Source organism: Malania oleifera, chromosome 12 (genome assembly GCF_029873635.1).
Source record: "Malania oleifera isolate guangnan ecotype guangnan chromosome 12, ASM2987363v1, whole genome shotgun sequence".
NCBI classification, from domain to species: Eukaryota; Viridiplantae; Streptophyta; class Magnoliopsida; order Santalales; family Ximeniaceae; genus Malania; species Malania oleifera.
In genome coordinates this window covers 45655689-45727777 of record NC_080428.1, presented here as the reverse complement: position 1 = coordinate 45727777, position 72089 = coordinate 45655689, and the positions used below count along the sequence as shown (strand labels likewise).

The following is a 72089-nucleotide window of genomic DNA, read 5'->3' as shown; positions in this document are numbered from 1 at the left end:
AGCTCAAAAGTAGTTTATGTTTGAAGAATATAATCCATTCATCACAAAATATAATAATTTAGCACAAATGGATATTTGCCTTCAGTACCAACAAATCATCCAATAAATATAATAAGATAAGTATACTACAGTTTACTACTTATTGGATGAGGTTTAAATTTTATGCTCCCCATTTTGTTATGCAGCTAAAAAGTTTTATATTCAATCAATAGTATTTGGCATAACAAAATTTTAAAAAATGGGGATGAGCTTTAAGTTCCATTGTGAATTTTGGGCTATATGATATATATAATATTAATTCCTTGAACATAAAATCTGTGTGATGGACAAGTCATGCTATATTCAAGATTTTTAAATTTAGGCATATATAGCATCAAAAATCGTATAACAATTAACACACTTTGTCTACTTAAATGTGATTTATTTAAACATGCTTATGAGGTTTAATTCAAAAACTGATAATGATATAAGCATGCACTAGTCAAAATTATCATATATTAACCAATCATAGTTATATGTATATATATTGAGCTTAGATTGGATAAGATCATTAAAACTCATATATTGGCGAGATTTTCTTAGGGTTCTTAGTATAACAATAGTGTATATTAAGGTATAAAATTTTAAGCAATATACACTATTTAAACATTCAAAGCATAACAACCTCTTTATATATTTTGTCCTAAAAACATATGAGTATATAAAAATTTCTTTGAGATGTACCTCATAAGACGTCATGCTATTATCATAAAAGATTTATCATGATTCATACAAAGATTTAATACAAGATATATCATACAAATCATGACATGAAATTAACACAACTATCATAAGATTCACAGCAACAAACAAATCAAACATAAGATATATCATGTGAATCATACAATGAATTATTTAATATATTAGAAGGAGAATAGATATACCTTTAAGTTTTACTCCTTCTTAATCGTTTAGGCTCAGAGTGGTGTCATTTTCTCTCTCAATTTTTCAATACCACTAATGGTTCCCAAAATTCTTAGCACTAAGAAACAACATAAACTTCGCAAGAATGTCAGTAGCTAAGGCATAAGATAAAGATATGCATGGCACTCAAATAATATGCATTAAAATAATGTCATGCAAATTCAAAATTATTTTCAAGTTTGGGAAACTTTGCATTTAAAAAAAATTTTGGATGGAATATGATAACTTTGACAAATACTTTCCAAATCCTCCAATCAATTGATTTTACAAAAATTATTTTCAAAATTTCAAACCATAAAATCTACAAAATAAAACAGGGATACACAGAAATCTAAGCCATTGCAATATTTATGCAAATAGAGGTTAAGATGATTGCAACCAGGCTCTGATACCAATTATTGACTTTGGTGTGATCCCAAGAGGAGGGGGTGAATTGGGTTTTAAAATTTTTTTGGCTAATTTAAATGTTTCGTCAATTCACCACGTATCATATCTCATTCAACATATACATGTGTATGTAAAATGATTTTAACACTGAAAGAAAACATACACGTGTGCAGTATCTTATTGAAATCAAATGTGTGTATGCAAATAATTATGACATTAAATAAAAATTCATAAACATGCTGGAATTAAAGAGCATGAATTTAAATAAGATAGAGACAGCGACACTAGATTTGTTATCAAAGTTCGACCAAACCAGCCTACATCTCTGCCTTAGGCATACCCCCCAAGGATTCCACTAAACCTGCTCACTTAAAGGTGGAGCAAAAACCATCTACATCCTCTCTTTATGGGGTGAGAAAAACCCCAGCTCAATTACTAGGCTAAGCCGAACTAGTCTCACATACAGGGCGGAGACTCCCCAGTTTAATTTTCGGGCTGAACCAAACCGGTCTCACTTACAGGGTTAGGACTCCCCAATTCAATTTACGGGATGAACCCAATGATAAAATAAAACATATTTTTGTACATGATAAAATGCTTCTAAATATAAGCATAAATGTACACAATAAGCTTAATAAAATGCACTCTCTAATGATATGAAATGTGTGCTCAGTAGAGTAAGGATGCTTTTCTAAACAAAATATTTTCAATCTTTGAAAAGTCGTGTATATGATATGCACAACAAAGATTTGGATCCTAATAAAATATTCTCCCAAAAATATTTTTCAAAAAATAATTGGAGAATTTAAGATTTTGATTTTTCAAATGATTCTTGCAAGATAAACATTTTCTATGAAAGCATAAATGCAAGAAGTAAATGCCCAAATAAAATGTATGCTCTCTTTGAAAAGATTTTCTAAAGAATAAGAAAGAGAGATTTGGAGAGTAAAATATTTGCCCCAATGAAAGAGTTTTTGCAATAAAAATATTTTTAGGGGAACTTTAATTAGGATAAAATTAGAGAGAAAAGTTGGCTAATCAAAGTTGTTAATCCTAGCTTATGAAGGGGTATATATAGACTTAAGAAAAATTTTGACCATTAGAGATAGGCTATGTTTTATTAAAAAAGTTTAATTAATTTTAAACCTGTTTTAGCATTTTAAAAATACCCTAACCCGAGAGTTTTGGTCGACTGAGCCATAGGTTCAGCCGCCTGAACAAACACAACAGAAAAAGGTAATTTTGATGCTTGGGTGCCCAAGTATGGGTTCGATTGGCTAACCCAAGGGGAAAATCATTATGTCTGCATTTCGGTTGCCCGATCTATACTTCGGTTGACCGAACTCAAGTGTTCTATCGCTCGAGGCTAAAATGAACGTGAGGTTCCGTCGCCTGGGTTGGTGAAAAGGTGTCAGGTCAGGGATTCGGTCATCTATAGATGATACATTCATATTTGGTTCGGTCCCCCGAAGCTAGGTTAAACTACTGACTTCGCAGCTATTCGGGCACCCGAGGTTTTCTAAACACAACGGGTTCGGTTGCCCGACCTCTCACAAATTTTCCATTAAGTCAATTTTCACTTCAATTAATTCCCCGAATATCTTAAGTGATTTTGGGAACATCTAATGTGCTTGTGCATGGACCTAAAGGTCTTTTAAGGTCTTTGCGGACACTGAAAAAATTTAGCGTCAATTGACCGAAGGGTGCCCCAATGACATTTGGTTCCCCATGGTTAGTCTACGGTCATTTTGAGCATACAAGACATATCATGCAGATGTATGCCTTAATATAGACCAAAATAAAAAATAAATGCATTACAAATGAAATAAACAAATGTCTTAGTTTTCCTTTTGCTCTTCAAGACTCCATGGAACATGCCAGAATGATGATAAACTTGAAATTCCTCCTGTATTCCACTTCCCCTTATGTGTGTGTTGAATTATAACCTGTTTGGTCACTAGAATACACACATAAGCAATACGTGTGTTTGTCAGTATCAAAACAAAGTTCGGACTCAAATAGCCAACACACATAATCACCTCACCACCATGGAAACTGATCTTAAGGGGGAGAAAAATATTTTAGCTAAATGAATAGCACCTCTCTTTTTAATGATGATCAAAGGGGGAGAACTTTTATGTTGTTATACATGTGGGGGAGAAATGTATGTAGAAATATATGTCGGGTAGAATGCATATGGTAATATGAAAATAAAATGAAAGTTCAATTTTCTTGTTTTCTTATCTTAAATGAACTTTCTATTTTATGGTGTGTATGTTTAAAGCTCTAATGAATATGAAAAATATAGTTAAATGTTTTTTTTTATACCTTATATGCGTAAAGTAAGGGGGAGAAAATTGTAGATATGTATATAGTAAGGGGTAGCATATTTTTGTCCCTTTCTAGAATATGCATATTTTGAGGGGGACTTTTAAAATATAATATACCCTATAGAGAACACCAATGGTTTGCCATTATCAAAAAGGGGGTGAATGTTAGCCCTAGAGGTTACATGAGCTTAATTGTCTTGTTTTGATGATAACAACCCATTAGTGGTTTTAGGTAAGCTTATCTTTACATATCAAATCATGGTTAGTATAAATACAAATGCAAAGATTAGGTAGATTTTTAATAGGTTAGACATCATAAAAAATAGGGAGAATGTTAGCCTTATTGATTACACTATGATGGTTTATGTGTTTTGATGATATTAACTTGCTTGTTGTTCGTAGTGCATTCCATTTTGCAGATTATGTTTAGTACAGGTTCAAGGGACGAATACTTGAAGTATTGGTCAAAAGGCAAAGATCGGACTGAGTTGACGATTGAAGTAGGAAAGATCAAAAATCATATACTTGGTTGGACCCAAGCACAACCAAAGGAAGCTTAGTGTAGAATCTTTGTAATGAGTGTGTGTTTGAGGTACTTTATTTTGTAACTCTTGCAGTTTTGTTTCATTCACGATTTCTAAGCAAGAGTTGAGCAAATGCATACATACTAGGACATATGAGTTTATTGGATTTTACCAAAGTCACAAACTCAACGTACATGGTTTTTAAAGTTAAATTAAAGAGTTTGTCAAAAGAATCCTAAACTCAAAGTTATTTTCCAAAGGGAGAAGTTTCCAAACATCTTGGTATTTTGAACATCTTCATACTTAGTCCTTGTTTTATCAAAATGAGTCTTATGTCCTAAAGGTTCAAAGAAAGTCAAGTATATTTTCAATAAAGTACATACAAGTATGTAAGACATCAAAATGGTTTTTCAAATGTGTTTTTATTAACAAAATATCTTATACTCAAGGGTAAACTCATTTGGACAAGTATTAAACTCTATTAGACTTAAATTTTTTAAGTGGTTAAAAGGCTTTTTGGTTGGGTCAAAACCTAAGTTATACACCTAACAAATTTCCTAAACACCCTTCGGTATTCGGGGTATAACTTTAACTAGAAGAGTCCATGAAGCACGATCTTGGTGTCCTTGGAAAGGTAAGAAAAAATCTCAACACTTTTATGTTGATGTTTTTTTCTAATTTGAGGCACTATTCTACTAGAGTAGGGGACTAGTCGACCAGTGATAGCTAGTAGCTAAAACATATTATTCTTCCAATGACTAGTTGGCCAGTGCAACGGACTGGTCAACTAGTGGGGTGACTAGTTGACCAGCAAGGGTGACTAGTCGACCAACAAGGGTGACTAGTCGACCATTGGTCTAATAAACAGTGCAATAACGGCTAGAAAATAGAATGTTTTGTTTGGGAATTGCTCCCAATGGTCGAGTAATGGTTCGTTGGATGTTTTGTCTATAAATACTAGTCAATAGACTTGTTATGGATGGTTCTTGATCATTTTAGTGAAATATATTTTTGAATGCCTAAATCTAGGCACTTAGCACTTTGCATCTTTCTCTTTGATTCACAAGTGCTCAATCTCTCTTGCTCATTCATCTTATTTGAAACATTCCTTGAGAGAGTAGTGTAAAGTTTGAATTGTATTTGATATCAACTCAATAAGGAGCATTCTTTTTGTAAATCATCTTCTTGGTGTAAACGTTCTTTGTGAACCGATGTAGGTGAAGGTTCTTTGTGAACCGACGGCTCTTTGTGAGAAGGTGGGGATTTGTTCCTGAGTGTAGGGATTTGTTCCCGAGTTGTAAGGCTTGCTCCGCCGGTGAAGGAGTATTGATAGTGGATTGTGGAATCCTTGGCTTGCTGCTAGGCGTGGACGTAGGCTTGGTGCCGAACCACATTAACTGCCAGTGTTAAGCTTTTCTCTCCATACTCTTTATTTTATTTTTCTTGTGCATGATTTATATTTTGTATATTGTGATTTAATTTCTTGAATCTTGTCAAGAGTTTTATTTTGTAGCAAAATTTTAACTACGCGAAAAGAGTCCATTCCCTCTTGGACTATATACTCCCAGGTGGAACGTCTAACAAGTGGGAGTTCCCAATTTATGCATTCTAAATTGTTAAATTACTTCACCGGGAATTCTTGATGATCAAGCCAATGTTGATGAATGAAAATGCTAAAACCAATAGGATTTCTTGAATTGTATTCATCTTTAAAATTGGTTTATTTCCTTTTATTGGCTATTATTTATGATGAAATAGCATGCAAAGCTTGTTAGTTAGAAATAAATTTTATGGGTGATGAATGGAAAAACCTTGTTTTTCTCAAGTGAATTACTAAGGTTTTGAATTTAAATTCAAAAGCATGCTATGATAGGTAAATCCATCTCTTATGGAAAAGAGATATATTTCTTAGTCACATGATTTGTTTTGAGATATATGCTTGTTTAATACATAGTTAGAAAATCTAAAACATAGCATACATAAAGTTGAGTTTTAGTAGAGATAATCATAACAACATTTGGAGAATTAACATTGAGTGATTGATCCAACAACAAATGGTAATAAACCTTTGAATTCGTCATTCATGAGCAAGTAAGGAAGCCAATCTAAGCTTTTTAGATGTTATGGTTTAGAACAAACTTTTTGGCTTATGTGTTTAGCACATAATCACCTCACCACCATGGAAACTGATCTTAAGGGAGAGAAAAATATTTTAGCTAAATGAATAGCACATCTCTTTTTGATGATGATCAAAGGGGAAGAAGTTTTATGATGTTATGCATGTGGAGGAGAAATGTATGTAGAAATGTATGTAGGGTAGAAAGCATATGGTAATATGAAAATAAAATGAAAGTTAAATTTAATTGTTTTCTTCTCTTAAATTAACTTTTTATTTTATGGTCTGCATGTTTAAAGCTTGAATGATCATGAAAAATATAGTTGAATTTTCTTTTTATACCTTATATGCATAAAGTAAGGCAGAGAAAATTGTAGATATGCATATAGTAAGCGGAAGCATATTTTTGTCCCATTCTACAATATGCACAATTTGAGAGGGGTTTTTAAAATATACCCTATAGAGAACACCAGTTGTTTGCCATTATCAAAAAAGGGAGAATGTTAGCCTTAGAGGCCGCGTGAGCTTAATTGTCTTGTTTTGATGATAACAACCCATTAGTGGTTTTAGGCAAGCTTACCTTTACATAACAAGCCATGGTTAGTATAAATAAAAATGTAAAAATTAAGTAGATTCTTAATAGGTTAGACATCATCAAAAAGGGAGAGAATGTTAGCTTGTTGACTACACTATGATGGTTTATGTGTTTTGATGATATTAAGCTGCTTGTTGTTCCTAATGCATTACATCTTTGCCAATTATGTTTAGTACAAGGTCAAGTGATGAATACTTGAAGTATTGGTAAAAAGGCAAAGATCAGACTAAGTTGACGATCAAGGTAGGAAAGATCAAAAGGTCACGTACTTGGATGGACCCAAACACAACCAAAGGAAGCTTAGTGTAGAATCTTTGTAATAGGTGTGTGTTTGAGGTAGTTTATTTTGTAACTCTTATGGTTTTGTTTCATTCACTATTTCTGAGTAAGAGTTGAGCAAATTCATGCATACTAGAACACTTGAATTTATAGGATTTCACCAATGTCACAAACTCAACATACATGGTTTTCATAGTTAAATTAAAGAGTTTGTCAAAAGAGTCCTAAGCTCAAAGTTTTTTTTCCAAAAGGAGAAGTTTTCAAACATCTTGGTATTTTTAACATCTTCATACTTTGTCCCAGTTTTATCAAAATGAGTCTTATATCCTAAAGGTTCAAAGAAAGTCAAGTATATTTTCAATAAATGACATACAAGTATATAAGATATCAAAATGGTTTTTCAAAAGTGTTTTTATTAACAAGATATCTTATACTCAAGGGGGAACTCTTTTGGACAAGTATTAAACTCTATTAGACTGAATATATTTCATATACTTTTAACCAATAATGTTTTAAGTGGTTAAAAGACTTTTTGGTTGGGTCTAAAACCTAAGTTATGCACCTATCAAATTTCCTAATCACCTTTCAGTATTTGGGGCATAACTTTTACTAGAAAAGGCCAAAAAGCACGATCTTGGTGTCCTTTGAAAGTTTAAAAAAAAATCTCACAACTTTTATGTTGATGACTTTTTCTAATTCAGGGCACTATTAGACTAGAGCATGGGACTAGTCCACCAGTGATAGCTAGTAGCTAAAACATATCTTTCTGCCAGTGACTAGTCGACCAGTGGTCTCACGAACAATGCAATAATGACTAGAAAATGGCTAGTTTTGTTTAGGAATTGCTCCCAACAGTCTAATAACGACTAGTTGGATGTTTTGGTTATAAATACAAGTCCATAGACTTTTATTGGATGGTTCTTCATCATTTTAGTGAAATATATCTTTGAATACCAAAATCTAAGCACTTAGCACTTTGCATCTTTGTTTTTCATTCACAAATGCTCAATCTCTCTTGCTCATTCATCTTGTTTGAATCATTCCTTGAGAGAGTAGTGTAAAATTTGAATTGTATTTGATATCAACTCAATAAGGAGTATTCTTTTTATAAATAATCTTCTTGGTTTAAAGGTTCTTTGTGAACCATTGTAGGTGAAGGTTCTTTGTGAACCGAAGACTCTTTGTGAGCGGGTAGGGATTTGTTCCCGAGTGTAGGGACTTGTTCCTGAGTTGTAAGGCTTGCTTCGCCGGTGAAGGAGTGTTGATAGTGGATTGTGGACTTGACTTTGTGCTAAGGCATGGATGTAGGTTTGGTACCGAACTAAGAGTCTTATTTTGTAGAGAAAATTTTAAATACGCAAAAAGAGTCCATTCACCCCCCCCCCCCCTTGGACTATATACTCTCAGGTGCAAAGTCTAACAATTATCATTCACAAGCACTTTGCGTTTAGTTCATCATCTCAAGTGCTCACTATCTCTCTTGCTCTCTAATCTTTTTTGTGATTCATTACCTTGAGAGATTAGTGTGAGGTTTCTATTGTATCAAATATTCGCTCATTCAAGGATCTTTTTTTGTAACTTATTTTATTTTTGTAAAGGTTATGTGTGAACCAATTATAAAATGGATTGGTTCCCTTGTTTGGGCTATTTGTAAGCAATAGAGATTGGTTCCCAAGTGAAGGTTCTTAGTGAATCGAAATGTAAGGGTTCTTGGTGAACCTTGCTGAAAGGCTCTAGCTGAGCAATAGGGATTGGTTCCCGTGTGAAGGTTTTTGGTGAACCGAATTGCAAGGGTTCTTAGTGAACCTTGCAGAAAGGCTCTCAGTGAGCGAAAGGGATTTGTTCCCGTTTGTAAAGGCTTGTCTGTTGGTGAAGGAGCATTTGTGAATTTATGTGTAATCCCAAGAAGGGAGTGAATTGGGTATTTAAAAAAATTTTGGTCTTTAGATTCTAATTTTGAAAAACTTACAACCACACATGCAAACACTAGGTGACAAGCAGTTCAATATTATACAACCTAGCAATCTTAAAGTATGACTTTATCAATCAATCAACATTACCCAATCACTCACAAGTGTGATAAATATTTAATACATACACAATATACAAATAATTAAGTGCAAGGGAAAATTAAATGAGTTAAGGGAAGAGAGATGCAAACACGATTTTTACAAGGTTTGGCCAACCCAGCCTATGTCCTTGTCTTGGGTAAACTACCCAAGGATTCCACTATACTGCTCTTTAACTTGGGACAGAGATTCTCGTTACAATCCATTGCTTACAAGAGACGTAGCTGTCTCCTAATCAACTACTTACAAGAGGCGTAGCTTCCTCCTCACGATTTACAAACCGAACCGTTAATACAAATAACAAATAAATATTTCTGAACACTCAAACACTTCTCAATAAGCTAATGAGTACAATTAATCCTAAGAACACTCATAAGGTATAATATGAAGCTCAAGAGAGAATATATTTTTCTCAATGATGTATATGAAAATATGATCGTTATATGAAAAAATATATGTGTATGAGATGCGTTAAAGATCTACACTTTATTCAATATTTCCAAAAAATAATTTCTTAAAAATATATGCTTTGGAGATTCTAGGGTTTTCTTTCAAATAACTTTTGCAAGAATAATAAAGTATAAAATATTTAGCTTTTTTAATATTTTAACATAAAAATCTTTTCTTTTTTTTTTCCTATTAGCCATGATGGCTACACTGTCATTGTTTATTGTGTTTTGATGATATTAACCTATATGTTGTTCCTAGTGTTTTCCAATCTTTACAGATCATGTTTAGTGCAGGTACTTGTACATGAAGTGTTGGATTGAAGGCAAAGATCGGAAAGAGTAGATGTCAAGAAGGAAAGATCAAATGGACACGTACTCGGAAGGACCCAAGCATGACCAAAGGAAGCTTAATATGTGTATTTGGGGAGTGTTTGAGGTAGTCTATGTTGTAACTCTTGCGAGTGTGTTTCTTGCATGATTTCTGAACAATAGTTGAGCATTGCATATGTATACTAGGACACTTGAGTTTATAGGATTGCATTAAAGTCACAAAATCACATTCATGGTTTTCAAAGTTAAATTCAAAGTGTTTATAAAAAACAATCCTAAACTCAAAATATGTTTTCAAAGGGACAAGTGTTTAACATCCTAGTTTTAAGAACATTTTCATACTTGGTCCTGATTTTATCAAAACAAGTCTTATATCCAAAAGCTTCAAGAAGTCAAGCTTATTTTCATTAAAGGACATATTGACATATAAGATATCAAAACGAGCTTTCAAATATGTTTTATCAAACAAGATATCTTATATTCATGGAAAAACTCTTTTGGACAAGCATTAAACTTAATTAGACTTAATATATTTCATATACTTTTTTCCAAGAATGTTTTAAGTCATTAAAAGGCTTTTTGACAAGGAAAAATAGAGCAATCGTCGAGTGACATAGTGCAGCCTTGAGTCCTGATCACTTTTGGTATTTGGGGCACAACTTTTGTAGAAAAGTCCAAAAAGGACGATTTTGGTTGATTGGTTTTTGATTCAAGAGTATATATATATATATTGTTCATAGAGCTTATTATTGCAAAATCTATTTTGATTAAGTATTAAGAGGTTGATCTTGAGTGTGCATATATATATATATATATTAAATCACTTTGATAAGATTACCATTTGAAAAGAGCTTTAGCTATTGATTAAATATTTTAGGTTCAAGTGAGTTTTTCCATTCAAAGACTCGATACTTTAAATATTAAAAATCCACTTGATTAGATATCCTTGGAATTCTTAAATACATATATTGTTGAAGGATATTTTCTGAAATAGATCCCATTGGTTTTTGATCTTTGGAATACATATCTATATATATTTGTAGATTGCAAAGGTTGTGTTGTGATTGAATATTTGAAAGAAAATTTTGTGACTTTGATTGATTTAATATTCAAGACAAAGTTTTTATTAATAAGTTCACATCAAATATATTTGTGCATTTTTGTAAAGTGAACTAAGAACCTAAAATTCTCCAAAGCGTTTTAAATATATCATTACTTGGGTGTTTTGGTTAAAGAGGGATTTGTGTGTTGAAGCATATCATACATAAACGATTGTATCGTTTCCATACATTATGAGCTTCAAGTTACATCATATGATTATGTACTAGGACTTTGAATTGTACTCACTAGCTTTGTTAGAAGCAACATTGAGTGTTTTGCAGATTAAATTGTATTCAAGGTTCGATTTGTGAACGGGGGTTAAGGAGAGAGCTATATCTCTTGTAAGCAGCGGATTGTGAGGAATTTGTGCCTCTTGTAAGCAGCGGAGTAGGAGAGAGTTGTACCTCTTGTAAGCAACGGATTGTAAGGGAAGTTCCGTCCCAATTTAAGGAGCAGGGATTTTAGTGGAATCCTTGAGTGGGTTGCTCAAGGCGAGGACGTAGGCCGAGTTGGCTAAACCTTGTAAAATCACGGTTGCATTCTCTCTTCCCCTATCCTTTTTATTTTCCACATCGTATTTCAATTTCCAGCTTGCTTGTGTATGTTGAATAATTTCACACCAACTTGATAAGTAACTAGTTAAACATAGAAATAGGGATTGATTGGTAAATAAGTTTCATATAATTTTTAAAATACCCAATTCACCCCCCTCCCCTCTTGGGATTACACCTAAATCAACACTCACTTAACAGGTGGAGCGGCACCGGTTACAACACCGGGTCAAATTACTAGGGCTAACCTAAACCTTTACAACCTGATCCTTACGGTCTAGATCAATACTCCCTCAAGCCATGCCTGGAATACAATAGATCAATATAAATTTTTGTGTACAAATAAAGATGCTTCTAACACAAGCACATTTGTACTGATATGCAAAAGCAATAACCAACGCACTTCAATATGATAGGAAGTATAAGTTCAGTGAAGTCTAAATGTCAACTCTTAGTTGTTTGCAACAATAACAAATTATATGTAAGAGTGGTGTGAATATATCTTTGAGATAAAATATATATATCAATCACAAGCAATAACCTCAAAGATATCAAGTGTAAAGACCCCGACCCACCACGTGGGCCCGGAGTGCTAATTTAGTGATGTCAGTGTACCTGATACCTTATTCATCAAATATAAAACACACATACACAGCGGAAATAAAATATAAAAACCTCAAATTACATTACCAGAGTTCTAACTATCTTTATACACAAATATATCTATTTTCACATAATTACATCCCATAAAATTGAACAAAAATAAAATCTCTATCTACACACTACCTACATAAATTTACACCTCTAACCCGGCTCCTCTAGCCCGCTAGATTCAATCTCTAGGATTTTCTGAAAAGATAGTTTGTAAAGTGGGGGTGAGGCACAACTTAATAAGGGAAATACTAAGTTAATATCAGTGTGTGGCCAACATGCATTTAGTGTTCAAAAAAAAAAATACCAGTTCACTAGCAGATAAACACATTTATGAAAACATTCTTATTTTACACTTACACACACAACTAGTCGAAAATAAGGAAGATTACCTGCTCATAAAGGTAGCTTCCCTCTGCTCTAGTACCATTACTACTACTAGAGCACTCACCTTTCTCAGTAAGCCCTCGAAGTTATCTTATTAATTAACCGTATTCACATAACTCAACAAATATGCATATAAGACACTCCCTGTGACAAACACGCCATTTACATCCCCATGGCACGATTTGTGCGGCCTGAAGGCTGGACAAATGTCCTGGGGGATTCACCCAGATAGTAGTCATCTATACTCTACGCTAACATACTCCACGGGTACACGCAGCTCCAACTGCTGGTCCGATTGCCCTCACCCAAGGGTGCATTCACCTCACGTAGGCAAATCAGACAAGGCCACCCTACACCTCTCAGCACAGGTGTGGGCGCACACTGCCACATAAAAAATCTCTAGCAACGGTACCGTGCTCACAATACACTGGTCCTCAGGGTTCCTAAAGCATATCATGCAATTTAGATAATAGAAAATACCATTTAAAACATCATTTCACATATATTTCTTGTTATTCCAAAAACCCGGCCCCCGGCCAAAAATACAATCCGGCATATAGCCATCAATTAAAACTCAGCCCTCGGCTGTCAAATATTAATCCTGGCCCCTGGCCAATCAAACAATGCCCGACCATTGGCCGTTAGTTCAAACTCCTGCATTTCATAAGCAGTTCCAGTATTTTCACAAGAATTTCCAGTATTTTTCATGACAATTCCAGTATTTCTCAAACAATTCAGTATTTCAAAATCCCAAATCTAGATATACAATAATCCATACAAATTAAATCATCTGCCACACAATTTTTCACATTTTAACATATCCATATAAATAAACAAACTTTCCACTGTTTATTTTATTCAAAAATACCATACCATATATCCTAGGTTTGTCAAATTTATTTCGAACAATCAGTTTTCAAAAAACCTTTAAATTCTCAAATGAATAAATAAATAAATAAATATATTTATATAAACATAACAATTAAATTGATTCAAATTTCATAAAATTAATGACTTAACTTAATCCCCTTACATGATTCTAGAAAAGCCCGATAAAATCCCGGCCTACGCCCTACGGCATTCAAAACCCCTAAGCCCTGAAATTCAAATTTCACTATATTATTCGTCACAATTCTTAGAATAACTTTTCCTAAAATTTCTCTAAGTTCTGAATACCCTAAATAGCCTAATAAAAGTCTAAATTATCAAACTTACCCCTGATTTATGATTCGTACCCTAGAGCTCCAATTCGAAAACTCGCTCCAGCTAGATTGTAGAGAATCTCCCCACAAGTCTCCTGGTAATTTCCGTTTGTTAATTAGGCTTATGGTTTAAAAGAAATTGAGATAATTTTGAGATTTGGTCTTACCCGAGGAGATATGCCTACGCCGCTCCCACAACAGATCTGCTCCAGTAGAAATGTCAGTGGCGGCAAGCAGAGGCCAACGGTATTTTCAAATTTTTGATCGGCCGTATAACGAAGACGAGATGGAGGAGAGTGGGAGAGAGGGGACGAGAAGATGCGGGAGCCTCCGTGTTTTTTGCGTCTCTTCTTCTTGAAGGATCTCAGATCCTTCAGGTTCTTTTATATATATATATATTATATCATTATAATATCATATTATTATTATATTATATTATTTAATTAATAATTAATTAATTTAAAAAAATTAATTTTAATTTAATTTAATTTAAATATAATAATTAATTTTTAAAATTTTTTTAATAAAAAATTTTTAATTTTTTTTTTTAGGATTACTACATTCTCCCTTCCTTACAAAAATTTCGTCTTCGAAATTTGTTAACTATTACCAATTATCTCCTTAATTCATGATCACTATCTACAGAAGAGTCAGTAGCCACCCATACGGCAGCCTCGCCCCATATTTATTAACTACCCTAACTTATGGCAGAGGAATACTATGGTTACAGCACCGCATTTGGAAAATTATAATAACCATAACAAATTTTTCCAAAGACTATCCATAATTAAAATTATACACAACTAACCACACAACCTACTATAATCCCTCTATATACAACTATACCCTTACCCATTTGGCACTAGCCCTCGCTGAACAGCTGCGGGTACTTCTGGCATATTTCCATTTCTAACTCCCAAGAAGCTTCCTCAACTGCATGATTTCACCACAACACCTTCACGAATGGTACATCTTTAGTACGCAGTTCCTATATTTTTCGATCCAAAATATGAACTAGTACCTCCTCGTACGCTAGAGTATCCTTGATCTCCAACGATTCATAACTGATCACATGTAAGGGGTTTGGAATGTACCTCCTCAACATGGACACGTGAAACACGTCGTGTATCCTGGACAGCGCTGGGGGTAATGATATCCTGTACGCCGTCAAACCAATCCTTTCTAGAATCTCGAACGGCCCAATGTATCTAGGGCTCAGCTTACCCTTCTCTCCATACCTCATCACTCCCTTCATCAAAGCAATCCTCAAGAATATCATATCAGCAACCTCGAATATTAGCTCCCGTCAGTAAGTATTCGCATAACTCTTTTGTCGACTCTGAGCTACCTTGATCCTTTTGCTGATAAGTTCGACCTTTGCAGAGGCCTGTTGAACAAGTTCTAGTCCCAAAATCTGCCGCTTATATACTTCATCCCAATACAACGGAGATCTGCACCGGAGACCATACAAAGCCTCATATGGTGGCATTCCAATGCTGACCTAGTGACTATTATTGTATGCAAACTCAACCAATGGCAGATATCGGATCCAACTACCCCCAAAATCTAACACACATGCCCGTAGCATATGCTCAAGAATGTGAATGGTTTGTTCGGACTATCCATCCATCTGAAGGTGAAATGCAGCACTGAAAGTGAATTGAGAACCCAACGCTCCCTGTAAACTCTTCCAGAAACAAGAAGTGAACCATGGATCCCGATTTGAAACGATGGACATGGGCATGCCATGCATTCTGACTATCTCCTGAACATAGTGTTCTGCTAGCTTATGCATGGAATAACTGGTTCTAACCGGAATAAAATGAACATTCTTCATCAATCTGTCAACCACTATCCATATGATATTCTGTCCATGCAACGCTAAAGGCAACCCGATACAAAGTCCATCGAGATATGCTCCCACTTCCACATAGGGATATCCAGTGGTTGAAGTGATCCCGCTAACCTTTGGTGTTCTGTCTTCACCTGTTGACATGTCAAACACTGACCCACAAATTAATTAGCAATTTCCCTCTTCATGTTACTCCACCAAAACGATTCTCGCAAGTCTCTATATATCTTCATGCTACCCGGGTAAACAGTATAGAGAGAGCGGCGAGCTTCCCCCAGAATCGTCCTCTTTATCTCTGTGTCATCTGGCACACACAATCGAGTGTGAAATCTAAGAAATCCATCCTTAGCAACATTAAAGTCTGTGTGCTACGCATCCTGTATCTTCTCTACTATCTCCGTCAACTTTGCATCTTTCAACTGAGCTATTCTGATTTTCTCCCGTAAAGTCGGTTGAACAACCAATATAGAAATGAGCGCCTGATGATTCCCTTCTACCAATTCTACACCCAACTTCTCCAGGTCCATCACAATCTGGTGCGAAGCCATAACTACTGAGGTTGACGTACCCCCATATTTTTAACTCAATGCATCGACTACCACGTTCGCCTTTCCTTGGTGATAACTAATGGTGCAATTGTAATCCTTTATCAACTTGAGCCATCTGCGCTACCTCATATTCAACTCCTTCTAGGTGAAGAAGTACTTTAGACTCTTATGATCAGTAAAGATCTTGTACCTTACACCATAAAGGTAGTGTCGCCAGATCTTCAATGCAAACACAACTGCTGCTAGCTCCAAGTCATGCGTAGGATAGTTCTTTTCGTACTCTTTCAACTGGCAAGACACATATGTAATAACTTTCCCCTACTGCATTATAACACAACAAAGTCCCTTTTGTGATGCATCACTGTAAATTACAAATCCACCCTCACCTGATGGAAGGGTCAACACTGGGGCAGTGACTAGACGCTGCTTCAACCCCTGGAAGCTCTACTCACACTCGTTGGTCTAGTTAAACTTCACATTCTTCCTCGTGAGTCGTGTGAAAGACCCTGATAATCTGGAGAACCCCTCGACAAATCGGCGATAGTATCTGCTATGACCTAGAAAACTTCTGACTTCCTGCACGTTCTTTGGCCTTGTCCAGTCAACTACAGCCTCCACTTTGCTCAAATCCACTGAAATCCCTTCCTTGGATACCACATGACCCAAAAATGCAACCTACTCTAGTTAGAATTCACATTTCTTAAGTTTAACAAATAACTTCTTTTCCCTAAGTACTTGAAGTACTAGTCTCAGATGAGCTTCATGCTCCTCAGAGCTCTTCGAATAGACCAAAATATCATCTTTGAACACAATAACAAACTGGTCTAAGCACTCGTGGAATACCCTGTTCATCAGATCCATAAATACCACTAGAGCATTTGTCAACCCAAATAACATAACCAAGAACTCGTAGTGGTCGTACCGAGTTCGAAAAGTAGTTTTTGGTACATCATCTGATCTAACCTTCACTTCATGATATCCATATTGCAGATCAATTTTAGAGAAAATCTGTATACCCTGAAGCTAATCAAACAGGTCATCAATTCGGGGTAATGGATACTTGTTCTTCACCATTACCTTATTAATTTCTCGGTAGTCAATGCACATCCTCATCGACCCGTCCTTCTTCTTCACAAACAACACCGGTGCACCCTAGGGTGATACACTTGGTCTGATAAACCCCCTGTCTAGAAGCTCTTGTAGTTGCTCCTTTAACTCCTTGAATTCAGTCGGAGCCATTCTGTATGGGGCTTTACAGATTGGTGTTGTCCCTCATATCAGATCAATTGCAAACTCCACCTCTTGATCAAGAGGCAAGCCCGATAAATCCTCTGGAAAAACAACAGAGAACTCCCTTATCACTAGGATATCTTCCAACTCAAGCTCCTCCTTCGGCGTTTCCTTCACAATTACAAGGTAACCTTGGCATCCCCCAAAAAGTAACCTCTTTGCCTAGATAGCCGAAAGGATTCGTGGTGCTGAACACACACACAACCCAACAAACATAAACTCCTACTCCCTAGGAGGTCTAAATACCATCTCCTTCTTGCGATTGTCAATGCTCGCGTAGCTAGACGCTAGCCAGTCCATGCCCAGAATAATGTCAAAACCATGCATGTCAAGGACTATCAAGCTAGCAGGTAGCACTCTTCCCTCAATCTCAACTGGACAATCCTTGATCACCTTACTACATACTAGCACTGACCCTGTCGGTGTGCCCACTACTAACTCTGTCTCTAATAGTTGAGCCCCTAACCCACATAGTTTAACAAATCCCTGAGAAACAAATGAGTGGATTGCACCTAAATCAAATTACACAATGGCACTATCTGACCATATGTAAATAAGATATAATCCGACTTAGAAATTTCACAATTAACATAATTAATGCAAATATGGAATAATGGAACTGATATAATATACGAGTTCTAATTTAATAATTCATATTCCATTTCTATCACCAAACCATTGAGGTAAAAAAAATCTCCATCCCAACATTAACTTCACACACATACCCACTCATACTAACATTCCAACCTAAATTTTCTGAGTTCAAGTCCCTCAAACTAGAAACAAAATCATCGATAGATTTACCATGGTTTTCTGAAACTCGCGACTGATTCAAAAAATCACAAAAGTCCATCAATAAATTTCTGCCTCCAAGCTTCCAAACCAAAACCCATCTTAACCTACCCACTCCTATCCCTATCTTATCTCAACCTATACTCTGGTAATTATCAATCCTCAAAGTCTACAGAACCTAACAAACCTAAACTCTGATACCACCTGTAATGACCCCGACCCACCACGTGGGCTCGGAGTGCTACTTTAGTGACGTCAGTGTACCTGATACCTTATTCATCAAATATAAAACACACATACGCAGCGAAAATAAATTTAAAAACCTCAAATTATATTACTAGAGTTCTAACTATCTTTATACACAAATATATCCATTTTCACATAATTACATCCCATAAAACTGAATAAAAATAAAATCTCTATCTACACACTACCTACATAAATTTACACCTCTAGCTCGGCTCCTCTAGCCCGCTGACCCAATCTCTAGGATTTCCTGAAAAGATAGTTTGTAAAGTAGGGGTGAGGCACAACTCAATAAGGGAAATACTAAGTTAATATCAGTGTGTGGCCAACATGCATTTAGTGTACCAAAAAAAAAATACCAGTTCACTAGTTGATAAACATATTTATGAAAACATTCTTATTTTACACTCACACACACAATTAGCCGAGAATAGGGAAGATTATCCGCCTATACAAGTAGCTTCCCTCTGCTCTAGTATCATTACTGCTACCAAGGCACTCACCTTTCTCAGTAAGCTCTCAAAGTTATCTTACTAATTAACAGTATTCACATAAATTAACAGATATGCATATAAGACACTCCTTGTGACAAACACGCCATTTACATCCCCATGGCACGGGTTGTGCGGCCCGAAGGCTGGACAAATGTCCTAGGGGATCCACCCAGACAGTAGTCATCTATACTCTCCGCTAACATACTCCGCGGGTACACGCAGCTCCAATTGCTGGTCCGATTGCCCTCACCCAAGGGTGTATTCACCTCACGTAGGCAAATCAGACAAGGCCACCCTACACCTCTCAGCACAGGTGTGGGCGCACATTGCCACATAAAAAATCTCTAGCAACGGTACCGTGCTCACAATACACTAGTCCTCAGGGTTCCTAAAGCATATCATGCAATTTAGATAATAGAAAATACCATTTAAAACATCATTTCACATATATTTCTTGTTATTCCAAAAACCCGGCCCCCGGCCAAAAATACAATCCGGCATATAGCCATCAATTAAAACTCAGCCCTCGGCTGTCAAATATTAATCCTGGCCCCTGGCCAATCAAACAATGCCCGACCATTGGCCGTTAGTTCAAACTCCTGCATTTCATAAGCAGTTCCAGTATTTTCACAAGAATTTCCAGTATTTTTCATGACAATTCCAGTATTTCTCAAACAATTCAGTATTTCAAAATCTCAAAACCAGATATACAATAATCTATACAAATTAAATCATCTGCCACACAATTTTTCATATTTTAATATATCCATATAAATAAACAAACTTTCCACCGTTCATTTTATTCAAAAATACCATACCATATATCCTAGGTTTGTAAAATTTATTTCAAACGGTTGGTTTCAAAATAACCTTTAAATTCTCAAATGAATAAATAAATATATTTATATAAACATAACAATTAAATTGATTCAAATTTCATAAAATTAATGACTTAACTTAATCCCCTTACATGATTCCTGAAAAGCCCGAAAAAATCCCGGCTTACGCCCCACGGCATTCAAAACCCCTGAACCCTAAAATTCAAATTTCACTATATTATTCGTCACAATTCTTAGAATAACTTTCCCTAAAATTTCCCTAAGTTCTGAATACCCTAAATAACCCAATAAAAGTCTAAATTACCAACCTTACCCCCAATTTAGGATTGGTACCCTATAGCTCCAATTCAAAAACTCACTCCAGTTAGATTGTAGAGAATCTCCCCACAAGTCTCTTGGTAATTTTCGTTTGTTAATTAGGCTTATGGTTTAAAAGAAATTTAGGTAATTTTGAGATTTTGCCTTACCCCAGGAGATATGCCTACGCCACTCCCACGACAAATCCGCTCCAGTAGAAATGTCGGTGGCGGTGAGCAGAACCCAACAGTATTTTCAGATTTTTGATGGGCCGTATAACGAAGATGAGATGGAGGAGAGTGGGAGAGAGGGGACGAGGAGATGCGGGAGCCTCTGTGTCTTCTACGTCTCTGAGATCCTTCAGGTTCTTATATATATATATATATATATATATATATATATATATATATATATATATTATCATTATAATATCATATTATTATTATATTATATTATTTAATTAATATTAATTAATTAATTTTTTGATTTTTTAATTTTTTAAAAAAATTAATTTAGTTTAATTTAATTTTAATTTAATAATTTGTTTTTTTTAATTTAATAATAATATTTTTTTATTTTATTTTTTTTTTGGATTACTACATCAAGAGCACACACAAATATCTCTAGAAAAAAATATCAAGTATAAAGTACAGGAGATATTTGAAAACAAGCTTGTTTGAAAAGTGTTTCACAAAAGCACGGAAACAAGCCCAAGAATCTTGCAACACAAATGCAAGACTCACAAGCCTTTGAGAGTTATTCCCTATGAAGACTTATGAATTAAATCAAAAGGGAACATTCAAGCTTACTCTCAATAAAATCAATTATCAATCAAGCAACTTGAGAGTGTAAGCTAATATGAACGATATCCAAAATATTTTTACCAAAGGATTTTAGCAAGAAGGATTAGTAAGAATAGGATTTTTGGCTTGTATATGAGAAAAAAAAAAGGATTTGGAAATCATAGAATTTTTGGTTAATGATACTTGATAATCGCTACTTAATCTTTCCAAATGAAGGACTATATATAGACATACTCAAAATTATAACGTTGGGACATAGAGGGAAATATTTAAATTGATTAATGAATTTTTAATCCAATTTACCATTAATTAACCTCAGTTACCGCAGTTAAAAATATGGCAACCCGAGAGTTTCGGTCGCCCGGACCATAGGGTTGGTTGCCCAAACACTCACAATTGGAAAAGTTGAATTTTCAACTTTGGGTGCCCGAGGATAGGTTCGCGTGGCTGAACCAAGGCGATTTTTTAAACACTTGAGGTTCAGTCACCCGGTTCATAGTTCGGCCTGCCGAAATTTATGATTCGGTCGTCCAAGGTAAAATTGAACTTAGTATTCGGGCGCCTAGGGACAGTCAAAGGTGTCAGCCTTTACGCTGGGTCGGCCGAGAACAGTATGTTCAATCTAGGTTCGGTCACCCGGGCCTTAGTCAACATATTGACTTTCTACCAGTTCAGTTGATCGAGGCATTTTCAACGCGCTAGGTTCGGTTGCCCAAAGCCCTTTCAAACTTAAACCTAGGTCCTATTTTTGAGCATAAGTTACCCCTGATCAATTGAGTATAACGTTTAAGATATAGGGGATTTGTCATATGGTGTGTAGGGACCTATGGTCAGTCTAGGGCCAAGACTTTTTAATTTAGCCTAAAAACCTGGCATCGGTCAACCTTTCTATGGTCATTGATTTCCCTGTGGTCATTTAAGCTTATAGTCCTACCATGCATGCCATGCATTAATTATTACAGGCCAAGGATTATTAAAAACCCAAAGAAAATATAACGCAATACAATACAACTTGAAAGAAAAGAAAAAGAACTTCATGCTCTGCTCCTTTGTTATAGCATGGATTAGTCTAAAAGATGTACTCGTTTAAGTGCTTCTCGGCTTCCATTTCTCATATGTCATCCATGCTTAGAAAAGTAAACCTATTCATACACTTACCACTAAGATACCATGGTTTGTCATAATCAAAACAGGAGACGGACCCAAAAAAGTCAACAATCTACCCCTTTTTGATGATGACAAACATAGGAGCAAAAATTGGGTTCGCTTGACAAGGCTCCCCCTAACAATATGCATTAAAAGAATGATATTCAATAAAGTTCACATACAAGCATGAAGACTTTAGAATTTTTCAAGTTGTGCATTTAAGTACCGTTATCATTTTGCTCTCATAAAACATCTCCCCCTTTTGGCATCAACAAAAAGGTTAAGCAAAAAAAAAAAAACTTTGGGCATTTAAAATTTCTTAACTTAAAAATATTTTATTTTCATGACACAAAAATATAAAATGAAATGGCATATGTCATGAAACATTTAAGCACACATGCAAGAAACAAAATATGCCTCATGTAAGATCATTTATTGCCAAGAAAAGTATATATATAAAAATATGAATATAAGTATATGTATATATATATATATATATATATATATATATATATATATATCCCCCTTATTATATTATAAAGAAGTTCTGAGGGTGATGCATTGCTGAAGAAGAAACTTCTAAAGTAAGTCACAAGCAAGCATCAATATCCTGGTTTATCATTTAAGCACACACCAAAATATAACCAGAAAAGACAATTATGTAGATCCTAAAAAATTATCAATCACATGCCAGGTCATATGGAAAATTAAATGACTGTGGCAAACCAACACATTTCAAATTATGATTTTCAATAAGAACATTACATTTAAGCACATGCCACACTTTATTCAAAACAGATCTATTCTAAAAAGTGTTGGTGAGCATAACAGGGTAGTTATTTAATTCTAGATACTCCCTCTTTCTATTGGAATCCTAGCTTAGATGCAATAAACTGCTTATACAAGTTAACGACAAATTTCATTATGCTTAGTAGTATAAGTCATCATTTTAAATCTTTTAAAATCAATATACTGGTAAATATTGATTTACTCTTTTATGCAACTAGTATAGCTATCCGTATGGATTACACATGCATCAGAAAAGATATAGTAAGTCATGATTTTGTATTCACAACCAAGAACAATCCATATATGATTATATAGCTTTAAGAGTTGGATATGATGTTCATGATTCTCTAAAGAGCCTTAATAATTCAAAAGAAACGAAAATGATGTATATGGTCCTTTATGTTCTTTTTATAGGAATGGAGCTCAGCTCCCCTAAATGTTCTCAATGATTATGCAAGGATGAGATTTAATATTCAAAGCATTCATCCTTTCAAAATATTTTAACATTAATTTTAATATAATCATCTGTGTACAAGGTTTTATTTTGGGAAAATTCTAACGAAATTTTGGCAGCATGCCGTTTATATATAGGACATTTTCCCATAAAACATGTACTTGATAACTGGTTGTTTTCAATATATAAAACAAATCAGGCATGCAACAACCTATAATCCACTACCAGTATGCAATTCACATCCACTGCGTCTGTCATGCAGGTGGCATTCTAGACTAAGCATGCAATCAGATAGAAATTATCAATTAAATTAAAAATACTAATCTATCCAAAAAAATATAAATAGTAAAGAGCAGTGAATAGATTTGCATTCAGTATAGTTTTGATATTTATTAATTCATATAAAATATGATCATGAGAGCATTTTAATTTAATAGTCATGAAAGATAAATACTCCCCCTGAGTTAAGCACATAACCAAATCATGTCTTTTCTATTTTTCAAATTCTTTAGCCAAGTGTTTTAAAATTTTCAATGATTCAGACTCGGCTTTACATGATTAGGCTTAGAGGACCAAAAAGTCACAATGAATATTTCTCTTAATGTCATAAGCCTACAATGCCTCTTCCCTTATGAATTTCGATATGTAAGAGGCCTCAAGTTGGAATGGCCTTCAATTTTTAAAGTTTATCCATAGGTTTTTTAATCATTTGCATTTTCATATATGTTGAAACCTATAACGATCATATTAGCCATTTAACTTCATTAAAGGATATGAAGCTCTTAGAGTTTTGACTTAAATTTTGAGAGCTTGTGAAGGGAGTTTGAATAAATACTCTTTGAAAATTAAATCACTAATGGGTACAGAAGAGTATTTAGGATAGGCAGGACATTTTTCAGGATAAGAGGTCTAAATATATTGTCTTAGTTGTTTTGGCAAAGAGCACTAAAGAGTATATGAATTTTGACTGCAGCTCTTTGGTGATTGGAAAGTATCTTTTTAAGTATGATCACTATTTTGAGTAAAGATACGAACCATGGAATAGGATGAAACTTTATCGAATATGATCGTGTTTGGTAAAGAGTTCCTATGGAGGAGAAGGTGAACCAACATTAGAGAGTTTTTATAGTTTAAGCATGTAGGGAGAATTTTATTATAAATGGATGAAAATTTGATTCCCTTAGTGGATGCCTCTAATTTGGTTAACAAGATGTCTTTTAAATAAGCACTTGTAAAATAGGAATTTATGATCATTAGTATTCAATATAGTGCATAGTGAATGCATCTACTAAGAATTTCCATTTTAAGTACCAACCACTTCCTAAGCCAACAGTCATCTCTACCCTTAAACCTAACAACTAAGGAAGAATTAAATAATTATGTAATTTCTATTGAAACCTTCTTTCCTCATCTCCTACTGGGTTTGCTTTCATGATTACCCAAATCATTTATTTTTCTTAGCCTTTGGCACTTCTAGATGAGCAAGTAAATCAAATGTGCTTTTTTTCTTTTACAGTGTAAGCAGATTTTGTAAAAACGTGAAAGATTATGCTTACAGTTCTTATGATTACTTGATGAGGCATGATAGTGGGAATCACATGATAATCCTAAATCCTTTTTGAAAAGATTTTTCTTTTAAATTTCTAAGGAAATATTACAATTATTCTTTACATTTAAATCTTTGAGTGTAGCTCTAGAATAATCATCCATTTCTTCTTCTAACCAAATCATTTTCAATATCTTCTTAATTTTTCTCTTTTATAATGTGGCATGATAATCTTTTAGATTGTGTAATTTTTTTACCACCCTTTTATTTTCTTTCTTCGTGATTGTTTTTTGCTTAGACATCCAAACTAGAAGCTTATATATTTTAAGTAAATCCTTTTCTAGTTCTTCGTAAAATGTCATGCTTTCATTTATCAAATTAACACATGATTCATCACAAAATTTAACACAAGAATTATCATATGAATCAGTGCATGAATTATTAACAGTATTATTACTAGAAACAATAGATGATTCATCATATGGAATATTACAGAATTCAGCACAAGAATCATCATATGCATCATACAATGAAGGAGATTGAGATACATGTACCTCCTCATCGACTATTGTAGATAAGCAACAAGTTGCTTTCTCCTGATCATTTGTAGTCGAACCAACTGGAGAATTGATCTCCTTTTCTCTAGATTTTCCATATTTCCTTTCGAACTCATCCCATATATCTTTTGCACTTTTACATGCTATAATCTTAGTAAAAATGTTAGAATCTAAAGCACGATATAGCATGTCCATGGCATATGAATTAACATGCATTACCTTAATATCACTTTCATCCAAGGGCATACAAATTCTGTGGCGCCCCGTTTTCATACCATTTTTTCCAACATCCATAAATAATAAATATTCAAATCACACATCAGCCATGATAAAATCTCTTATACCATTTAAACATAATCCGACCCAAAGTGGGATACCAAGTAATCAGACAAACTTATATAAACAACCCTAACAGCAAAAGTCAATATATACACATATCCAACACATTTCCAAAATCAATCAAAACTCTAGAAGAATCCTCCATTCCTAACTAAAAACACTCACCCTGTCTAATTAGGGTATCAGCTCCCTTCTATCTCAGAGCTCTATTTCTAGGCCTGTGACGGTTTCCTAAAATATTTAGATAATAGGGTGAGACACATCTCAGTAAGACAAAATAAATTATTTATAGTTTGTGGCAGTAAAAGTTTCATTATATCATAATATACATATGCATTTTAGTGATAGTACCATTTGAGAAAATACACCAATCATTCTCATAATCATATAGATATAAAACACCAGCTTTTATAAGTTTTATTCCCCTCTTTCATCACATTCACATTTAACCCAAATTTATCAGCGTAAGTTCCCGAGGATAGAGGAGATTACACACCCTTACATGTATCTCCCCTTTTCTCTAATATCGTTTGTATCCCTGCCCGATTAACTCAGGTACGACTAAGACTGATACTTATCAAGGCACTCATCTTACTCAGTAAGCCCTAAGGCAGAGAGTTTTACTTCACCTTATTTATATATATTATTAAACTCACGCTCTTTCTTTACACTTTCAATTTCATTTCATCATCTAGCACATGAGTGTCCTCGGAAACCAATACATCTGCGTCTGTAACTTATGGTTGCCTTGGGGATATTCTTTCCATGCGATGCTTCACCCCATGGTCGAGGTCATGCTACCCTGAAGATATTCTCCACGCCATGTTTTACCCCATGATCGAGGTTATTTCTCTCCAATCCATGCTTCACCCCATGGTTGAGTTTGCTTCTCTCCACGCCATGCTTCACCTCATGGTCAAGGTTGTTTCTCTCCACGCCATGCTTCACCCCATGGTCGAGGTTGTTTCTCTCCACATTTTGCAATCACATTTCATTATTCATATTGCAGCATTCACATTGCAATATTCACATTTTCATATTCCCATTTCAGTATTCACATTGCAGTATTCTCATTCAATATTCACATTTCAAGATTTACATTACTATTCACATTGCAATATTTTCATTTTCAACATCCACAATTCATCTCATCACCTCAATGATATTTTCATCATTTCAATACACATTTCATCTCATAATAATATATATATAGTTATTCAAAATTTCCAGTAAAGCATTTCCATATTTCATATTTCATCATTTCTCAGAAGATACTCTTCAGTACATATCACTTTTCAATGTTTCTCAATAAAACAATTCGTATATCTTTACAGCTTAGTATATAAGCATAACTGGGTTTCTCTTATATTCATTACTGCACAAAATATTTCCATATATGTTTTTATCATATTCTCATTATTCTTTGTGCAAATTACACAACCCAGTTTCAAACATGTTCTCAGTATAATTCATACGCCACACAATTTCATCTAATATTCATATCGTAATATTCGCAGGTAAAATATCATATTTTCCTTTTCACATATTCATTCAACCAATAATTTTAAAAAAAATACTATTATAATTTATTCCCTTTACCTGACTTACTGAGAGGCACGTATACACCCATAGTGTCCTAAACTCGAAACCTTAAAAATCACATTTTTCTCAAGTTAAACAATTATTTCCCAAAACAATTTTTTTTTAACACTTCCTAGGTTTCGAATACTCCAAATAGCCTATTAAACATTAAAATACTTCACTTACCCTAACTTTGGGATGGTGCCTCGGAACTCCAAATTGAAAATCTACTCTGGCTAAGTTGTAGAGAATATCCCCACGAAACTTGTGGCAGTTCCCGATCGTCAAATCCTAGCTATAATGAAGGTGGAATCGAAGAGAGAGAGAGAGAGAGAGAGAGAGAGAGAGAGAGAGAGAGAGAGAGAACTATAGGTTTAGAGAGAGAAAGAGCGAGAGGAGAGAGAAAATGTGCTAAAAAATTAGGGTTTTCATATTTATAGGCCGATTTTTGTCGACGAGTTCAAGTGATTTGTCAACAAACCCACAAAGGGACTTCGTCAACGAGGAGGCTAGTTCCTCAATGAACCTAAAATTTCCTAAAATTCCTAAACTCTTGGTATCTTCTTGTTAACGAGACACGTATACTTTGTCAACAAAATCTACGGAACATTTATCGATGAAGACTCTGGGTTCGTCGACAAATCCTTGTTGTTCTCCCTTTTAAATTTCCTCCTCTTTTGTTTTCCTCTTTCCCTTTCTTTTCTTTTCTTTTATTACTTCATTAATTTAATTTTTTGGGTCTCTACATTCTCCCCTCCTTATACATTTTCGTCCTCAAAATTGTTATTCACCACCTTTTCATCCTTACAGAAAACTTTCCAATTTTATTAATTGCCCTCATTTATGGCGGAGGAATACCGTGGTTACATTTATGGTCCTAGAAGATTACAATAACCCAAATAAAACTCACCTAAAACCATTTTTAAACAAAATCAAACACTACCTATCTTATACTACACTATTCAAATCAAAATACATACCTTCAACCCTGAGTCCCACTGAATAGGTGTGGGTATCTCTGGTGCGTCTGTTCCTTTAATTACCAGGAAGCTTCCTCTATAGCATAACTGTGCCATAACACTTTTACCAATGGAATCCTATTTGTACACTACTCTTGTTCTTTTCAGTCTAAAATCTACATCGGCATCTCTTCATAAGATAAGGTATCATCGAGCTCTAATGCCTCATAACTAATCACATAGGAGGGATTTGGGACATATTTCCTTAACATGGAAACGTGAAATACATTGTGGATTCTAGATAAGACTGGTGGTAACGCTAATTTGTAGGCAATTGGACCCACTCTTTCAAGAATCTCGAATGGTCCAATATACGTAAGGCTCAGGGTCCAATATTCCTAGGGCTCAGCTTACCCTTCCTCCCAAATCTCATAACCTCTTTCAGCGGTGCCACCTTGAGAAACACATGATCTATCACATCAAACACTAACTCTCGTCGGCGAGTATCTACATAGCTCTTTTGTTGACTTTGTGTTGTTTTGATCCTGTCTCTGATAAGTATGACTTTATCATAGGTCTGTTGTATCAGCTTTAGCCCCAAAATCTGTCTTTCCCCAATCTTATCCCATTATAACAGGGATCAGCACCTCTTGCCATATAACACCTCATATGGTGTCATCCCAATGCTGGTCTGATAACTGTTATTATATGGAAATTCAACCAATGGCTAAAACTTTATCCAACTACCTCCAAAGTCCAGCACACAAGCTCGTAGCATATCCTCTAGTATCTATATCATTCTCTCCATCTGGCCATCTGTCAAAGGATGAAAAACTGTGCTGAACGATAATTGAGAACCCATGGCCTTCTGCACACTCCTCCAAAACTGAGATGTAAACCATGGGTCTCAGTTCGAAACTATGGACACTGGCACACCATGCATTCTAACTATAGCCTGTATATACAACTCTACTAGTCTGTTTAAGGAGTAGTTAACTCTAATAGGCAGAAAATAGGTAGTCTTCGTAAGTCGATCTATAACTACCCAAATGGCGTCTTGTCCATATAGTGCCAGTGGTAATCCTGTGACAAAATCCATTGCTATATGTTCCCATTTCCACTCAAGGATATAGAGTGGCCGCAATGATCCCACCGATCTCTGATGCTCAGCTTTCACCTGCTGGCATGTCAAACACTGTGCTACAAACTCGGTAATCTCTCTTTTCATATTTCTCCACCAAAAAGGCTCCAAAGATCCCTATACATTTTAGTGCTACCTAGGTATACAGTATACAGGGATCGGTGTGCTTCCTCCAGAATCACTTTCTTAATCTCAGGGTCGGCAGGTACACACAATCTAGTATAGAACCTCAAGGTTCCATCATCTGAGATTATAAAATCTGCCTTCTGACCCTCTTGTACTTTTCCCATAAGCTCTACTAGCTCTGCATCACTCCTCTGAGCCACTCTAATTCTTTCCTGTAGAGTCAGCTATAATACTAGGTTGGCAATAAATGCCTAATGATCGCCCTCTACAAGTTCCATACAGAGCCTTTCTAAATCCATCTGGATCGGATGCTGTATCACCACTGCAGATACTGATGCTCCCACTAATTTTTGACTCAAAACATCAACTACCACATTAGCCTTTCTCGAGTGGTAACTAATGGTGCAGTCGTAATCTTTTATCAGTTCTAACCATCTCCTCTGCTTCATGTTTAGTTCTTTCTATGGAAAGAAATACTTCAGGCTCTTATGGTCAATGAAAATTTCACACCTACCCTCATATAGATAATTTCTCCAAATTTTTAGCGCATAAACCTCCTCTGCTAACTCCAATTCATGGGTAGGGTAATTCTTCTCATATTTTTTCAACTGTCATGAGGCACATGCTATAACTCTCCTCTACTGCATCAGAACACAGTCGGGTCCTTTATGTGATGCATCACTTTAAATTACAAAACCCTCTTTACCTAAAGGAATCGTCAACACCAGTGTAGTGATGAGTCGTTGCTTAAACTCCTGGAAACTCTACTCACATTCATCGGTCCACTTGAATTTTACACCTTTCCTAGTCAATTTAGTCAACAAACCCGACAATTTAGAAAAACACTCAACAAACGTGCAGTAATACCTAGCCAATCCCAGGAAACATCTGATTTCCTACACATTCTTAGGTTGTACCCAGTCTACTACTGCCTCGATCTTGCTCGGATCTACTGAAATACCACCCATTGATACCACGAGTTTAAGGAAGGTAACCTATTCTAGCCAAAACTCACACTTCTTGAATTTTGCATACAATCTTCTTTCTCTTAACACCTGAAGTACCATCCTCAGATGTTCCTTGTGCTCCTCTAGGCTCTTTGAATACACCAGTATGTCATCAATGAACACTACCACGAACTAATCTAAATACTAGTGAAAGACCATGTTCATCAAATCCATAAACACTGCAGGAGCATTTGTCAGTCCAAACGGCATAATCAAGAATTCGTAATGGCCATACCGAGTCATGAATGCTGTCTTTAGAACATCCTCTTCCTGACCTTTACCTGATGATACCCAGACCACAAATCTATTTTTGAGAAAATCTATGTCCCCTGCAACTGATCAAACAAATCATTGATATGGGGAAGCAAGTACCTATTCTTGATAGTCACTTTATTTATTTTTATGTAGTCGATGCATATTCTCATCGACCCATCTTTATTCTTCACAAACAATATCGGTGCTCCCCGCGGCGACATGTTGGGCCGAATAAATCCCTTATCTAAGATTTTCTGCAACTGTTCTTTCAATTCTTTCAATTTTGATGGTATCATTTTATATGGTGCTTTCAAAAGGCGCTGTCCCCGGAACCAGATCAATAGGAAACTCTACCTCATGATCAGGAGGTAGTCTTGGCAACTCCTTGGGAAAGATATTAGGAAAATCCCTCACTATCGGGATTTCCTCTACCCTCAACTCCCCTTCCAACACTTCTTTCACACTGACCTTATATCCCTGGTAGCTTTCTAGCAACAATCTCCTCACCTGAATGGTGGATAACAACTGTGGTGGTATGCACACACATGACCCCATGAATTTGTACTCCTATCCTCCTAGAGGTCCAAACACTACCTCTCTCTCTGATGGCAATCAATACTGGCATAGTGGGCAGCTAGCCAGTCCATCCCTAGAATTATCTCAAACCCATGCATATCTAAAACGACCAAGTTAACTGGTAAAGACACCCTAAATATATATTGGATAGTTCCTAAGTACCTTCTTACATATCCTTACAGTCCCTATCGGCATAGCCACTGTCAAATTGACATCTAACGACTGACTTTCTAACCCACAAAATTTAATAAATTTCTGGGCGACAAAAGAACAAGTTGCCCCTGAATTAAATAAAGCAGTAGCTTTATATGACAACATTGAAATAGTACCTGTCACGACATCTCCTACTGCCTCAACATCCCCCAGTGTCAACGTATGAACTCATGCTGGGGTGGTATTCCTCTGCTGTCCAGATCGGGGTGCTTGGCGACCTCCTCGGTATGGTCTAGGACTAGGCGCAACATCTGGCGATGCTCGGCAATCTCTCACCATATGCCCAGGCTGATGGCATTGGTAACAACTAATCTTCCTGACCTGACATTCCCCCGGGTGTCTCCTATAGCATATAGGACAAAGAGGGGGCACCTATCTGCCCTGTACCGCTCGGTATCCCATCCACTATCCCCAAACTCCTCTGCTATCCTGCCTCCTCCAAGGCCCTCGACTGGACCCTAGCCGAAAATCTAGAGGCACATGCCTGTTCCCCTAGCTCTATGCTGCAATGCCTCTCTGTAGGCCATTCTCAATCACTACAGCTCTATCCACTACCTCTATAAAAGTCTGAGCCTAGAAGCCTATAACCTGCTTAAACAAACTCTCTCTCTCTCAGGCCCTCACTGAACTTCCTCGTCTTCTTTTCCATATTTGGCACCAAATATAGGGCAAAGCGGGACTATTCAACAAATCTGGCTGCATACTGCTGTACCATCATTGGCTCCTGCGTCAAGTGCAAGAACTCTTCTGATTTTGAACTTCTAACTGAGGCGGGGAAGTATCTCTCAAAAAAATATCTCCTTGAAGTGGCTTCATGTCACCGCTACAGGGTCAGGTCTCTGCTCCTCTACCAATCTCCATCTCCACCAGCGTTTAGCTTCCCCAATCAATTTAAATGTCGCAGACAATACATTCTGCTCATCTGTACATTGGAGAACTGTTAGTATGTCCTCTATATCTTGGACCCAGTTCTCAGCCACAAGTGGGTTAGCTCCTCTAGAGAACAACGGGGGTCTTATATGCATGAACTGCTCAATCATGCAACTCCACTCCCCTAAACCTCTAGCCATTTCTGCCATCACCTGCTAGGTGATGCTATGTAACATTGCATCAGGGTTTCCGCCACCCATACTAGAAGGCCATGCATCATCACCTCTAGCATGTGCATTGCTACTTCCTGGATTCATCCTGAAAATTGTATAAAATAGTCTTAGAATTTCTTCATCTCAACATCACTAACACACTCAACAAACTAAACTGATAAAATATTCCTCTACAATCATCCATCTCCAATATTCTCAATCCTAATTTAAAATAGTCCGACCACTCAGAAACAAGAACCGGCGATAGTATCCATAGCTTTTCTAAAGTCGTCATCCCACAAAAATCATAGAAACAACCACGGAATTCCTGCCTCCAAGTCGTAAAATAGAACCCTAAATTTTCAATCTTATTCTCTAACAATAACTAACTTATCTCTCAATCTATTCATCCACTATTCTCATCAAAATTCATCCCTATACTATGGTATTGTATTCCGCTGTCTACTAAAGTCTGCAGAACCTAACAACCTAGGCTCTGATACCAAACTGTGACGCCCCAATTTTCATACCATTTTTTTCAACATCCATAAATAATAAATATTCAAATCACACATTGGCCACGTTAAAATATTTGACACCCTTTAAACATAACCCGACCCAAAGTAGGATACCGGGTAATCAATCAAACTTATATAAACAGTCGAAGTCAATATATACACATATCCAACACATTTCCAAAATCAATCAAAACTCTAGGGGAATCCTCCATCCCTAACTCAAAACACTCACCCGGTCTAATTAGGGTATCAACTCCCCTCTATCTCGAAGCTCTATCTCCAGGCCCGTCACGGTTCCCTAAAATATTTAGATAATAGGGTGAGACACATCTCAGTAAGACGGAATAAATTATTTATAGTGTGTGATAGTATAAGTTTCATTATATCATAATATGCATATACATTTCAGTGATAATACCATCTAAGAAAATACACCAATCATTCTCACAATCATATAGATATAAAACACTAGTTTTTATAAGCTTTATTCCCCTCTTTCATCTCATTCGCATGTAACTCAAATTTATCAGTGTAAGCTCCAGAGGATAGGGGAGATTACATGCCCATACATGTAGCTCCCCTATGCTCTGATATCATTTGTATCCCTACCCGATTAACTCGGGTACGGTTACAACTGATACTTATCAAGGCACTCACCTTACTCAGTAAGCCCACAGGCAGAGAGTTTGACTTCGCCTTATTTATCTATATTATAAAACTCACACACTTTCCTTTCACTTTCAATTTCATTTCATCATCTAGAACATGAGTGTCCTCGATAAAAATTACATCCACGTATGTAACTCATGGCTGCCTTGAGGATATTCTTTCCATGCCATGCTTCACCCTATGGCCAAGGTTATGCTACCCTAAAGATATTCTCCACGCCATGCTTCATCCCATAGTCGAGGTTATTTCTCTCCACGTCAAGCTTCACCCCATGGTCGAGGTTGTCTTTCTCTCCACGCCATGCTTCACCTCATGGTCGAAGTTGTTTCTCTCAACGCCATGCTTCACCCCATGGTCGAGGTTGTTTCTCTCCACATTTCATCATTTCACATTTCGCAATCACATTTCAGTATTCATATTGCAGCATTCAAATTGCAATATTCACATTTTCATATTCTCATTTCAGTATTCACATTGCAGTATTCTCATTCAATATTCACATTTCAAGATTTACATTACAGGATTCACATTGTAATATTTTCATTTTCAGCATTCACAATTCATCTCACCTCAATGATATTTTAATCATTTCAATACACATTTCATCTCATATTAACATAAATACATACATGCATACATATATATATATATATATATATATCTCATTTCACGTTATTCAACATTTTCCAGTAAAGCAATTTCATATTTCATATTTCATCATTTCTCAAAAGATACTCTTCAGTACATATCACTTTTCAATGTTTCTCAATAAAACAATTCTCATATCTTTAAAGTTCAGTATATAAGCATCACTGCGCTTCTCTTATATTTATTACTACACAAAACATTTCCATATATGTTTTTATCATATTATCATTATTCTCCATGCAAATTACACAACCCAATTTCAAACATGTTCTCAGTATAAGTCATATGCCACACAATTTCATCTAATATTCATATCGTAATATTCGCAGGTAAAATATCATATTTTCCTTTTCACATATTTATTCAACCAGTAATTTCAGAAAATACTGTTATAATTTATTCCCCTAACCTGATTTACTGAGAGGCTCGTAAACACTCAAACCCTACGCCCGCGGTGTCCGAAACTCAAAACCCTAAAAATCACATTTTTTTTCCCAAGTTGAACAACTCATTTCCCAAAATAATTTTCGTTTAACACTTCCGAGGTTTTGAATACTACAAATAGCCTATTAAACATTAAAATACTTCACTTACATTGATTTTGAGATGGTGCTCCGAAACTCCAAATTGAAAATCTACTCCAGCTAAGTTGTAGAGAATCTCCCCACGAAACTCGTGGCAGTTCTCGATCATCAATCCAGGCTATAGCAAAGTTAGAACCAAAGAGAGAGAGAGAGGAGAAAGAAAATAAGCTGAAAAATGAGGGTTTTCATATTTATAGGTCGGCGTTCATCGATGAGTTCAAGTGATTCATTGACAAACCCATGAAGGCACTTTGTCGACGAGGAGGCTAGTTCGTCGAAGAACCTGAAATTTCCTGAAATTCTCAAACTCTAGGTATCTTCTCATTGACGAGACACATGCACTTCATTGACGAAATTTAAGAAACATTTGTCGACAAAGACCCTAGGTTCGTCGAAGAATCCCTACTGTTCTCCCTTTTAAATTTCCTTGCTTTTTTTATTCTTTTCCTCTCTCATTCTTTTCTTTTCTTTTATTACTTCATTAATTTAATTTTCTGGGTCTCTACAAATTCCATTAACAATCACCCATCAGCCCATCCAATCCCTTGATTTTATGAATATGCTCATTCTAATTTTTTAGGAAGTGTAATCGACACTACAAAATGCAGGAGGCCTAGAAGGTGAATGTCTCTCTCCGAATCGGGATACACCAATGAGAGCCCTTGTGATGTTTTGAAAAAATGTTTTAGTCTATGCAACGAAGCCCTGATACCAATTGTTGGAATTCGTGTATTCCGAAGAGGGGGTGAATTGGAAATTTAACAACCTTTTCCTAGGTTTAACCAGATATCAGTAATACACAACCTAGGGTCTTTCTAATCATATACCAATTATGCAGATAATGATATGCGGAAATTAAATCATGCGCATCATTCACAATATATTAAATATAACATACATGTGCAGGAATATAAAGTGCTGAAAATTAAAGTAGACACACGATATGTTATCGGGGTTCGACCAATACTGCCTATGTCCCCGCCTCAGCTCGCAAGTCCGAAGATTCCACTAATGCTCACTTAACGGGTGAAGCGGCACTGGTTACAACACCAGGTCAAATTACTAGGGCTGACCTCAACTTTTACAACCTAATCCTTACGGGTTAGATCAACACCCGCTCAAGCCACGCCTGGAATACAACAAATCAATATAAATTTTTGTGTACAAATAAAGATACTTTTAACACAAGAAAATTTGTACCAATACATATAAGCAATAACCAATGCACTTCAATATGATAGGAAGTATAATCTTAGTGAAGTCTAAATGTCAACTCTCAGTTATATGCAACAATAACAATTTATATGTGAGAGTGGTGTGAATATATCTATGAGTTAAAATATATATATATATATATATATATATATATATATATATATCAATCACATGCAATAACCTCAAAGATCTCAAGAGCACACACAAATATCTCTAGAACAAATATCAAGTATAAAGTATAGGAGATATTTGAAAACAAGCTTGTTTGAAAAGTATTTTGACAAAAGCATGAAAATAAGCCCAAGAATCTGGCAACACAAATGCAAGACTCACAAGCCTTTGAGAGTTATTCCTTATGAAGACTTATGAATTAAATCACAAGGGAATACTCAAGCTTACTCTCAATAAAATCAATTATCAATCAAGCAACTTGAGAGTGTAAACTAATATGAACAATCTCCAAAATATTTTTACCAAAGGATTTTAGCAAGAAGGATTAGTAAGAATAGGATATTTGGCTTGTATATGAGAAAATAAGGATTTGGAAATTCAAAGAATTTTTGGCTAATGATACTTGCTAATCCCTACTTAATCTTTCCAAATGAAGGAGTATATATAGACATACTCAAAATTATAACCGTTGGGACATAAAGGGAAATATTAAAATTGTTTCATGAATTTTCAATCTAATTTACCCTTAATTAACCTCAGTTACCGCAGTTAAAAATATGGCAACCCAAGAGTTTCAGTCGCCCAAACCATAAGGTCAGTTGCCTGAACACTCACAACTGGAAAAGTTGAATTTTCAACTTCGGGTGCCTGAGGACAGGTTTGGTTAGCTGAACCAAGGCAATTTTCCAAACGCTCGAGGTTCAATCACCCATTTTATAGTTTGGTCTGCCGAACTTTATGATTCGTTCGCCTAGGGTAAAATTGAGCTTAGTATTTAGGTGACAAGGGATGGTAGAAGGTGTCAGCTTTTACATTCAATCGACCAACAATAGTATGTTCAATCTAGGTTTGGTCACCCGGGCCTTAGTCAACATATTGACTTTCTACTAGTTCGGTCGACCGAGGCGTTTTCAACACGCTAAGTTCAGTCGCCTGAAGCCCTTTCAAGCTTAAACCTAGGTCTTGTTTTTGAGCATAAGTTACCCTTGATCATTTGAGTATAACTATTAAGATATAGGGGATTTGTCATATGGTGTGTAGGGTGTAACGCCTTAACCCGCCACGTGGGGCTCGAGGTGCTACTTTAGTGATGTCTGTGCACCTGATACCAAACTCATCATATAAAATGCAGCGAAAATAAAACATACAATCTCCAAAAATTCATTACCAAAGTTTTATACTACCTTTATATACAAAAGGTTCCAAAATCCTTATCACAAATCAACGTACTATACTTATACAAAAACCAATTCAAACTACACTCACCATAGACAAAAACTATACTGCCGTCTTAGCCTCTCTAGCCTGCTAAGAACGTTTCCCGAAATTTCCTGAAAAGATAGTTTGTAAAGTAGGGGTGAGGCACAGTTCAGTAAGGGAAAGACTAAGTTAATGTCAGTATGTGGCCAGCATGCATTTAGTGTACAAAAAATAACTAGTTCACTAAGTAGATGAACACATTTATGAAATCATTCTTATTTTACACTCACACACACGATTAGCCAAGGATAGGGAAGATTAGCCGCCCATACAAGTAGCTTCCCTCTGCTCTAATACCATTACTGCTACTAGGGCACTTACCTTTCTCAGTAAGCCCTCAAAATTATCTTATTAATTATTCGTATTCACATAAATTAACAGATATGCATATAAGGCACTCCCTGTGACAAACACGCCATTTACTTTCCCATGACATGGATTGTGCGGCCCAAAGGTTGGACTATTTGTCCTGGGGGATCCATCTAGACAATAGTCATCTGTACTCTCTGCTAACATCTTCCGCGGGTATATGCAACTCCAACTGTTGGTCCAATTGCCATCGCCTAGGGAGCTAAACTCACCTCACGTAGGTAAATCGGACAAGGTCACTATACACCTCTCAGCACAGGTGAGGGCACACATGGCCACATAACAAATCCCTAGCAACAGTATCGTGCTTACAATACATTGGTCCCAAGGTTTGTAAAGCATATCATGCAATTCAGATAATAGAAATTACCATATAAAAAATTAATTCACATATATTTCCTTTTATTCCAAAAACCCGGCCCCCGACCACAAAGACAATCCGGCTCACAGCCATTTAAACAAATCCCTAGCCCTCAGCCGTCATATCAAATCCCTACATTATTCACAAGCATTTCCAGTATTTCGCAAACAGTTCTAGTATTTCACAAACAGTTCAGTATTTCAGAATCTCAAATCCAGATGTACAATAATTCATACCAATTGAATCATCTACCACACGATTTCCACATTTTAACATAATCGTTCATTTATTTAAAAATACCATATCATATATCCTAGGTTTGTAAAATCCATTTCGAACGGTTGGTTTTCAAAATAACCTTTAAATTCTTATATAAATAAATAAATAAATATATGTGTATATATATATATATATATTTAAACATACCAATTAAATTGATTCAATTTCTATAAAATTACTAACTTAACTTAATCCCCTAATTTGGTTTCCTGAAACTACGCCAGCAGGGACCCCAAAACGATGCCTACGATGCTAACCTGAACTCTGATTTAATAACCCTAATTTAATCAAATCAACCCTAAATCATTTTTACATTTCCTAAGCTCATAAATTTCAAATAATAATTAAACCCCCAAAACAACCAATTTCCTTAATTCCCTAAATCCCACTCTCACTTTGGAGTGGTGCCTAAGACCCCCAAATTGAAATTTTGCTCCGGTCAAAATGACCACGATCGAGACTAGGACCCTATAGTGGTGCCCAATCGTTGATTTAGTTGAAGATTAAAGGAGAAATTAAGGAAAGAGAGGGAGTATACTTTTCACCAAGAGTGATGCCTACGCCGCTCCTACGACAAATCTGCTTCGATAGAAATGTTGGTGGCAGAGATAAGAATCTAGCGGTATCTTTGATTTTTCAATCGAATGAATATTGGAGAAGTAATTTAGGAGAGTGGGAGAGAGGAGACGAGAAGTGGCACAGAGAGAGGACACCTCTCTGCTCTCGGCTTTTCCCTGAAGCTTAGTTTTAGGGTTAAGTTATATAATAATAATAAGAATAATAATAATAATAATATATTAATATATTATATTATTTAATTAATTATTATTATTTAATAAATTTAATTATTTAATTATTATTTTATTTTTTATTTTTTTATTTTTTTTTACACTTCCATGCATATTAATTTTTTTAGGACGTTACATAGGGACCTATGGTCAGTTTACGGCCAAGACTTTTTAATTTAGCTTAAAAACCTGGCGTCAGTCGACCTTTCTATGGTCATTTGAGCTTATAGTCCTACCATGCATGTCATGCATTAATTATTACAGACCAAGGATTATTACAAATCCAAAGAAAATATAACGCAATACAATACAAGATGAAAGAAAAGTAAAAGAACTTCATGCTCTGCTCCTTTGTTATAGCATGGATTGCGCCGAAAGATGTGCTCATTTAAGTGCTTCTCAGCTTCCATTTCTTATCTGTCATCCATGCTTAGAAAAGTAAACATGTTCATACACTTAGCACACAGATGAGACACTATTATTTGTCATAATCAAAATGGGAGACAGACTCAAAAATTCAACAGATCATCTCCAAAGGAAACTACATCTTTAAAAATGAAAAAAGGGAACCGAAAGAAATAAAGAAACTATTAATAAGCGAAATAAGGTTAGTAGAGCTCAATTTTAAAGCAAAGCATTTTCTTTATCGTGCCTTAAATGAGATGTGAATTCGCAAAAGAAATGTGGGACTTGCTTCAAATCACTTATGATGAGCCTAAGAATGAAATAGTAGAGTCGCCTAGCACTACTCATCATGATACTTTAGGAGAAGCACATTATTGCTTCGTAGCCAACGAACAAGAAGAGTCTTGTTCGGAAGATGATGAATATCTTCCTTCATCTGATGAAGTTGTTGAAAATTGTGCTAAAATATATAAAGAATTACTTTTGATGAAGAAGAAGAACAAAAATGTTGAGAAAGAGATTGTTATGGTTAAACTAAGGGAATCCTCATTAAAAGAAGAAAATGATTCTTTTAAAAAGAAAAATGAGGAGCTTATTTTATATTCTCAAAAAGAGCAAGTGAAAATAGAAAACTTGGAGGAAAAATTGTCAAAATGCAAAGCGAAAGAACTTTATCTTTGTTCCTCCTTGAAATATAAAGATGTTTAGCTTAAAAAGTAAAATGAGGAACTTAATGAAAAAACTCAAAAAATACCATGATTTTTTTCAAGAACAAGTAGGAAATTTGAAAAATCAAATTGCAAATGTTTTGAAAGACAAAACTCTCTTGAAAAGAAAAGTTCATGGTAAAGCCACAAGTGTAAAAGGAAACTCCAAGAAATTCTTAGGAGTCAAGAGAAATAATGTTTCCAAAGAGAATTTAAAATCCTCTTGTAATTCTCATGGTTATGCCTCCACAAGTAAAAAGAGTGCAAACAATGCAAAACCCTTACACACAAACAAAGTTCGTTTATATTATGAAAGGAAAGGTCATATTCGGTACTCTTGCCCTTATAGAGGAGCTAAGGCAAAGCAAGGAAGTTTGAATGAGTAGTAAAGAAAAACCCCTCGGCGCCCAAGGAGGAACGAGTACCAAAAGGAATCACATGAATTCCTTGAATTGCTTCCTTAGAAGCTAGGATTAGGAATTAGGTTTCGGTAGATTTGAGCCACACCTAGGAGAAATGAAATAAGTGTTGAACAAATGAATTTATATTATCCTAAAATAGAAACACTTATTTGTTTTGTGGTTAAAGCTCAAATTGTGAAAATTCCAGATTTTGTATTTTAATTTGTTTAAATTATTTTGCTAGAAACTTTTGAGAATCATGCCAATATTGATATGTTCAAATGATAAAACTAATTTGTTGCTTTAAATTGTGTATATGTCATTATCAATTGGTTTCTATTTTAAAAAATGTTGGCTATTGCTTAATGGGATGAAATAGCATGTTAAATAGAAAAAAACCTTATTTTTCTCATATGAATTGCTAAGGTTTGAGTTTATTGATTCAAAAGCATGCTATGGTTTGCTTTGATGATATATGCTTAGTTTAAAAATGTCTAAGCATAGCATAATATATCTCATTCATTAAATTGAGCTTTAGTGATAGCTAATCATAACAAAGTTTGAAAATTTTGCATTGAATGATTGATCCATCATTATATGGTAAAATCTTAGAAATCATCATTCATGTGTTTGCAAGAAAGCCATTCTTGGCTTTTCCAACGTTATGGTTTAGCAAATATTTTGGTTTATGTGTTTAGCACACACTCACCTCACCACCATAGAAGCATATATTAAGGGGGAGAAATTTTTTTTTGAAAAATGATTAGTACCTCTCTTTTTTATGATGATCAAAGGGGGATAAGATATTTTGGTGTCCTCTTTGTTAAGAGAATGTTGTGTGGTGTTATGTATGAAGGAGAAGGGAAATGCATGGAAAATGCATGTGGGGTAGAATGCATGAGGTAATGCAAAGATAATATGAAAGTTCTAATTGCTTACTTGTTTTATTTTGAATGAACTTTCAATCTTATGCATTGCATGTTTAAAACTCTAATGAATATGAAAAATATACTTAAATATTTTTATACCTTATATGCATAAGTTACAGGAGAGCATATTTTAGTCTTATCTAAGAATATGCATAAATTAAGGTGGAGTTTTAAATTATACCCTTTAGGAGAATACTAATGGTTTGTCATCATCAAAAAGGGGGAGAATATTAGCCTTAGAGGTTACATGCACTTAATTGTCTTATTTTGATGATAACAACCCATTAGTGGTTCTAGGTCAGTTTATCTTTACATGTCAAGCCAGAGTAAGTATAAATACAAATGTAAAGATTAAGTGGATTCTTAATAGATTAAAAATCATCAAAAAAGGGGAGAATGTTAGCATTGACGGCTACACCATCATGGTTTATTGTGTTTTGATGATATTAACCTATATGTTGTTCCTAGTGTTTTCCTATCATTACATATCATATTTAGTACAGGTACTTGTACATGAAGTACTGGATCGAAGCCAAAGATCAGACCAAGTAGACATCAAGAAGGAAAAATCAAATGGACTTGTACTCGGAAGGACCCAAGCATGACCAAAGGAAGCTTAATGTAGTCTTATATGTATTTGGGGAGTGTTTTAGGTAGTCTATGTTGTAACTCTTGCAGGTGTGTTTCTTGCATGATTTTTAAGCAAGAGTTGAACACTGCATATGCATACTAAGACACTTGAGTTTATAGGATTGTATTAAAGTCACAAACTCACATTCATGATTTTCAAAGTTAAATTCAAAGAGTTTGTCAAAAACAATCCTAAACTCAAAATATGTTTTCAAAGGGATAAGTTTTTAACATCCTAGTTTTAAGAACATTATTATACTTGGTCTTGATTTTATCAAAACGAGTCTTATGTCCAAAAGCTTCAAGAAGTCAAGCATATTTTCATTAAAGGACATATCGACATACAAGATATCAAAACAAGCTTTCAAATGTGTTTTATCAAACAAGATATCTTATATTCATGGGAAAACTCTTTTGAGCAAGTATTAAACTTAATTAGACTTAATATATTTCATATACTTTTGTCCAAGAATGTTTTAAGCCATTAAAAGGCTTTTGGACAAGGAAAAATAGAGCAATCGTCGACTGGCGTAGTGCAGCCTTGAGTCCTAAACACCCTTTTGTATTTGAGGTATAACTTTTGCTAAAAAAGTCTAAAAAGAACTATCTTAGTGTCCTTGGAAAGCTAAGAAAAAATCTCACAACTTTCATGTTGATGACTTTTTCTTATATAGGGCACGCATCGACAAGAGCAAGGAATTTGTCGACGAATGACTAGTTGACACTAGTCGACGAGTGCAGGGGACTAGTCGAAGAATCCAATGGGCAGAATGACGCTAACAGGAAAAATCGGCTAATTTTGTTTGGGAATAACTCCCAACGGTCTAATAACGACTAGTTGGGTATTTTGACTATAAATACAAGCTATTAGACTTGTTTAGACATGGTTTTGATCATTAGTACAAGCATTTTAGTGAAAAACATCTTTAAATCCAAGACCTAATACTTTGCACTTGCATTTTAGTTATTCATTCACAAAGTGTTCAATCTCTCTTTCTCATTCATCTTGTTTGAATCATTTCTTAAGAGAGTAATGTGAGATTGTGTTGTAATTATTATTAGATCATTGTGAGGGGTATTTCTTTGTAATCATCTAGTTATTGTAAGGTTCTTTGTGAACCATTTGGTGAAGGTTCTTTGTGAACCGAACTAGCAAAGCAACTTGGTGATCCTTGTGGCTCTTGGTGAGCCCGGTAGGGATTTGTTCCCAAGTTGTAAGACTTCTCCACCGGTGAAGGAGTTTTATAGTGGATTGTGAAATCCTTGGCTTGGTGCTAAGGCGTGAGCGTAGGCTTGGTGTCGAATCACGTTAAAACTTCGGTGTTAAGCTTTCTCTCCCTATACTCTATAATTTATATCTTGTGCTTGATTTATATTTTATATATTGTGATATAATTGTTTTCCATCTTGCCAAGACTTTTATTTTGTAGAGAGAAAATCTTGAATACGCGAAAAGAGACATTCACCCCCTCCCCTCTGACTCTATATTGTATATCTGTTGCGGGGCACACAGATATACTCCCGAGCTACGACGCGTATCATTTTCTTTTTTTCCTCTCTCTGCCTTCTCGTTCTCTCACTCCCTTCGATCTTCCTCTCTCTCTCTCTCTCTTTTTCCTTTCTTTTTTCATTCTTCATTTTCTTTTTCTTTGCATCTTTCTTTTTTCTTTTTCTGATTCTGTTTTCTCTTATTTTGCAAGTCTCAAAGGGAAAAACAAAACTCTCATATCCAAATTTGGATTTCCGCACCAAAGATAAGTTCTCTATGATCTCCACTTTTTTTCTATTTTCTCAAATCTTATTTCATTTTCTTTCTCTTTCCTACAAGCCGAACATGCTTTGATCAGATTTGACTTGGGTTGTAATTTAATCTAGATTGGACTTTGGGTTTGGACTTAATTGGGATTGGCCAACTGGGTCGGGCCAAATATGATTTAATTTGGATTTCTGGATTCTAATTCAAATGGGTATTTAGATATGGGCATTTTTAGATCCAAATTTGGATTCAAGCTTCCGGATCCGAGCCAAGAATATTGGGTTGAAATTAAATTCTGTTCAAGGTTGTTATTCAAATTAAAACTCAAATTACAAAATCTAAAATTAAAAATTCAACCACAATAGGAATTTAAACAAAATATCAAATTTTAAAAACCAACCTCTTGTTTATGAATTCTCCAATTTACCAACCTACTTTTTCTTCACATGAACTCTCTTAGGCCTCCACTTACTAAGCTCTTTCTTCAATCTTCAGTTTTTTTTTTTTTTTTTCTTTTCCCAATACTACACTCTCAACAACTCAATTTTTCCTCCCAAATCTTTCTTAAAATTTCTTTTTCAAAGAGCAGTTCCTCCCTTCATGTCCTCTGCCAACAATTCTATAAATCTTGCTTATTTATAGGCTATGGAAAGAACCTTGATTAAATTTGATTAACCAAACTATTTTCAATTGATCAATCAAACTTAAAACTAATTTGTCAATTAAATTGATTAATCAATTTTAAATTGTTCAATCAAATTAAAAAACTAATTAGTTTTTAATTCTAATTTCATAACTGAAATTCTTTTATGTGTGTGTTGGTGTGAGTATGGAAAAGCTGGCCCACGAAAATTTTTATTCTATGCATTTTCTTTTTATTCATTTTCAATGTACTCAATTTTACATTTTCCATGTATTCATTTTTTTTTTATTTTTTCCTATATTTACACAATTATGTATAAATTCAAAAATTAGACTAAGAAAATACCCAAATGGACACTAAAATTAGACCTAAAAAAAAAAATTCTGCTATATAAGCCCTCGGACAAAATGAGGTATCTACAACCTTTGGTAGATGATAATGTATAAGGGACAAAGAAAACCTAAGGAAGAGACACTCTTTGTAAAATATAATTAATTCAAAGACCCTTGAGGAAATCTAATTAACTCCTTATGGATGTTATAATGCCTATAAGAATGTTATGATTTGATTAGTTCCTTGATACTCCATCCCTTATCACTAACCTAGCTAAAATGCCAGCTTTGATGGAAATAAACCTCCCCCAAAGAATAGGCTAAGAAATCCAATAGATAACCAAAGGGTTACATACTTGAGCTACTTTTTTTAAAGTCGACGAAGGGCTACTCACATTCTTCTCCACTTTCGGTGAATGTTAGAATGTGAACATGTATTGAACAAATTGAAGTAACACCTAAATGTTCTTCCCTACACATAAAGCCAAATGTTTAAGACCCAATTGTATCTATACTTGTTGTGTTTAAGCAACTTGTGAGTACGACATTGGTATGAGAAAAAGATAAGATCCAAAAGCACATCTATATTTTAGTAAAGCCTTCAATTAACCCTAATAAAGGCACTCTCGAGCTAAAAAAAATAAATAAATAACTTGTGCTATTATATTTATAACATGAATGCTACGTGCTTACTCTTAAGATCACATCATTATTATTCAGACCAATAAACTAATCAGGCACATCTTGCACACACAGAGAGAGAGAGAGAGAGAGAGAGAAGAAGAAGAAGAAGAAGAAGAAGAAGAAGCCTAGGCCTACCACCAAAGCCCAAGTTTTAGCTAACTTAATCACTTAATGCACATTAGTAAATCCTAATCCTAAAAAACCAACGAATCGCACACTAAGCATAGCAATTCGATCAAATGGTCAATCGAAATTTTATTTTACCCTATAGAATTTGAATTGCACATCGTTGTTTTGTTTTGCTTGAGCATAAAAGAATGAAAGAGTTTCTCCCTCCAAACAAAGTATTAAAACATGCAGGATGGACCTTGCATATAAATGATTATTTAATAAAAGAAGTCAGCAAAGTAGGCATTGTCTTAATATCACCAAAAGTAGATGAATCTAAATATGCCTTTGTATTTTAAGTTAAAGCAATTGATAATGAAATTGAGTATGAAGCCACTGATCATCAACCTAAATTTAGATCAAGAAATAGGAGTATAGATTTTAATGCATATAGTGATTCTCATTTAGTGGTTAGCCAACTCTTTTGGCTCGTACAAAGCTTAGGGTCCCTTAATGCAAAGATAATTGTGGAAGGATAAGGTGCTAATCTCTTACCATCCTTCACAAATAATTTAGATTTCCCTACTAATAATGCCTAGGTGAAAGCAATATCTATATTGGGGACCTCAATACTAATTGATCTAAACAAGATGATAAAGCTTGAGACTATTCCAACTCAAAGTATGGATAAAAGATAATGTAAGATATGCAAGTTAGTTCTATGCTCTAGCGTGTAAATTTATGTCCACATGATTTTTTATAACCCTAGTAAGTTTGTGTGAATGATTGGGTGATCGTATTTTAGATGATTCTTTAATTATATTTTTATCATTCATTTACTTATATACTGCTTGATATCAACATTTTTAGCAAGTACTTAAATACAAAATCTTAATGATAACTTATTATACTATATATATATATATATATATATATATATATATATATATATAGATTTCAACTTACTATCGGATGAATGTGATGCTTTAATATAATTATGAGATAATTAATTAAGATTATATGTATACATAAAAGTCGGTGTGACGATTCAAAACCCATCATCTAGTTTTATGACTACTTTCATTCTATGAAAATTAAGCATGAACAAAATGTAAGTGTTTAACCTCTTATTTAGTTGTCAGGATTTTATAATAAATATGAAAAATAAAAGTAAAAAAAAAATATATATATATATATATATATTTTACTATCATCTTTCTTGAATATTAAAATAATAAAGTGATCCATATGAAAAATAAACGCACAACACTTGCAGGTTTGGATCAAAATATAGTTTTGTAGTTTTGAATTTTCAAAGTTCATTAATTTATGGAAGATGAAGCTTCCCTCTTAATATTTTATCCTCCTATAGGATTAGTCATGCCATTCTGCCTTTACGTATGTGTAAAATTTCAGAATTGCCCCTGCAGTGCCATTATTCGACAGCATGGCAAAACTACAGGACCACAACAGATAGAACGGTACCGTTTCAGATGGCACCGCCAATAAAACGACCCTGTCCCCCACGTTTCCGCTTGTAAGACCCGAGATTCCGGCATGAGGACCCAATGGTTCTCTCGTAATTATAATCATTAAACATGGGCAATGATCGAGACCCGCTGTATTTAGCTCACCTTCCCCAATCCCCTTCATCATTTACTTGATTACTGGTTTTAGCTGTACCAATTCGCCGGGTTCGATTCCTCATGAAAACTCATCATTTTCTCGAGAAAATTTTGGATCTTGTATAGCGATTTACCGATTGAAGGAGGTTTTGCTGCTTAATTTTCATTTTTTCAATTTCTATTTATTTTTTCTGGAGGGGAGCCATGACGGGGACGAGGCTTCCGACATGGAAGGAGAGGGAGAACAACAAGAGGAGAGAGAGGAGGCGGCGAGCGATCGCTGCAAAGATCTACACAGGTCTGCGGATGTACGGTAACTACAAGCTCCCGAAGCACTGCGACAACAACGAGGTCTTGAAAGCTCTCTGCAATGAAGCTGGTTGGACCGTCGAAGAAGACGGCACCACTTACAGAAAGGTAAAATCAACAATTGAACTTTCACTTATCGTTCTGTGTCATTTTCCTCCCGGCTAATTGAATTTTAGCAATGTGCTTGCAAGTGGAGATTAGATGCGCCGGCGGCCGTAGCTTAGAGCTTATGGATCGCAGATCTAAAAATCTTTTGGAGTTTGTAAATTTTCGCGTTCCTTTCAACCATCGTTTTTAGATATTTAGATAGTCATCGTGCGTACAAAACAACCGAGCTTGGAGTCTTCAATCCACTGTCTATGGTTCTTGTTAATGTGCGCCGCCTTCATTCGCGTATGGCCGCACAAATCTCCCCTTCCTTTCATGAACTTCCCTTCCGTTCTGTGCCTGAAATTCGTTTTTTTCATATTCCTGATCAACGGTTCAGATTCACTAGTTGACTACCCCCCGGCGTACGATAGAACAGTTTCGACCTGGTTCATTTTCTTTTCTTTTCTTTTCTTTTCTCCAAACGCACGAAACACAAAGTTCTAAGATTCTCTGCTAGACTGCTATTCAGCTCATAGCCGAGCGAAAGACGCACAGGACGAACCACACACTTGGACCACAGAGACCAGGCAGGGAACATTTTCTTTCGGACAGGAATACCCTCCGAATTACTATTTAATCACACCCCTAACCCTATGCCCAACCCATATAAAATCAAGGTTCCTTCTCTCCCTCTCTCTTTTATTGGTTTTTTTTTTTTTCAAGGGGCGGGGGACAGGGACAGTTTAGTCAATTTAAGTTGGGAGTAAGGTTTATTTCATCTCCTTTATTGAACCTTCACCCTGCTTTATTACAACTGATGTTCTCTCAGGGTTTTTGTCTCGACATCGTTTCTTCTTTTAGCGAATAGGATTCCAACCTCCGGGCACTTTCATTTTCCCGTGAAAACTCCCCCCGGCCCTTAGGTTTCCGAAATTGCCTCTGGAAAGCCCGCGAGTTTTGAGGGCACTTTGGTCATTTCATCTCCTACTAATCTCGACGACGACCGCCGATCGTGTTATGAAATGAAATCCTTTTAATTGGACTTTCTTTTCCGGGATTCCCGGGATAATACTTTTCCCCTCTTTTAGCATTTTGGCGTGTGGGTGTGGGCCGGTGTTGTTAATCAAGGCTTAAGGGGTTGTGTATTTTAATTTTTATGATATTTATTTAATATAAAATAACAATGATGAAGAGATTGCGAATTCTTGGATTCCCTTTGTTAATTTGTATGGTTAGGCAATGAGCGTGTGGGGGATTTTGACGTTCAGGTGGAGATGTTGGGAGATGGCGTGTCGTGGGGTACAATATAAGCATATGGTTGACATTAATTATCATTTTAAGACATCTGGTCTGCTTGTAATTACAGTATTGCCACCATTTCAGATGAGGCTTGCGTAGCCCAAAGGATTTTCATCGTCTCCTACCTGTATATAATATGCCTTTGGCTTGAAAGAATTTAGATTTACACTTTTTTCATATTTGGGTTTTGGGCATTCCAGGTTGAGGGCGGTGTTCAAATCTGTGAGAAGATGGTAGCTCAAACCTGCATTTACTGGTCGGCTGTCATATGGGACCTTGGACTATTATATAGGAAATCATCAAAGTTTGATCCCAATTACTATAATTGCATAGAAAGCCCAGACCCAAGCCTTGACCCATAGTTTCCAGCTTAATATTATAGCTGCTCTCTGACTTATCGTTATGGGGATTGTGAATTCCCTTTATATGCTTTCCAGGGCATCCACATCACCTGGGGGGACTGTTGATCTCAGATGCTGGACCATTAATCAGTGGCTCCCAAGTGCACTGGACTGTCCAATGCACCGCAAACTGACCATGGTCCTTTAAATTTAATTGCTTTGAGAAAATGCATGAAAAAAATTTGTGACTACCTGTTAAATTAGTTAGTTTGAATTGGTGTTATTAGCTTTTGGCAGTGAAAATTTGTTGTTTGGTCTCGAATGGTTTTTATCTCTTTTTTTTTATTATTCAAAATTTTTCTGGTTTTTGGAAGTGAAAATTTGTTCCTTGGTTTCAAATGAATTTTTTCCATTTTTCCACATTAAAAATTTGTCTGGCAAGGTATAAGTTGGCAATTTTGGTTGCATACTTTTTCATTAGTGGAAGTCTGGCAAACCCATGCTGGGCAGTGAGCACTGACCTGTGCTTAAATTTGCTTTTGATGAGTCATCAAGCAATGTTATGTTTAAGTAATCAATAATAATTCTAATTTTAGCATATGGTTGAAATAGATATTGATTTCAAGTGGGTTTTAGTTATTGTATTCTGACTTTGATTGGTGCAACTGAGAAATGAACATCTATTATATTGTTTCGTCTTGTGGCATGTGCCAAGAAAAAAAATAAAAAATTCATTATATGCCATGTGAATCAGTGCGATACTGTTCAATTGACAAAGTCAAGCGCGCTATTGACTCCATTTATTGGATGGTCTCTGCATTGTAGTTCACAATCTTATTTTGGATCTTGGACTTGGAGTTCTTTCAGTGTTGAGGTAGATAACATATGCTCGGCGCAGCATTTGTTAAATGAGTAGGCCACTCTATTCATTCATTGACGGCTCTTGGTTGGCCCTATAGACCAGTATATTTAATGAATCGAGTGAGCATATTTTGATTTTAAGAGTAAGACTTGACAATCAGGAAATAAACCTTTATGCAATTGGTTGTTAAAAATTTGTCTTAGTTGTTTTTTTTTTTATAACCCGAGAACTCTAGCCACCATCGTGCCACATTGGACACAATGGTGCAGCATAAAACCCAAGGGAGATGAGATGTTACCGTCCATCCATTAACGCACCCTTGGTAATTCACCGGCATAATGCCTCAAAGGGAAATCAAACCCGTAACTTGGGGTGGGTGCATGAAAGTTTGTTTCTGTTGCTGCAAAATTCATCTGAATTGAAAATAAAATCAGTGAAAGTCCATTAGCAAAGGAGTTAGTACAACACCCCAACTTGTCAGAACTGAAATTTGAATTAGTTCACAGTATCATCTTTGCATTTGCAGGGTTGCAAGCCCATGGAGCGTATGGAAGTTATTGGTGGGTCAGCATCAGCTAGTCCCTGCTCATCATACCACCCAAGCCCATGCGCATCCTACAATCCAAGTCCTGCTTCATCACCCTTTGCAAGCCCAGTTTCATCCCATTATACTGTCAATGCCAATGGTAATGCCGATGCCAATTACCTTATCCCATGGCTCAAAAATCTCTCCTCTGGCTCATCATCTGCCTCATCCAAATTCCCTCATAATTTATTCATTCGTGGGGGTTCCATCAGTGCTCCGGTCACCCCTCCATTGAGCTCCCCAACTGCTCGAACTCCAAGATTCAAGAATGACTGGGATGATCCAACTGCTGGTCCAGCCTGGGCAGGGCCGAATAATGCTGCCCTGACCTCTTCAACACCTCCTAGTCCTGGCCGTCAAACCCCACCTGATTCAGGATGGCTTTCCAGTATCCAAGTTCCTCAAGGTGGACCAGCTTCTCCCACCTTCAGCCTTGTCTCAGCAAATCCATTTGGCTTTAGGGAGGAAGCTTTTACAGGTGGAGGGTCTCGGATGTGGACTCCGGGGCAAAGTGGGACGTGCACACCATCTCCAATGTTGACTCCTGGGCAGAGTGGGACATGCTCTCCAGCTCTTGCTGCAGGTTCTGATCACACTGCCGATGTTCCAATGTCTGATGGGATTGCAGCCGAGTTTGCATTTGGCAGTAATACAACAGGGTTGGTGAAGCCTTGGGAGGGGGAGAGGATCCATGAGGAGTGTGTATCTGATGATCTTGAGCTCACGCTTGGGATCTCTGGAACCAGGTAAAGCTGGAAAAAATTCAATGTAGAATTGATGCAATGTGGTGAATTCTTATCAATTTGGTTTGCTAACTAATAGCTTCTTTTCACGGTGCAGCTAGAGAGGCATGTCAAGGGAGAGGAAGAATTATCCATGAGTCTCTCGATTTGGCTTTCTATCATCTTCTCTTTGTGCAAAATTTAACTAGAGATGATTTTTAGTTTGGGGTGTCTGGGTTGCTGTGGCAGGTGAGTTATAGTTTTATACGAAGTAGGAGGTGCAGCCTTCGGTGGTTTTCACCCCATCTTTCTGCTTAATTTTCCATTTTTCTGTTGTTTCTGCCAAAGAGGAAAAAAAAAAGTTTCACTATATCAATGATTCACCAATTTGATTGCTTTATGTATTTGTTTTAGTGATTGATGCTATGGATATCAATGATCAACTGATTGCAAATTAATTTCTGACAATAATGGTGCATCTTCATTCTGTTCCTCTGTTTTGAGTGCTTTTGCTTTGTTTAATCTTTATTTTGACTGCACTTTCTTTACTTTTGTGCTTGTGTTTCACTGCTAATGCATTTAAAACTAGAACAAATTTCAAAATTTAATGAGAAATTTATGATAAAATGACTTGATATGTGTGAGAATGGATGGATCATGATTTGGTCCCCTTGTGAGTGAAGAATTAACTAATTGAAGGGACACTAACTCGGTTTGCATAGAATGACGCAAGGCAGAGCTCTGTTGCAAGGCAATACAAATGAATGTTATAGGGAGGCTACAGAAAAGAAAATTAGGCAGAGTCTTGTGTTGCTGTTTGGTATGATTTTTATTTTTCTGATCCCCTGCAAGGACGCAAAATAAATAATGATTAGTCAAATTCAACATGGGTCAAGTCCATAATCTAGGCTAAAACATTAACTTTAGACTTTTACACGCCTGCTAATGAGAAGTCTTCTAAACAATGCTTAAAGTAGTTCTATTCCGAGATCATAAACTATCTTTTGGAAAGCTATGTTCGCTCAAGAAAGTAATGTTTAAAAAAGAAATGCAGGTTGGAGCTATTTGGAATAAGAAAACATATGCGCACCCTTTGTTTTTGGGAGGGAGGGTTGTTGAGAATGATTTAGTGTTTAAAGCAAAATGCTCTTCAAAGAATGAACCGACGCCATGCCAAGTGAATAAGTGATTTATTTACAATAAGTAATATGAATATGCCTCATGCAAAATATAACAAGGGAATATCTTAAACATATAATAATGATTAAAATAACTAAATTGAGACAGCTTATATATAATGTGAAACGGTAACTATAGAAATGAAGAAGCTGCCAAATAATCAAAATGGTAAGATCAATACGGGTTGGAAGCATGTGCATGCCAATGATACCTTTAAAACGAGCAACGAAAAGCATATAATCGACTCCTATCCACTATTAATTCACATAGTGATTGATGAAATATTCTTGAAAAAAAAAAGCCGAATGATTGAAATTTGGTTCATGTAGACCCTTGTAGGGAGTTTCGTCAACACGAAGATCATAATTGTAAAGGTCCTTCTAGCACGGCATCTTCCCTACAAGTGCATAAGGTTTGTTTAGCCAAAGGTCCCTGATATAATAGGGCTCGCCAAAATGCGGATCTTCTAAATATGAGGTCTTCCTTACATGTTGAGGCTTGTGCAAGTGTTCGTCAAAGCACGAAGGACACCCATCACATAGGGGCTCCCTTTTATGTAATGGCATGCAAGCACGCGAGAACACTTTTTACTTGTGGGAGTTCTAAAGTGGCTCCAAATTCGCAGAAGCTCCTCAGCATATGTAGACTCTAAGAGGGCTATGTAGTGCACAAGGCTACTCAATATTAGGAGTTCCGACGCACTAAATCTTTGTAATGCATAGAGGAATCTCAATGTATAGGGGCTTCACAAACACATAAGGGGCTCACTAATGCATGTGGGCTCCCTAGCATATGGAGGGTAACGAATGGGGGGATTCCCTAGCGTGAGCGAGCTCCCAATCAAACACAAGCTTCCAAGCGTGTGGGTCTTTACATGTGGGGTTTTCTCACAGGAGCTTTGCAGCACACATGAGCGACTCCCCAATATATAGCTCATAATGCACAAGGGACTTCCATGGGCATGGGCTCTTTGCAAGGCTCCCTAAAATGTGGGTCTCTCATGCTACATGGGTGTACCCAACCCAATTTTGGTAGGGGGATGTTTCCATAATGCGCACAGGAATCCCTAGTGCATCGAGGCTCCACAGTGTGTAGGGGTCTCCCTAGCTAGTGTGTTGAAACTCCATAGCAGTGTGGAGGGTCCCCAGTGTGCAAGGAGCTCCCTAGTGCATAAGGGCTCTCCAATGTACAAAGGTTCCCTTGTATGTGAGGGCTTCTGAGCATGTGGGTCTCTCATTCGCATAGGGTCTACCCAACATAAGAGGACTTTGTTGCTCTCAAGATTCTCCTTACATAGCCAATTTTTATTTTAAACATAATGAGTTGCTGGTTTAAAAGAATACTGATGGGAGAGAAAAAAAAAAAGGTAAAAGCTATTAGAGTCTCAAATATATGTGTATGTATTTTATGCAAAGCAATAAACATAAGAAGATAGACAAATTATAATTGTTGAAAAGGCACTCCCAAGGAAGTTGGGAAAGAAAAACTCATTGCCTCAACTAGTTTTCTTGCTAAAATTATCCTCACATGCAAGGATTCCCTTGCGGCTAAGGATCTCTGAGGCTACAAACACATGAGCAATTACATATGTGAATTTCTTATTGAAGATGGAATGAGCATGAAAGGCATCCAAGGATGGGATGAAAATGAAGTTAAGGAAGGGATAGCATGATGATCGACCCCCTAATAGTGGAATATATGTGATAACATCAAATGTAGTGTGAAGGATACTGTTAGGATCGAGGGAGTTCACATGCAAGGAGCTATCACATGCAAACTTGATGTACATAAGTGGGCACCAATTTGACCCAAAAGTTTAAGTCTTTATGCATTAAGCCCAACCATATATATAAGCACCCATTATCTACTCTCTTTTTTCAATGTGAGACAAACTCACAAGTGAAATTATCAACAATATTTCCCTTACTTGTGAGCTCCAAAGACTCCCCTTCAATGAAAGCCATTATTGAATACTCCATGTCATGCAACCAACTAGGAGTCATTACTCAACTATAGGAAAAGGCACAAAATCATGGGAGTTCATCCATTTATGGGATTAGCATCCATAGGATCCACCGCTCCTTTTCCATGGTGCCTACATCCGTAGAATAACATGCATTAACACTTGAGTCCATTTTGAACCATCGGCTCAAAGACTACTTGTTAAGATTAGGGGAGTCTTCATGTGAGAGGAGTCTTCACACAGGTTCGACATACATATGAGTAAGCACCTCCCATCCTACAAGTTTTCAAATGTTCGACAAACTGATGAGTGGAATTCCCAACAGCTACAATGTCCCATATTCTATAGATGGAAGTGACATAATTGGCATAATGACCACAATGATCAATGTACCATAGGTAAAGAGTGATGGATGTGACAGAGAAACCACAATGATTGATGTCCCAAAAATGGGGAGTGATGTCCTAAAATTGGACAGTGATAGAAGTGGCATGAACACCGCAATAGCTGACATCCTAATAGCAAGGATTGATGAAATGTCCAAAGACTATAATAGTTGACATCTCAAAAATGTGCAAGCATTTATAAAGGTGTCGTAGAGACAACAATAGTTGAGATTCCAAAAGGTGACAAAAGTGGTGCATGGACAACAACAATCAAAATTATAAAGAGAGGAGTGTAAAGACCACAATAATACACAATCAAAACATGGGGATTGATGGAAGTAGCACCAAAACCAAATGGTCAACGTCACAAAAGTGAAGAGTAACAGAAGTGGCATAAACATCACAATGGCTGATGTAAACAAAATGGGTAGTGAACCATGGATACTACAATGATTAACTTCCCAACGATAAGGAGTTATAGAAGTTTCACAAAGCTCACAACAGTCCACATCCCAAAACTAGGTAGCGATGGAAGTGGCATAAATACCACAATGAGTGATGCCCTACAATCAAAAAGTGATGAAAGTGATATAAAGACCACAACATTAATTGGCTCCCACACATCAAGAATGATATAAGTGGCATAAAGGCCATAATAGTCGATATTCCAAACACTACAAAAAAACTAGATTTTAGTGACAAAAGTATTAGTAACAATTTTAATTTCGTCACTAAAAGTATCTTATTAGTGACAGTTTTTAGAAACCGTCACTACTTGTGTAAGTATTAGTGCCGGTTTACAAAACCGTCACTAATACTTTTGTCACTAAAACCCAATTTTCTCCCTCAAAGCATCGCGGGAAACCACTTTTCGCGCGGAAACTATCCCGGAAAAATATTAGCGACATTTTTTTGGGTATTAGTGATGAATTCAAAGTATCACTAAAAGCCACTTATTAGTAACGGTTAAATAATCATCATTAATAGTATTATATTAGTCATGGTTCTATAAGTCGTTACTAATAATGCATGTTGACTGTAAAAAAAAGTCAACAATATTAGTGACGGTTCCTAAAAACCATCACTAATAATACTTTTGTTGATTGGGAAAAAATCAACAACATTAGTGACGGTTTATTAGAACCATTACTAATAGCCTATTATTAGTGACGAATTTGCTAAACCATCACTAATAGTGTTTTTATTTTAAAAATAAATAAATTATTTATTTAACAATATTAGTGACGGTTTAGAAGAACCGTCACTAATAATATGTTATTAGTGACAGTTTATGGAAACCATCACTAATATGCTAGTATTAGTAACAATTTATGGAATCGTGACTACTAATGGAAAAGTCAACTATATTAGTGACGGTTTATGAGAACCGTTACTAATATCCTATTATTAGCAACGAATTTATTAAACTATCAATAATAATCTTGTATTAGTAGCGGTTTATGGAACCTTCACTAATAATTAAAACAAGTAGTTTAGCTTACAGATAATTCAAACCTAAAGGTAAGGCCTTCCCATAGAGACAGAGATGGCCAAGGAATCACCTCGTCGTGCCGGACAAACATGCTAGCCCCATTAGTGTTCTAGGTCACCTAAGTGGCCAAGAACATGCACAACAAAACCAATGCTACCCAAAATCATGTACATTTTGAATGAGCAATTTAAGAGACAAGTACATGATTCAAACCAATATTTGGTCAGGTATCCAAACAGATTCAAAAATCTATCTGGGTGTCATCCCTTAAAATCATTCTACTTTCCAAAGCAGCACCCTGAGACCAAAGCTGTTGGCTAGCAATTCAAGCAAATGCACACTCGATCAGTACTAGGGAAGGTAAAGCTCTAACATCCTGCAATTTTAAATTTAAACCAAAGAAAAAAACTAGCAATGATGCTAGATCAAGCTCCTAGAAGCCTCTCAAGCTGCCACCTTTCTCTTTAGTCAGCTCAAATGCAAGAATTTGATGTGAAAATCTAAGAAACTCAGCCCCAGGGATTTCCATTACCACTGGTGATTCATCTTTTACTTAAGCCTTGAAAACCGAGTTAAAACCAGAGACATGCTCTAGTACAAAGACTTTCCCCCAAAGATCTTTTTCTTCAACGACTTCCACTATGTCATATTCACATTTTTTTTTTCAAGTTAGAACGTGTCATTTCAGCCTTCCAGTGTTTTTATAATGTAGAGCCCTGAATCCGGTGGGGCCTCGAGTGCTATTCTCCATACATATATCTCTGATACCACAACTGTAATGTTAGCGACCCGAACCTGAAAGGGGGTCCTAGGTGCCCCTGTCCATACACTCAATATAAAACATGTAGTGGAAGACAATTAACCTCAAACACTTTACTAGAGTTCTAAACCATCCCAGTTACTCATATGTGTCCCCATGTTATATATATATTACATCCCAAATTAAACAAACATAATAAACTAGTGTCTCGCTTACACTTACAATAACTACAAAAACTAATCCTAGCCCCATAGCACGCTAGGCTCAATTCCCTGTAGGACCTAAAATATAAGATAGATATTGGGGTGAGACACTTCTCAGTAAGGTGGATTAAATTATCATCAGTGTGTGGCTAACATGAGTTATAGTGTGAACACAATACATTCATATATTTAACTATAAGTGAAATGGCATTTGAAAACTATACTCACACCTATATAACTGAAAATACATACATTTTCCTTGATAACATACTTTCGGCTCAATATAGCCCATTTTTCATAAATTACATATATGAATAAAGAACCTTTATTGGGTCATCATATAACATCATGAATAACCCCAATGATCAAGTTGTGCGGTCCGAAGACTGGACTTAGCCATGGTTGGCCTACCACTTAGCTAAGTCAAACATACTCGTATGTAAGTCCAATTTGCCTACCCAGCTTGGTCCGGACTCCAGGGGAATACACAACCCTTCTTTAACCAAATCAACTATCCAATTACCAACACTCTCAAAATAGTGTGGTTGCACTGACATATTTCACTAGCTATGGTACCAAGTTTCCAAAAAAGCTAGTCTCTCAGGGTTCATAAACCATATATATAATTTACATAGTAAAAACAGTAATGTGATCTCATTTTCACAATTCGGTATAAATCATCTTATTCATAAATTTGTATAAAACCTGTCATATCATAACTCGGTATAAAATCGTCATATCATATCTCGGTATAAAACTGTTATGTCATAACTCGGTATAAAACCTTCATATTCATAATTTGTATAGAACTGGTAATATCATAACTCGGTATAAAAATCGTTATATCATAACTTAGTATAAAAATCGTCATTTCATAACTCGGTATAAAAATCGTCATTTCATAACTCGGTATAAAAACCATCATTTCATAATTCGGTATAAAAACCATCATTTTATAACTCAGTATAAAAATTGTCATTTCATAACTCGGTAAAAAAATAGTTATATCATAACTCGGTATAAAACCGTCATATCATAACTAGGTATAAAACCCTCATGTTCATAATTCAGTATAAAAAACCTTCATTTCATAAATCCACATTATTCTTAACAATTCCTGAGATCAGTATAAAATCATATCTTTCATTGTATAATACCATAAAAACCATCAGATTTAATTATGCAACAATAATAAACATTCTCATGCCACTCGATTTAAGTGATATATCATAATATAATAAACTCCCCGGGAAAAATATATTTTGCTAAAAATAAAGGTATGATCATTTCTAGGGTTTAGTTTAACTCAATACATATGTTTTTTCAGGAAAAGGAGATGATACCCCACTCACTTTAGTTTTCTCCAAATACGTATAATAACCAAAACCCTCATTTCATATGCCTCATTCATTCAAAAAATCATATATAATATTCTTGTATCCATATATCTCAGTTTATTCTGTTCACATTTCAAAAATAACTAACATAATCTAATCCTCTTACCTGTTCCTGAAAAACTGCCTATAGCTTTGGAGAACGAAACCCTAGCCTCTTAACTGGCCGAGGACAAGGACCGACAAGCCGGGAGAAGAGAGAAAGGACCAGAGAGTATGTTCGGAGAGATCCTAGGCTAGAGAGAGAGTGAGAGAGTGAAACCCTAATTTGGAGAGAGAGAGAGAGAGAGAGAGAGAGAGTAGTAACTTGAAGAATTATAGTAATTAAATAATAAAATAAAAGAGAAGAAAAGAAAATTTCAAAAGGGACTCACAGGGTCTCATCGACGAACACAGGGCGCTCGTCTTTGTGAACACGTGTCTAGTCGACAAGAACTTACCAAGAGGGGTTTGGCAGAGCCTGAAGTTTGTCGATGAGGGATTTGAGTTCGTCGATGAACTACTTTCATGGACTCGTTGACGAGGTGACATGTCTCGTCGACGAATCTGCATTTTATAAATAGGCCTAACTCAATTTTCAGTAAGAAATTCATGCAAAAATTACTCTCTCTCTCTCTCTCTCTCTCTCTCTCTCTCTTGAATTCGTCTCCTCCTCCTTTTCTCTTCAATTTCGGTTTCATTCTTCGTCAATTCGACGATTGAAAGCCGCCACGCTACTCCTAGGAAGATTCTCTTCAAGTCTGCTAGAGTAAATTGTTGGTTAGGCCAACTTGGGCACCATCCCAAAACCAGGGTAACTTTAATATTTGGGTACTTTTAGTATTACCAAGCGTTTTATGGGAATATATTGGTGTTTTGTGGAGTAAAATTAGCATATTATGTTTTCAGGATTAGGGTGCTTTTGGGACCCTGCAGGTATGGATTGAGGACCCCAGCGGGTATACTTCCAAGAACTCAGGTAAATTATAGTTTAGAAATGTTGAATATTAGGAGTTGGGGAAAATATGAATATGATAATTATTCAGGTAAATTCAGTTGTGTGACTGGGAATTATATAGGTGTTGTTTCAGGTAGATGAAAATTATGAACGCCGCATACGTGAAATTATGAGTAGTATTTAGAGTTAGATAGTCAGGTAAGGGGAATACATGTTATGCCAGCCTTATTAGACATTTTATCAATATAATATAGTATTTGATAAAAGCATGGAAATTATATAGTTTTACATAACATATTTATAGAGTTTTATTGAATTGTGTGGCATGAGAAATACTGGAATATTATAGAATATGTTATATAGTTTTACAGAAGCATGATTATATAGCCTAGAGAGTTATGAAACATAACTTATATAGTTTTATATACAGAACTACGACTATGCAGAATTATACAAGAATAGAGTTTATATGATATACAGTATTTTACAGAATTACGAATATGTAGTATATTCCATAACAAGATTGTACAACATTTTATAGAGTTGATTATATAGTTTTTTATTATCATGATATACAAAATATAGAACCATGATATACAAAAATACAGATTATACAGAATATAGAGTCATGACATACAGAATACAGAATTACAGTTACAGAATTATAGAATATACAAATATATAGTTATTACAGCGTCATGGCTATACAGTTGATACACAATCATGGTTATACAGAAATAATGAGTCATAGTAAAACAGCTAAATTTATATAGAAATATTATTATATAGTATCAAACCCCGATGGAATACAACAATTTATAGAGTACGATACCGTTGCGATATAGTATAGATAGTGCAACCATACGTCTCAAATAGAGTATCATACAGTCGATTGTGCCCTCAAGTAGAGTTGTGAGCTCTCTGGCATCTGGACCAGGTGGAGTGGGCCTTTCGTGCTATATGCATCTAGGTATGCATACAGTTAGGCTAGCACTGGAGAGCCAACCAGTATTTAACACTGCCTATGGGCCGCACAACCCAGTCATGAGGGGGTAAGTTATGACATATAGCCATCTAGGGGCAAGTTTACAGATATATAGTTATGTATAGTACACATAGAAAGTAGAGATTACGTATTATAGATAGATGTACTTTTGAATAGATAACTCATAAATTCTCATATTCTATATGATATAAGCATGTGTTATTATACAGATGTTTTTCTTGATGTATATCATATACAGTATTAATTAAATGATATGTTCCCAACTAACTCATATGCCACACACTGGTGATAACATGTTTCTCCTTACTGAGAGGTGTCTCACCCCAAAATTATTAAATATTCCAGATAATCCAGAGAGGCAAGCGGGGCCAGCTCAAAGGTAGAGTTGGTGTAGAGTTGACGTAGTTTTTTGGGTGAGTTTTGGGCTAGATTGTGGAGCCCACAGTGTTTTGGGACTTTTTGGGAAATGTTATGTACATGTGTGTATGTGTACAGCTAGGTATATCGTACTCTAGTATTGTATTTTGGTATTTTTTTGATTATGTATGTACTTCTGCTGTTTAGATGTTATATGAATTGCACAAGATACCACGGTCCCACTTTGGGCTGTGATGATGATAGTTATGTTCATGTAAGGTTTTAGAGCTCATTTATTAATGTAGAAAAGGGGAAAAAAATGGATGAAAATTTCAGGTCGTTACAATTCAGTATTTGATTACGCGCCGAAACTGCGTAATTGAACATTTAACCCGAGCTTTATAGCTTATATTTTTAATTAAATGTCTAAAATTGTTCAATATTCTAATAAAGTGCCAAATCATCATTCTTGAACTTTATTGCACTATTTATGAAGTTTTGGTAATTTTTTGTCGTAGGAAAAATTCCCGGGAACCAAAACCGACACCTGTTTGTATTTCGTACATAAATTTTCCGTCTGAGCTCCGATCGAGACGATTCGAATTTTTGGAGAAAGAGGAAAGGATTATCTACAAATTTTATGTTTTGAGTTTTGTGAGATACGGGCTCCAGAAGAGTCAGATTTGTGATGAAAAGAGAATGAAAAAAATAAAAAAATCAAGTTGCCGGGTCAACCCTTTCCCAGCCGAGTCAATCCTTTCCATCCGGGTCTAGGGCACCCAATGCCTCCTATTTAAGTTCCTCTGTTTCTTTCCCCTACCCAGGCAGCCCACGAGGGCTCCCCCTCTCCCCTTCTCTCTTTTCCCTTTCTCTTTTCTCTTTTCTCTTTTCTCTTCCATGGTTTTTCTCTTGACTACTCTCTTTTCATTCCTCTGTTTCTCTCCCTGAACTTTTTCTTGTTCTCTCCTTCCGGTAGTTCTCTCTTTGTCTTTATTTCTCTCTCAACCTTCTCCTCCGGCCATAGCAGTGCTGCCTTACCAGCACCATCAACATCCGAGCAACAGCAGCCTCCACAGACTGCTCCCCACAGCAGCAGTCATTCGAACCACCACACCACAGCAGCCGAAACTTCTCTGTTCCAGCTGCAACACCAGCAACATAGCAGCCACCGGAGTACCTCCATCACAGCAGCAACAGTACAGCCTCTAGCTCCACCCTCGGCCACAGCATACAGCAACACAGCAGCCCACCGGAGTACCTCCATCACAACAGCAACCACCCGAGCAGTCATCCTCTGCACCAGACACAGCCAGCCTCCCCTGCTCTCTCTCTCTCTTTTATTTTATCTTTTGTTTTCCCCACTCTCTGTTTCTCTCTCTCTTAAATTTTTATGTAGTTGATTGTTATTCTAATTTTTAAGTTATCAAGTTATGCAGTATTGCTTCTCTATCTTTTGTTCTTTAATTAGTATTTGACTGAATATTAATATGATGTTAGTGTGTTTTGCTTTAGTATTTAGTTTTTGTTGTTTAATTTATTTGTTTAATCGGATTAAGTTTGGGTTCGTTATGAAATAAAAATAAATAAATAAATAAAAGTGTTTTTTTTTCTTTGTTTTAAAGAATTTAATTAGTTGTTTTTTTCAAGAAAGTTTAATCTTTTTGTTGAGTTCCGGTTCAGTTAGGGTCCATTTTATTTAAGTTTATATTTTTATCGCGCTCCGTATTGTTTGTGTGTTTTGAATTCTCGTTAAGTTTGTGTTTGCGTTTAAAATATGATGCTTGATTTAATTTTCGTAGTTTTGTTAAAGGTTCGATTTTAGTATGTGCGTTTGTGTCTAATTGAGTTTCCATTTTGTGCTTTAATTCCATGATCAATGTTACCATTTTTAATGAGCGCGTGTTTCGATGTTCCCTTAGGTAGATTAGAGTTTCCATTCCTACGTACTCTTTAAATTGAAGCATGCTAATTTTAGGACTTTAATTTAAGTTTTTATTTAACTCTCCAAAATTCTGAAAAACCCCGAATCTGAACTGAGTTCAGTGCATTTTTATTTTCGATTGGAAGAACGTTAAATTTGAAATTAAACGCATTCCCTGAGGAGACGATCTAGCCCTTGGGCTTAATATTACACGACAGAACTCTTATACTTGGGATAGCTTCCGAGTTGCTCATTTTTTCGAGTGAGTTAGTATTAGAGCCTAGGTTGTTAGGTTCTGTAGACTATAGAGTGCAGCGGAAACAATACCAGAGTATAGGAATGGATAAAGAATTTAGTAAATCAATGTTGGGGGAATGAAGATAAGTATTTAGGGGTTTTTTTTAGTGATCGGGAAGCAGAATTACCGTTGTGGTTTCTATGTCTTTCCTGGGGTGATGATTTCAGGAAAGTCATAATAAACTATGGTTGGGTTGTGTTTCTCAATTACTGGATTGAATCTTAAATTGAGAGTAAGAACGATAGATTAATTGGTGATATAAGATTTCAAGTAGATGAATATGATAGTTATGTTATACAGACAGGGTTCTCAGATTATGTTTATTTTCGTTTTCAAGATGGACCCTGGAGGGAGTAGCACTTATGCCAATGGGGATGATGGGGTAGGCTCCTCTGGTGTAAGTGGTTGGGATTCAGACGCAGTCTTACGTAGTGTGGCTCAGCAGGTTATGGCTGAGATTGTACGTAGCTCCAGAGAGCAGGGAGAACCATCGACAAAGTGAGGTTGTATTATTGAAAAGTTCACGAAGATGAATCCTCTGGCCTTTTCAAAAGGAGCTGATCCTGCAATGGTTGAAAATTGGATGCAGGAGATCGAGAAAATACTGATTGTCCTCCATTGCACCGATGAGCAGAGGGTTCTTTATGTTGCTATGAACTAACAGGTGAGGCCAAGAGTTGGTGGACGGCTACGAGATCACTAGAGGAACAGAGACACGTATCAGTAGCTATAACCTATTTCTGATTTAAATAAATCTTCTTTGATCGTTATTTTTTCGCCACCGTCAAGGAGGCGAAGGTAGAAAAATTTCTAGGATTGACTCAGGGAAATCTTACAGTCCAACAATATGCAGCAAAATTTATTGAACTGTCACACTTTGCCCCTTATATTATTCTAGATGAGGTGAAAAAGGTTAGGATGTTTAAGAGGGGTTTAAGACGGGATATTTATAAACAAGTGGTGGTTTTAAAACTGCAAGACTTCTCTGAGCTGGTTGACAGGGCCACTATGGTGAAGGAGAGCGAGTAGAAAGATGCAGAAGTACCGAGCGAGAGGGATGTGGGGACCTCGAGTCAGATAAAGAGGCCTACATCTTCAGGATTTCAGGCGAGTTCTAGATGAGGCTGTTGGAGGGGAGATAGATCTGGTAGAGTTCAAAGACAGGAGGGAGGAGATCACGGGTATCGGGGTGAGCAAGCATACCCTATTTGCTCCGTTTGTGGTAGGAGGCATACAGGAGCATGCCGGTTGGGGAGTAATGTTTGCTACAATTGTGGTACATCCGGACACATAGCACGAGAGTGTCAATGGTCATTGAACAAAGCACCAGCCCCTAGACAGATCCAGAGGCATCATCAGGCACCCAGGGGTGGCGGCCAGCAGAGGAATGTAACCCTGGCGAGGGTTTATGCTTTGACATCGGGAGATGCAGAGATTGCTGCAGACGTCGTGACAAGTATTTTTACCATTTTATCATATAAATTTTATGTTTTGTTTGACACAGGTGCCACCCATTCATTTGTATCATCGAGTTATGCTAAACTATCTGGGATTGAGGCACAACTATTAGATGAAGAGTTGCATGTTGTCACGCCGACTGGATCTGTAGTGAGGCGTACAAAGGTATTTAACAATTTTTCAGTGGCCATTCAAGGGAAAGTACTACCAGTTGATCTCGTGATACTAGACCTGTAGGGGTTTGACGTGATATTGGGTATAGACTGGTTGATAGCTAATCATGCGAGCATTAATTGTCATCAGAAAGAAGTGATTTTTAGACCCCCCCGGGCGAGTAGGAATTCAGATTTGTGGGATCGTGTGTGTGTGCCCCACCGCAATTAGTGTCGTCTTTACAGGTGAGGAGGCTACTTCAAGGCAGTTATCAAGGATTCGTAGCTTATATAAAGGAGAGGCTAGAGGGAGAATTAAAACTTACTGATATTTCAATGGTTGGAGAATTTTCAGATATTTTCCGGAGGAGTTACTTGGCTTACCACTTGATCGAGAGATAAAATTTGCAATTGATTTGCTTCTAGGGACGACAAAAATATCTAAAGCGCCTTACAAAATGACTCCAGCAGAATTAAAAGAGTAAAAAGATCAGTTGCAAGAGTTGCTAGAAAAAGGTTTTATTAGGCCTAATGTGTCGCCTTGGGGAGCACCAGTTTTATTCGTAAAGAAGAAGGATGGGACTATGAGGATGTGCATTGATTATAGAGAAATAAACAAAGTGACGATAAAGAATAAATATCCTCTTCCCAAAATCGATGATTTATTTGATCAGCTTCAGGGGACTCAAGTCTACTCCAAGATTGATCTCCGATCAGGTTATCACCAGTTGAGAGTTAAAGCAGAGGATGTTTCGAAGACGGCTTTCAGGACCCGATATGGGCACTACGAGTTTCTCATTATACCGTTTAGTCTAATGAATGCATCGACAGCGTTTATGGACCTAATGAATTGGGTGTTCCATCAATATTTGGACCAGTTCATTGTGGTATTTATAGAAGATGTACTAATCTATTCGAAAAGTTTTGAGGAGCATAAACATCATCTGAGGCTGGTGTTGCAGGTATTAAGGGAAAGAAAGTTATATGCGAAATTCAAGAAATGTGAATTCTAGCTGAGGTAAGTCATTTTTCTAAGGCATGTGATATCCGAGAATGGTATAGCAGTTGACTCAGGCAAGATAGAGGCAGTGATAGATTGGGCGAGGCCGAGAAATGTTCAAGAAATCAAGAGTTTTCTAGGACTGGCAGGGTATTATCGGCACTTTGTGGATGGGTTTTCCAGACTGTCAGGTCCCTTAACATGGCTCAAGAGAAAGAATGCGAGTTTGAATGGTCTAATGAATATGAGCAGAGCTTTCAAGAGTTGAAACAAAGGTTGGTTACTGCCCCGGTGTTGGCTATTCCATTATGAGAGGATGAATTTGTTATTTACAGTGATGCGTCTTGGAGGGGGTCTTAGATGCATGTTGATGCAGCACGGAAAAGTTATTGCTTATGCATCCAGGAAACTTAAAAAATATGAGATGAACTATCATGTGCATGATTTAGAGCTAGTTGTAGTGGTGTATGCCCTCAAGATCTGGAGACACTATCTTTATGGAAGGAAATATGAAATATTCACGGACCACAAAAGTTTGAAATATTTCTTTAATCGGAAAGAACTGAATATGAGGCAAAGAAGATGGTTGGAACTCATTAAAGATTATGACTACACTATTAGCTACCACCTAAGGGAAGCAAATATGGTAACTAATGCACTGAACCAAAAGTCAGTGGGAGCAGTATTGTCAGCAGTGGAGATTCAACACCCTATCCAAATGGATTTGGAGAGGTTAGGTGTGAAGCTGATGGAAGGTGGTCATGATCACCAGGCATTTATTGCGAACCTGGTGGTACTACCTACTTTGCAAGAAAGAATTAAAGTCGCCCAGAGGAGTGATCCAAAATTAGCAAAACTAATGGATAAAGTATAGGACAAACAGGAGGAGGAGTTCAGTATTTCGGATGATGGAGCTCTGAGGTTCCATGCCAGACTATGTGTTCCTACAAACGTCGAGATTAGGAGGACGATCTTAGAAGAGGCTCATAAATCTCTTTACACTGTGCATCCAAGTAGCATGAAAATGTATCGGGATCTACGAGAATCCTTCTAGTGGAGCGGCATGAAGAGAGAGATTGCTAAATTCATGAAATAGTGCTTGACATGTCAGCAAATAAAGACTGAGCACCGAAGACCGGTAGCGCAATTGCAGCCACTTTACATCCCTAAGTGGAAATGGGATCATGTTTCCATGGACTTCGTGACAGGGCTACAGCCAGCGTGATAGGGACAAAACGCTATATGAGTGGTCGTAAATCGACTGACGAAGAGCACTCATTTTATCCCTATCAAATTCAACTATTCTATGGGCAGACTGGAAGAGTTATACATTCAAGAGATAGTGCACTCTCACGGTGTGCCAGTATCTATAGTCTCAGACCAAGACCCCCAATTTATTTCACAATTTTGGAGGAGCTTTCAGGAGGCTATGGGGTCGCAATTAGCATTCAGCACCACTTTTCATCCTCAGACAGATGGGCAAATAGAGAGGACGATCTAAATACTTGAGGATATGCTGTGAGCGTGCGTGTTGGATTTCGAGAGTAATTAGACCTAGTATTTTCCGCTGGTCGAGTTTGCGTACAATAACAGCTATCAGGCTAGTATTGGGATGGCATCGTATGAGACTTTATATGGTAGGAGGTGTTGTTCTTCATTATACTGGGATGAAGTGGGAGAAAGGCGAGTATTGGAACCAGAGTTGGTGCAGTAGGCGTACAATAAAGTCCATCTTATTAAAGACAGAATCACTACAGCTTAGAGTCAGTAGAAAAGTTACCCAGATACTTACCGCCGGGAATTAGAGTTTGATGTGGGAGATCAGGTATTTTTTAAGGTAGATCCACTAAGAGGAGTTATAAGATTTGAGAAGAAGAGTAAGCTGAGCCCTAGGTACATTTGCCCATTTGAGATACTTGAAAGAGTGGGGTCAATTGTCTACAGTCTAGCTCTACCACTAGATCTGCCTAGAATACACGATGTATTTCATGTTTCCATGCTGAGGAAATACTTCCTAGACCCATCCCACGTGATCAGTTATGCATAGATAGAGCTTAAAGATTCACTAGCTTATGAGGAAACACTAGTACATATTTTAGACAGAAAGGAACAAGAATTGTGTACTAAGAAAATTCAGTTAGTAAAAGTCTTGTGGAGGAATCATGACATAGAGGAAGTTTCGTGGGAGCTTAAGGAGGAAATTAGACAAAAATACCCACACTTGTTTAGTGGGATACAGTAATAGTCAGTATTGTTCAGATAACGACAGATTTATTTTAATCAGTACATAATAATGAATTTATAGTCTTATTTTAGACTATAGGGTAAGTAGTATTTTGATTTTGGGAGAATTTTATTTTATGGGTATAATTTTAATCTCCCATAACAGCTTATGTAACCAAAGTTGTTGAGTTAGATGTAATCCCAAGAGGGGGGGTGAATTAGGTATTTTCAAATTCTTTGACTTTATTTACCTCTTGATTAAGCGCCGAAACTGCGTAATTGGATGTTTAACCTGGGTTTTACGGTTTATATTTTTAATTAAATATCTAAAATTGTCCAATATTTTAATAAAATTCCAAAATCATCATTCTTAAACTTTATTGCACTATTTATGAAGTTTTGGTAATTTTTTGTCGCAGGAAAATTCCCGGGAATCAAAACCGACACCTGTTCATATTTTATGTATAACTTTTCCGTCCGAGCTCCGATCGAGACGATTCAAATTTCTGGAGAAATAGAAAAGGATTATCTACAACTTTCATGTTTTAAGTTTTGTGAGATACGGGCTCCAAAAGAGTCAGATTTGCGATGAACAGAGAATGAAAAAAATGAAAAAATATAGCAATTCGGGTTTCCTATTCGGGTCTAGGGCTTTCCCCCCCTATCCTATTTAACCCTTCTCTTTCTCTTCCTGCGTAGGCAGCCCCCATGGCTCCCCATTCTCCTCTTCTCCTTCTTCTTCTTCTTCTTCTTCTTCTTTAGTTTGTTTTTTTTGTTCTTTTCAATTCTACTTCTCTCCCCTTGTCTCTCTTCCTTCCCTTTGTCTTTCCTCCCTCACTCTCCCCTTTTCCTCTGTTTCTCTTGGCCTCCTCTGCCCTCTTGCAGTACGGCCAGCCTCCTCCACCATCTTTAGCAGTCCCCAAGCACAGTAAAACACTAGCCGACTCCATAGCAGGACCACCAAAGCGCAGCAGCAACTTCTCCAGCACAGCAGCAACTTCACGGCTCCGTGGATTTGTTTCTCTCTCTCTCTCTTTTCCTTTCTTTCTTTCTTTTATTTACTTTCCTTTGAATCTTGGAATATTGAAGAAATTTTAGTTTTTTTTAATGTTATTGGAGTTTTCTTTCTTTTTGTTTAAGTTGAGTAATGTTGAGTATTTCATTATTGTTAAATTAATCTCTTTGTTTATCTAATTGATAGTTATTTTAATTTAGCATTCTTAATTAAATTCAGATATTTTTTTTTGTCAAAATTCGATTTAGTTAGGGTCTATAATTAGTAAAGGTTGTGTTTTTATTGTGTTCCGTTATTGTTTATGTCTTTTAAATTTCTGTTGAGTTCATGTTTACATTTAAATTGTGAGTCTTGATTTGATCTCTTAATTATGCTAAAGGTTCGATTTTTAGTAGGTTCGGTTTCTTTTTAGTATGTGTCTAGTTTAGTTTCCATTGTGTGTTTTTAATTCCATGTTCTAGGTTGCCATTTTTAATTAACGCGTGTCCCAGTGTTTCCTTAAGTAGACTAGGGTTTTCATTATTGTTATTTTAATTCCATTTTTAAAGTTTCCATTTTTAGTTAGTATGATCTAGTGTTTCCTTAAGTAGACTAGGGTTTTCATTATTATTATTTAATTCCGTGCGTTTTTAGGACTTTAATTTGTGTTTTCATTTAAGTCTCCACAATCTTGAAAACCCAAATCTGAACTGAGTTCAGTACCTTTTTAATTTCGATTGGAAGAAAGTAAAATCTGAGATTAAAACGCATTCCCTGAGGAGACGATCTAGCCCTTGGGCTTAATAACACCTATACTTGGGATAGCTTTCGAGCTGCTCATTTTTCAAGTGAGTCACCTCTTAATCCCTACTTGTATATTTAGCAAACCAATTTCAGGGATAACAAAAGCAAATTCAATTTACCAATGAGTTCTTAAGTACCCGTTTAATTGTGTGCAATGTTATTCCACCCACACATGCAATACGTACAATTTAAATATAGTGATGAAAGTAAATAGTAAAGGGAAGAGAGAAGACAAACTCGGTTTTTATAAGGTTCAGCCAACTCAACCTATATCCTCGCCTTGAGCAACCACTAAGGATTTCACTAAATCCCTGCTCCTTAAATTGGGACAGAGCTTCCCTTACAATACGTTGCTTATAAGAGATACAACTTTTTCCTTCTCCGCTGCTTACAAGAGATACAGCTCTCTCCTCAAACCTCAGTTCACACACCGAACCGTGTATACAATAGAATCTGTAAAAACACTCAAAAATGCTTCCAAAAAAAAAGCTCGTGAGTACAATTCAAATTCCTAATACATTAACATATGATAAAATCTAAAGCTCAGAATGTACGAAACGATATAATTGTTTATGTATGATATGCTTGAACACACAAATCCCTTTTTATCAAGTCTCCCAAAAATGTTTGTATAAAACAATGCTTTGGAGATCTTAAGTTAGATCTTTGAATATAACAATAACTTTGTGGATTGCAAAGATGATACACCCACTTTGAAAAAATTATTTCACGAAATATTTTAACCTCAATAATATTTCAATCTCAATGTGATCTAGGTAATATTTGACTTGATGTATATGTATACGTATCTCTAAGATGATAGTACCAAAGATCAACACTCTTACTATATAATTTTCTGAAAATATCTTTTAATATATATTTAAAGTTACAAATATAAATGATCTTCAAATAAGTAGATTTGTTATATTGAAAATATCAACTCTTTGAATGAAATCTCACTTGAATCAAAAGTGTTTAATCAATACCTAAAGTTCTTCTCAAGTGGTAATCTTATTAATGAAATGATTTGATATATGCACACACAAGATCAACTTCTTAACAAGAATTCAAAAGTAGGTTTTGCAATGATATACTCTATGAAAAATGGATATCAACAAGTAGATCAGCTTGTATAAGAAAAACTCTATCCAACTAACTTTTAACAAAAAAAAAAAAAATGATTTATCAAACCTCAATACTAGAATGAAAGAACCATATGAGTAACTAAGTTCTACTTAGATATTCTGAGTAGATTTGCCCAAAGTAGATAAATGTAGAGTGAAGAGCAGGCAATCGTATATCAATCAGCTCAAGTTTCACCTTTCTTTTTTCAACAAGATGTGTTCTACTCTTTTCGTTGATCTTCTTCTTATTTTCTTACGTACTAGGGTTTAGATAGGAAGTA

At 36.0% G+C, this 72089-nt stretch overlaps 1 protein-coding gene across 2 annotated transcripts; it reads left to right on the top strand.

Moving 5' to 3' along the window:
* Nucleotides 1–47740: 47740 nt before the first annotated feature.
* LOC131144315 (BES1/BZR1 homolog protein 4-like) lies at nucleotides 47741–52625 on the top strand. 2 transcript variants are annotated; one of them, XM_058092876.1, is made up of 3 exons: nucleotides 47741–48365; nucleotides 51376–52181; nucleotides 52276–52625. In XM_058092876.1, the coding sequence occupies exons 1-3, from the start codon at nucleotides 48153–48155 to the stop codon at nucleotides 52277–52279; spliced, it is 1023 nt and encodes a 340-aa protein (XP_057948859.1). In that variant the 5' UTR covers nucleotides 47741–48152; the 3' UTR covers nucleotides 52280–52625. The 2 variants fall into 2 exon arrangements, with proteins under 2 accessions (XP_057948859.1, XP_057948860.1); XM_058092877.1 differs by having other exon boundaries at nucleotides 47970–48365; nucleotides 51376–52625.
* Nucleotides 52626–72089: the final 19464 nt, after the last annotated feature.

Coding starts and splice junctions, on each gene's coding strand:
- LOC131144315 (XM_058092876.1), top strand. CDS start 48,153: ATGACGGGGACGAGGCTTCCGACATGGAAGGAGAGGGAGAACAACAAG. Junction 48,366..51,375: donor ACGGCACCACTTACAGAAAG/GTAAAATCAACA, acceptor TTGCATTTGCAG/GGTTGCAAGCCCATGGAGCG.